This window comes from Macadamia integrifolia, chromosome 3, assembly GCF_013358625.1.
Source record: "Macadamia integrifolia cultivar HAES 741 chromosome 3, SCU_Mint_v3, whole genome shotgun sequence".
In the NCBI taxonomy this organism is placed as follows: Eukaryota; Viridiplantae; Streptophyta; class Magnoliopsida; order Proteales; family Proteaceae; genus Macadamia; species Macadamia integrifolia.
This window is the reverse complement of record NC_056559.1, coordinates 17,616,671-17,688,759: the sequence shown is the minus strand read 5'-3', so window position 1 is coordinate 17,688,759 and position 72,089 is coordinate 17,616,671. Positions and strand designations below refer to the sequence as shown.

The window sequence follows — 72,089 nt, the reverse complement described above, 5'->3', positions numbered from 1 at the left end:
CATATATCATTGGAATCATATTTCTGAGTACTATCCATATGTACGATCATCTTGACTGGATTCCTTCGAATATAAAACGTCAAAATTGGATCCTCTTCTTTTCCGCACAGGGTTTTTAGGTAGGGAATGTTTTCAGGTTTTCTTAGTCAATCATCATCTCTGTTGATCGAAAGCCAAAAGTCAAGTCCAATATCTGCATCTCATCATAGCCGGAGGAGGATGACAAAATTGGGTGTCTACAAAATGCCCCTCTTTAGCTGAGGCCTGTGCCAACGGTCAAAGGGCAAAAAAAAGAATAACCACATTTTGTCACCCGGAGCATGTACTGCCATCATTTTGCTCATTAATGATGGAGTTGAGTAATGCAACAGATAATATCTCTCAACTACTTTAGAGTTTTAGGACTTACCTGGGCTACCAATTATAGGAAAGAAATTCGCTGCTCTTCCTATCCTGCAAAAGATGTTAGTACTTTGACTTTTCCTTAGCTGAGCTTTACATGTGCCAGTTTAGGGAATTTGGTCTCCAGGTTGGGTTTTTTTAACCAATATGGACTATCTGGGACCTATGATTACAAGAGAGGAATTTGGTGCTCTTCTAATCTTATAATAGGCAAAAACATTTGATTCTTGGATTTTCCTTAACTGGACTTCGCATGTGCCAGGTCAGGGAATTTGATCTATGAGATCGGGTTGCCCAGAGCCGATACAAAGAGATTGGCCCACCTAGGGCCGGGTAAATGCAATTAGGCCACCTGGGGCTGGGTTAATGAAATTGGGCCACCTGGGGCCGAACAAATGCAATTATGCCACCTAGGGCCGGGTCAATGAAATTGTTTCTTTTCTTGATTTTTTCTTGACTTCTTGATTCTTGGTCCTTTGATTTAGAATCTTTATTTTTGCTTTTGATTTGGGATCTTGTTTTGAACCTTGCTTTTACCATTAATCTTGCTTTTTTACTTTTGACTTTGAATTTCTTCTTTCCATTGGATATAATTTTCACCTACCACATGAATTTTAATTTTGCTTTCCCATTAATTTTTTACCTTCTACTTCCATGTGATAAAATTTCCACCTACCACATGAATTTTTTACCTTCTACTTCCATTTTCATGTGAATTTGAATTTTCAACTACTACATGAATTTTTACCTTCTCTTTGATTTTTATTTTTCATGTGGCATAACTTACAAGTACCACAAAAATAATTTTGAACTTGGTATTTGGTGGAATCTTTGATTTGCACTTTGGGATTGGAATCTAATTTTTTTTTTTTTTGGAAAATGAATTTTTTACCCATAAAATGGTCCCCACCTCCTTTGTTTATTCCTCATTCTCACTTTTCTCAGTGGGGAACGATTTGTGAGTGAATGAGTTCGGGATTTTGGAATCTTCTCAAAGATCCAAACCATTTTTCCTTTTCTTGAGATTTTTCAATTTTTTTCCAAAATCTTCAGGTTTTCCTTGAAGTTCTTCATCTTTCTCTTGAAGATCTTCATAGTTCTTAAGGAAGGAGTTAATTGAGGAATTTAACATCGTTGTGGGCTTTTGTGCAAATTGGGAAATTTCTTGGGGCTTTTTGTGATTTTGGAAAATATGGCTGAAAAAAGAAAGAGAAATAGTTGTGGAGAAATTCAGCTGGAGGGTTGTGGTAGTTCTTCCCAAAGGGATGACGGCCTGGCCGATTGGTACTTCGAATAGACTCTCCATAGTAGTCGGAACCACATCTGCAACTCCAAACAGGGTTCCTGGGTAAGTCTTTACATTTCATTTGTTATTTTGATCATCTTTTATTTTTGTTTTGTTCTCTTTACTATCTTTTTTTTTTATATATATATATTCTTTATTTCCATTAGCATGAAGGGAGGAAACCACCTCCCTTGGCCCTATATGGCCATCCGAACATGATTCTGTCATGGTACAGGATACTTCCTCGTAGAGTGAAGGAGATGGTTGATTTATCATGCCTGTGCCGGTTAGCCCTTATAGAGACTCAAAAATTCAACTCGGCACTAGTAGGGGCCTTGATGGAGCGATGGTAGTCGAGTACTCACTCATTTCATATTTCTGTTGGCGAGATCACCATCACACGTCTATGCTTCTACGCCTTGACAGGCGTTCCATTTGGGGGTAGACCCTTGACCCTTACCGAGACTCCGACAGCCAGGGAGTTTGCAGACCGACAGGTCTTACCATTGTGGCTGATCAGACACATATTTGTCATGGGGAGGTCAGTGCACGATGGTGGAGAATCGGCCTGTGGGTAAACCCTAGCAATATGTGAGTAGACATTTGCCTGATGTTCTTCTTCCGGGATCTTCAGGAGTTAAATTTTTGGGATTGGGGTGGGGCCACCTATGCATACCTCTTGCGGACCCTAGACCTGTTGTCATATGGGGACCGAGGTCTTAAGGGAGTGGGCTACATCCTCCAGTTTCATTCTTGTACCTATTTCCTTTCATTCATATGGATTGCATTTTCTTATTTTGATATTTTAAAACAGCCTTGGTGCTTTGAGCACCTGGAGATTACAGCTCCCAAACTGAGGAATCCTTGGGCATTTTCCTTCCCCATAGCTACTAGGTGGGGAGCCAGTCAGGTGCTCAGGGGCCGACACCAACCTCTGGGGACCACTGTTCATTCTCTTTTGAACGATCTTACTGAGGTATGCCACATTTGACATTGATATCCCTTTTGTCCTATGTTTTACTTACTTTTCCTTGGATTTGCAAGTCACTTGGAGGCCGTTCCAGTCTCACATATTTCTAGACTCTGACAAAGTTGTTTTGGCCAGATGCTTATCTAAGAACTGGGTCCTGTTTTGAGACATATGGGGCCATGTCTGGTACCTGGGAGAAAGAGTCATACCCTAGGTCATCTGATCTCAAGTCACATCTCTCTCCCTGTCTTCCTCCACCTACCATGCATTGCCCAGAGATCATCTCTACGGACGAGATTGAGAGTTTGACTGATGGAGTATGGGATGAATCATTTCTCGACCGAGATAGGGACTATAGAGCCTTCTTAGAGTAGGAGGCAGTATGCAACCCTCTTGGTCCTAATGGTCCAATGGTATGTTGCCCTTTCTTGCATATTTCTTTTATGCTTCAACTTCTTTTTGTTTTGGTCTTGACTGGTGTTCTTTTAGGGGAGAACACGATGTGTAGATCCTTCTATTGTTCAGTCGCGCATTAATACTATTGATCCTTCGCAAGTGGGACCCTTTACTAGTGTAGGTGGGTCTCTCAGAATAGCCAACATCCCCTTCCGTGGCTTCCCAGCTTGGTGCTATCCCAACGCGGCCGATCCTAGCCTCCCTCATCTTTTGGAGTGGAGAACAAAAGTAGATGCTTCCCTTGGGCTGCCCATTCCTTATGACTATGTGAGTATCTGACCATCCTTCAATTGAATTTCGACCTCCTTTGGCTGACATCCTCTTTCTCAGGTGTCTCTGAAGGTCTATTCTGAGATCAGGAGGATGCATCATGGCTTATGTGAGGTGATGATTGCCAAGGTATTTTCTACCTCTTTCTTTTTCTTTTTGCCCTTCTTCTTTCATTATTCTTCTTCTTGATCGTCTTCTTAGGATGGAAGGATTGTCGCCTTGGAGAGCCAAGTCAGCTCCTACTTGTAGGAAATTACCCAGTAGGATGCATTGATTCAGGATATGACACAAATGCTGGAGCAGACTGGACTAGCATCTGTGAATTCCCCGGTATTACTTAAGGGTGATTCGGAGTATGGTTCAAATGATGACTTTACTTCATAGGGACTTGTTCCTGTAGTTCCTGTAAATGTGAACACACACATATATATATATATATATATTTTTTTTCTTTTTCCCTCTCCCTTGTTTGTTCATCATTTTATTTTGGCATCTTATGAATGAAAACCTATTTTTGGCACAAAACAAATCTTTTTTTTTTGTTTGAAATGTTTAAGCATAATTAATTTCACAACTCAAGTCATAATTAGAATAATCAGGATAACACAAAAATCTTAATACTCTCTCATTCTATCACCAAGTGAATTACATGAAAAGGGGAACAATTTTCCTACCATAGACAGGATAGGCAAGTAACAAGGTGGGGAGATAACTCTTGAGGTGGGTGAAACTTCACTAACTCTCCTAGGTCGATCACCTCGAGCCCATATTTTGGCCGATGTACATAGGCAAATAAAAGGATGTGTGAGTCAATCCCATCAACCTGTCGTAATTGTAGCCAAGGGTCTTCATCAGAAAATCTTCTTGTAGCCTCCTTAGGCATTTTCATGCAATATATTGCATAGTCCTTTCCTTCAAGTACTCCTCCCAGTCAATGATAAGGTTGAATTATGGAACTTCCCTCTTATCCTAGTAGCAAAGAGCTCTGAGTGGGCCTTCTTTTAATGCTTAGTTAAATTTAATTTCTCGAGGAGCCAAATTTAAAAAATAGCAGGACTCCCTTGATAATGATCTAGTATGAATCTATGGCTATGGCTCATGTCATCGAATCCCTTGAATGTTTCTACAATCACGGTAGGGATGATGCCACTTCCTTTCTTTAATTGTTTTACCACCTCAATCAGAATGGGCAGTGCACCACGCCCGGGAGTTCGGAGAACATAGCGAGCTATCATGCAAAGTAAATAAGCATCCTGTGATCTCTGTTGATGGATTCCTCCCATTAGTGGATATTGGACAAAGATCTGGGCCACCTTCAGAATGTAAATCTTCCTATACCTGACGAATTGCTTCACTTCCTCTGCCTTCCATCCGAAGAAGTCCTGAATTTCCTCTAAATAATCTTTCTTCAAAGATGGTTGGAATAACCTGCATTTGGGTGGAGATAACATACAAAATCGGAATTCCTCAAGAGTTGGGCAGATCTTTACTAATCCAAACCGAAATACATGCAGATTGGCATCCCAATGTTGAGGCACCTGCTGAAGCAATTGGTGATGTAATTTCACACACTCAATCCGATCAAGAAATGACACATTCATAGATTCCAGCAATCCTGGCGCCCTTATGTTCATGTCTACGGTCCATTTCCTCAATGTCTCATCCAACGAGCTCATAAATTTTCTTGAAACCATCACAAACAAAGGAGATATAATGATTTATCAAAGCATTACTCATTAGCTAATGACTCAAACAAGACTTTACCATTGTTGCATCAATTTCTCTTTTTTTTTTTTTTTTTTTTTTTTTTTTACTGTTTGAAGATGGGGAATAAACTGGCCTTGATAAACTGGTGCCGGGTGGTGGTTTTCTTTTAGGGGATAGAATCCTAGATAAGAGTTTGACGGACCATAAGTGAATGACAGATACCTTATGGCCTTGCATGCCAAAAGGTGATTCTTGGGGGACACAAACTATAATGATGTTTTAAGATACCTTAATTATTAATTTAAGAACCAATTTATTTTCTTTAGATGGTTGAGACCGCACTTGCACATGTCAAGTTCCCTACATATCCCTAGAAAGGAGTCAAGTCTGACATAGTTCAGGTCGTTTGCCCTCTCAGACATAATATTTCTTGAGTTAATCCATGTTGACCAGTCCGGGTATGTCTTTGCCATTGTGTTCTATAAGTTTCACAGCTTTGCCTAATAGAATCTCTTTGACAATGAAAGGGCCACTCCAGTTGAGCTTGAATTTCCCTCTTGGGTCATGAATTGGGGCTCTTTGTTCTCAAAGAACAAGTTCACCTTCCTCTATGTGGTGGGGATTCACATTCTTGTTAAAGGCTCTGGCCATTCTCAGTTGATATTTTTTTAGATTATCCATGGCTTTCATACACCTTTCATCGAGAAAATTGAGCTCGTCAGGTCTGGCATTCACCCACTCTCCTTCAGGCAGCTGACTATCAAGAAGCACCCTTAGGGATGGTACTAGGAGTTCCACGGGTAGAATTGCCTCAGCCTCATAAATCAAAGAGAAAGGGGTTGCCCCTGTCGAGGATCGTATAGAAGTTTGATATGCCCATAAGGCAAGGGGTAACTTATCAATCCAATCCTTGTGTGTTTCTGTCATTTTTTATAGGATGACTTTGATGTTTTTGTTGGCTACTTCTACTGCCCCATTGGTAGGTACTCCATATCGAGAAATGATATTTTCTTGAATAAATTTGGCTACCTTGGAAGATGTGAGGACAGCATATGAATGAGGTTCTACCTACTTGGTGAAATAACCAATGGCTACTAGGATGAATTTGTGACCATTTGATGCTTTGGGATTGATCTTTCCAATGACATCGATGCCCCAAGTGGAGAAAGGCCAAGGTGAACTGAGCGAAGAAAGGCCAAGGTGAACTGAGCGAATGCAACTCTGTTGGTGGGATATGTATGATGTTAGCAAATATTTGACACTTGTGGCATTTCTTGACAAAGTCCACACAATCTGCTTCCATTGTGTTCTGAGGATCTTCTTAGATAACATATTGGCATATATGTGGGGTCTATAGTGACATTGATGAATTTCCTCCATAATGATTATAGCCAAATCTTCTAGAAGGATAAACTGGGTGGCATATCTCTCAGAAATTTTTTCTTTAAGCTTTATTTCAGTAATATTATTGGTATAGGGGAAATCGAGGCAAAATGATGAAGGCAAATAAAGGCCATCAGGAGTGACAAGCAATATTCCCACACCACACCCCTTTTGATTAGTCGCCCCGTCAAAGAATAACTGGCATTCATTAGCTAGGTCTTCTTCCTCTATTGCTATGATTTCTTCATCGGGAAGGGCATCATCCAAGGATCTTCCATCTTCTATGAGGTGGGTAGCCAAATGATCGGCTATGGCATGCCCCTTGATAAATTTATGAGTAACATAGGTGATGTCAAACTCTGATAGCAAAAGCAACCAATGGGCTACCCTTCCTGTTATGGCTGGTTTTTTGAAGAGGTACTTTATGTGATCCATCCTTAAGATCAAGTGCACTGGATAGGAAACCATGTAGTGTCACAACCTTTTCATTACCCAAATCAACGCAGCACAAGTTCTTTTCAAAGATGTGGGTCGTGTCTCATATTCCAGGAACTTCTTACTAAGGTAGTATATGGCATACTCTACCCCTTCTTTCGTCTCTTTTTGTACTAGCAATGAGCCCATGGAATATTCTCCCACTGATAAGTACAACAGAAGTGGCTCTCCTTCCACCGGTGGTGTCAATACCGGTGGGTTCATAAGGTATCCTTTGATCTTGTCAAAAGCTTGTTGGCATTGGTTGTTCCATTCCGTTAGATGATCCTTCTTCAGTAGCTTGAAAAGTGGTTCACAGATTGTAGTCAATTGAGCAATGAATCTACTGATATACTGTATCTGACCTAAAAATCCTCGTATTTGCTTCTCAGTCTGAGGTGTGGGCATCTCCTGAATTGCCTTGATCTTGATAAGGTCGACTTCAATGCCTCTTTCACTCACCAAGAGACCCAACAATTTTCCTGTGGTTGCCCCAAATACACACTTCAGAGGATTCAACTTTAGCTGATACGTCTTGATCCTTTCAAAGAATCGCCTTAGTGTAGGAATATGCCCCTATCGATCTTTTGACTTCACTATCATGTTGTCCACATAGACTTCCACATCTTTGTTCATCATGTCATGCAATATGGCCATGGTTGCTCTTTAATAAGTTACCTCAGCATTCTTTAGCCCAAAAGGCATCACCTTATAATAGTAGGTTCCCCATATAGTGGCGAAGGTTGTCTTCTCACAATTCTCTAGGTGCATGCTTATTTGGTTGCACCTCAAGAATCCATCCATAAATGATAATAAGGCATGTCCTGCTGTGTTCTCCACCAATACATCAATGTGGGGTAATGGGAAGTCATCTTTAGGGCTTACCTTGTTAAGATCCCAGAAGTCCACACACATTCGTACCTTGCCATCTTTCTTTGGCACTGGTACAATGTTGGCCAACCATTGGGGGTATTTTACCACTTGTAGAAATCCTATATTCCACTGCTTCACAACTTCTTCTCTGATCTTCGCACTCCATTCTGACCGCATTCTTCAAAGCGTCTGTTTTTTTGGTTTTACCCTAGGATAGGTCGGCAATTGATGTTGCACGATGTTGGGATTGATACCAGGCATATCCTCATAAGACTAAGCAAAGACCTTGGCGAATTCCTTCATAAGACTTATTATCTGTTCTGCTTCTTCATCGTCAAGGGTAGAGCCAATTTTTACCTCTCGAAGGCATTGGTCGGTTCCTAGATTAATAACCCAAGTATCCTCATGGATAGGTTGGGCTTTCTTTGGTCTGCATTGTTTTATTAACTTTTAATATTTAATAAGATCATCATCAGAAAAAGGAGGCAAGTTATACTCAGAATCAAAATTTTCATTCATGAAAGAAGGGGTAACAGACTTGACATACACAGACTCTGGACTCACCTCAAGAGGGGAGGCCGACACGAAATCATAAACAACAGATTCAACAATAGACTCAACTACGGACTTGAAAATGGACTTGATGCATTTGTCAGTGGTATTCAAGTTGGTTGACTCGATAGCATGAGTAAACTTGAAGTCTTCTCCAATGCTAGTCCAATTTAGGAGTGGTTCGAAGGCTTGATGGATGAGGAGATGTGGCAAAGGGCCTTCTTCTCCTTCCAAGAAAGTTGCTGCTATTTCTTCAATGGTGTAATGGTTTTTCTGGATAGATGTCTGCTACATCACAAATACTAGCTGAACAACCTTATGCTCTTGAAAATTGAACTTTTTGAGGGGTGAGGATTGGTGGAGACTGCTCAATCCTCTTTCTATAAAGTCCATCTTTTCAAGCCTATTGAGGGATGCCACCCCGGTGCCTTGGTCACATCTTTGACCACCTTCACGGACCTTCCCATTGCAGTTGATTCGGGCACAGTACTTGCAAACCATCATTCTTTGTGCCTTTCTTTGCTTTGCATATGCACTTCTTCCTCTGAAAGGACGAGGCTTGAGTTCATGTAGCTCTCGGGCTCTTGGTTCTTATAGGAGGGAGAAAATGTAGCTTTTCAAATCAATAGGAATCTATAGGCTCCAGGTGAGCATTATCTTCTTTTTCCATTCTCTTTTTAAGAGGACTCGAGAACTTGGTACCACCTTTGATCGGATCAATGTTGTAGGGTTACTAGAGGAAGACCCATTTTTAATCAGTGTAATTTCTGCTACCCTGGTGATGTAGTTGCCTTGATCACTTTCTTTAACTAGCATTTGCTGTTGTTCTACTTCATAAGTTACCCAGTCGAACTCATCCTGATAGAACACTTCAAATCCTGGTTGCATCCTTGCGGCGGTTTCATCAAACCATGGCTCCACATTTCTGTAAAAGGGGAAATCTTCTCCTTCCCTTATAAAATATCCATTAAGAGTAGGGTAGTAAGAGGCAGAGATTTTCCTGGTCATCCTCAATACTGTTTTCCCCTTGATGGTCGAAGGATTGTACCTGAGACCATTCTTTCCTTTGTTCACTACCAAACTAGGCTGCTTTAGAACTCCTTGATGATATTTCCCTAATCCCATGTCAGGAAAATATTGCATATTTTTCAACATCTGATTCACTGGAGGACTCCAGACGGCCTCATAGTTAGCTAAGATTTTCTCCTTTGGAACTTCTTTGGCAATGATTACACATGTTGTTTCTAATTCAAAACCACTTCGTTGAACTTCTTGGTCTTGTTCTTCCCCATTTTCAATATTGACCAAGGTATTAACCACCTCGGGATCTTCGGCTACTGTAATAACATTTTCTTCATGAATGAACTTCATCTTCTGATGGAGATTAGAGGGCACTGCCTTCGCATGATGCAACCAAGGCCTTCCCGAGAGCATGTTGAAAGATGCTGGTATATCAATGACTTGGAAATCAATATCAAACTTCACTAGGCCAATCTTTCGATAAGGGTGAGGATGCCAAGTATTTTCCTCTTGGTATTGTCATATGCCTATATGGTTTGGGTAGTTGGCCTCATTTCTTCTAGGTTGATGCCAATACTCTTTACTGATCTCATGGGTAGAACATTCAAAGCGAACACGTTGTCAACAAACACCTGGGGAACCACCTTGTTAAGACATTCTATTATGATGTGGACAGCTCTATTGTGCTGGGATCCTTTGGGGAGCTCTGAATCTGAGAACATCAAGGATTGTACCGCATATGTTGCCCCTACTATGTGTGCAAGATGTGCCAGATTTATCTCAATTGGCACCTGCACGTTGGTAAGAGACTTCAAGACTGCTTCACGGTGTGTGGGGGATGCCATCAACAATCCCCAAATTGAGATATCAGCCTGGGACTTCTTGAGTTGAGCCAGGACTGGATTCTCTGGTTCTCTTTTTAAGCGACTAGTTTCTGCCTCATTAGCCCTTGACTGTTCCACTGCTAAGGCCTTGCCCTTGTAGTCTTTTCCACTCCTAGTCTCTATCACACTAATGGATTTCTTTATGATGATCTCTGTAGGATAACAATCTTCATCATCACTGTTAGTTATGGTGATTATCCATACCATGGGATCATCCTCTTCTTCTGATTCTCCCTCCCTCCTTGGGGTGGGAAGTCGAGGTCCTCCACAAATGTCAAGAGCCTTGGCTCGTAATTTTTTGACTGCATTAGAAAGCTGTTGGAATGCAACATCTACTGCCTCTGTGAATGTGTCATCTGGCCCTATTTCCTCCATATTATTCAGCTGCTCATTGTAATAAAGCTCACTGATTGTTACTTTGCCCAGCATATTGCTAATTTCTTCTACTCTTTTCTGCATCCTTAATGTGTTTGAGTATACTTCACACAACTTTTCTTCCATCTCTAATGCAAATTTTGGTTCATCCATATAAACTTGAATCAGCTCTCTAGATTCCTCATCATTTTCTAAATCTAATATAGAATCATCTCCTCCCATGCAGAGGGAAGGTTGAATGCTACCTGTCAGATCAACTATTAGGTCATCACCATAGATAGCATAGACTGAGAAACATGTCTGGTGATCTGGTGAGTAATATTCTAATTCATCATCATTATCATTGTACCAAGGCCATTGGTAGTCATTCCAGTCTAGATACTCATCATCCTCTTGAGAATCAGTGTTATCTTCCTCATTCTCATCCTCATCGTCATTCTCCTCTTCACTGATTTCCCCTCACTTGATTCTTCATCTGATTCCTCTTGACCATAAAATTCTCCTGCATCTAAACGCTTGTAGTATTCAGAGTGTATGGACCGAAAGATTACCATAGGGTTAGACTTGACATCATTGGCTCAAATTTGGATCAGACCTGATTCATCGTCCTCTGTGTCACTCCCTATGTGGATTAGGGGGTGTACTCTTTAATCTGTTCCCCTATGGCCAATACGGTTATGGCTCTGAGAAGATCATCTATAATCTCTTCAATCATCTCTGGGATATCCTCTGAAGATATAGTGGGCTGAATTAGAGAAGTGGGATCACCTTCCTAGTCTTCTCCTAAAGCATTCATTGATCCTGTTGATGAGGTCATCTTTGGGGAATCTAGTAGTACAAGCATATCCTTCCAATTGTCTCCATCCGTCCATCCTTTTTTTGGGTTGTACACCGAACCTTGAGAGTGGGATTGGTATGAGGGTGATGAGGGGTACGAAGTGAGGTGGTATGAAGGTGAGGTGATATGAGAGGTAGGATATGAAGATTAGGGGTGATAAGATAAAGAAATTCCTTCTCCTTGGTGGTATGGTGAAGGTTGATGATATGGGGGAGGTTGGTAATATGGTTAAGGTGGGAGGTTTGGTGGAGGTTGGTAGTGTGGTAAGGTGGATTCTTTTGTTGATGAAGAAGGATAAATGGTAGAAGTCCGATCTTCTGATTCTTCTTCTGATGTCTCTCTTCTTTTGGGAGATCTCATGATTCTGGCCCTTTGACTCATGATTTTCTAGTAAGTGTGGGCATTCATGTGATTCTTCCGAGCTCTGGGTACAATGAGTTGAGTGGGATCACTCTCTGTGGCTTCTTCATCTAGATTGTTCACATAATCAGGAAGTAGATTGGTGTTGAAATTGGGAGGTTGCCTCACCTTGACTTCAATGGTCCCGTTATCAACCAAGTCCTGGATCGTATGTAGGAGACCTATGCATCATTCAGTGGTGTGCCCTTTCTGAGTGTGGTAAGCATAATATTCATGGTCTCTGTACCAAGCTAGAGGAGGATTGCTAATTACTCTTGGAGCTACTGTCCCTAACAACCCTTGCTTCTTTAACTTCTTGTACATAACTGTCATGGGCATTCCCAAATCAAAAAACTGCCTCCTTGGATGAGGGGCCTTTTGGGAGGGTGCTTGTATTACAAATGGTTGTGAAGAAATGCTGGTGAGACTGACTACTGAGTTGTGCCTACCACATTAGTTTTCGGGTCCTTTCCATATCTGACTCTAGTGTTCTTCCCTGCATCTTGGGAGGATCCATGATACTAAGCTTCCCTTAGGATTTTGTTCTCCACATGTGTGCCGGTGGCTATCATGGCATCAAAAGTCTATAGATGTTAGTAGTAAAGAACATCATAATAAGGCTTTGATAAGTTCTCTATCAACATCTCCACTTGCTCTACTTTTGAAGGCCGATCTGCCAACTTGGCGGTGTCATCTCTAAACCTCATCAAGAAGGTGGTGAATCCTTCTCTAGGCTACTGTCTCAACATCTCAAGCTCCTGACATTTCACATCCACCTTGGTATTGTATGAGTACTGCTTAGTGAAGGCTTTCACCACTATTGTCCAATCCTGAGTTTGGGATGACTCTAATTGGGTGAGCCACCTTAATGCTGGTCATGATAGGGTTAACATGAAGGCTTCCCGATCTGGTTGTCCGTAAGTTGCCATGACTTGGCGATGCTGAGAAAAACTTTGAGATGATCCTTGGGGTCTCCTGACCCATCAAACCTATCCGTCTGCCACTTGAATTTCTCGGGGATCCTGGCCCCAGAAAAGAAACTCATTTCATCTGAATCAACTATTTGGTTTTTCGAACTCTTCCCTGTTCGAAGCATATTTACCAATTTTTCTAACTGCTCTCTAACTTTTCTTTCTCTCTTCGTTTCTAGAGGTTCCATCCAAACGTGTGCTACAAATTCCTCTTCCTCTTCTTCAATCACTACCTTGGGAGGAGGACCTTAAAGTAGGTTCCTCGTTGACCATTTAGATGGGTAGGTGAGACTCCTCTCTGATCAGTTGGCCTAACTTGCTTTGGTTCTCCTTATTCAACTCGGGAAGAGTTCCCGCGATGACCCATAGGTCCATTCTGATCAAATTCTCTAGTAGCATGTGTCGGTTCAGCCCTGGGAGAGTTCTGAAGTGTATGTAATATCTGGGCTATTCCTCTCTTGAATTTGGCCATCTCTGTCTGCAAAGTCTCTAAGGGATGGACCCATGCTTGCTTATGTGATTCAAGGTCATGTGCATCCATGCTAACTGGGCCATAATCACTTGGCGGTAGACAATCTTGGAGAGACTACCGGGGTAATACTGAACTTAAACGAGTCGATCGATTACCCTGACGTGTCCAAATAGACTGCGAAGAATACTTGAGGTGTGAAATTGTGCCTGAACCAAAAGTGGTTTATTTTAAGATTCTTGAATTCCCAACCCCTTGTTCACACATTAACTAAATTAACAACCAATGATCCATCCAAAGTTTGTCCGCTTAATGATAAGGAGTGGATAGGGGTTGATGCCCCTAGTCCACTCAATGTCATAAGTAGGAGATTCATACTAATGGCTTGTCAAGAATATTCCCATAAAACATTCCATGTAATAAAGTCATGCTTTCCTTGCTCTTTTTTCCCATAGATGTCCTTCCTCATGATTTTCTCGGGACTTTTCGTGACTCTGACGGGATTTCCCTTGAGTCACTTATTTAGATATTTTTCCTAACGAGGAGGGACACCTTTTATTTGAAACTCACTTAAGAAAGCAATTCTTTATGACGAGAATATAATGTAGGAAATTTCTTTTTCAAGACCGCAAACAAGTTCTACAGTTAGCTTGTGGCTCTCCTTGCTTCTCCATCTATTTTCTACATGATGCTGAGTATATAGTGGATGCAATAGGACCGATAGGATCTATATACACAAGGTACGTGATCCTTTTGATATACCCATAGGTACGAGATCAAGGGGTGACTTCCTTGCCCACTACTCATGACTACTACACACAAGGTTAAGCAACTGGCCATGGGGTGGTGGAACCGTGAGTGATTGTGTGTAAAAGTGTAATATGGGAATACCATTATCCAATCTCAGAATGTTATAAAGTGAACGGACCTCCCCGAGGGTACTGGCACAATTACGAACATCCTCGGCTTTTGATAATACCCCACACCCTTGTACAGGAAGCAGATGTCATTTGCTCTCAAAGTACTCTACATGACATGGTCTGACCTCCCCGAGGGTGCGGGTATGACAGGGAGTCCCTCTCCAAATGATTTCAATTCGAGTACGATGCATGATGTGATTAACGAATATAATTACAAACATGAGGCTAGCCAAACATGTTTTTGAACAAATGTGGTGGAAAATGTTCTTGCATTTAATGTTAGCATCAAGACTCAGAATGGAGTTGCCACTGTGAGGGTAGCAGCCAGAAGATGCGTAATGCGTTCCACCCCCGTGGGGGGGGAGCAAAAGGCTTGCATTGATTCTGTCCTCTCTCCTCTCTTTCTCTTTCATAAGGGAGGGGTATGTCATGTGTGCTTACCCTACAGGCCTTGCACTACCGTATCGCCGCTCGGAGATATGTGGAGACCTATTTCGTAAGAGTGTAAAGTTCATCATTCGAGACGGGGTTTGACAATGGTCCAATATAGAGATTGGGATTGTACAAAAGGGTATGAAGTTGCAATCTAGGATTATGGGCCAAAGACCCAGGGGTGGGCCCAATTCCTGAGAAAAGGGCCCGATAATTAGTCTAGTCCAGAGATTTAGGGTAAGTGTCAGGTCGTAGAATTGGGAAGGTGTTAGGCACTCAATCTACCTAGTTCAACTGGTCTTCCTACTAGATGCTTTAGAACGAACATTTTCCATAATTATTCGTATTCCACATGTATGGCTAAGTTATCACATATATATACATTGACCGAATTTAAACAACTATATACACTGAAAACATAGTCAATATAAAGTCTACATGATGACAATTTGGTTAAGAAACTGTACCTGAACTTAACCCCTGTTTCAGGTCAAGAGGGGTGGGCCCTTGATTAGTATAGGTTTGGATTGTCTTTCGGACTCTCCTGGCTCAGGGGAAGATGGTCTTGACCTCCAACTTCCTTTCTCGAGAGATGTTGACTATAATGATATTCGGACAGAGCTTCGGCTAGGGAAGACTATTTTCGGATTTGGATTCGGACAGAGCTTCGGCCTGGGAAGGCTATTTCAGAATTTGGATTTGGACAAGGCTTGGCTAGGGAAGGCTGTTTTTGGGCTTAGGATGAGGTGGAACTCCGACAAAGATTCCACTAGGGATAGATTATAGGAGGGTTAGGCTAAGGTGGCACTCTGGCAGAGCTTCCGCTGGGGATAGGCTATGGGAGGGCTAGGTTATGGCACTCTGGCAGAGCTTCCACTAGGAATAACTATTGTTAAAAAGATTACAGGGGCACTCGGACAAGGCTTCTACTAGGAACGGTTCTTTTTGGAAAGAAATGGATGGACCTAAAAATGGATTGAATATCCCCAAAGGCCCGAAGAACACTTTGAAGATTTGAACAGAATTTTGGATCTTGACAAAGATCTCTTCGTAGACCTGAAGAACCTTAAGGGGGGAGGGATTTCTACTTCTGGTAAAAGCCAAGAACATGCAAAGGGGGGAGACTAAAAACATACTATTTTTGGTAAAAAATAGATTGGACTAAGAACTTGGATTGAAGATCTTCAAAGTCCCGAAGAACACTCCGAAGATCCGAACAAGATTTCGGATATTAACGAAGATCGCTCAGAAAACCCAAAGAAACTCAAAGAGGGAGGGGAGGAGGAGAGGGGGCAGAGCTTCACTCTCTAAGGATGGTTGTGATCTCTTGGTCTTGGTCCTTTAAATCCAAAGGAGAGGGGGTATTTATAGGATTTTTGGGCCAATAGGGAGGAGAGAGAATTTCTAACCAATGGGTAAAAAGTGGGTTTTTGGGTTAATGGGAGAGAGAATTTTTAACCAATGGGTAAAAAGTTGGTTTTTTGGTTAATGGGAGGAGAGAGAATTTTTAACCAATGGGGCAAAAGTGGGTTTTTGGACTAATAGGAGGTTGCAGCGTAGGGTACGCTAGCGGAGTAGTGCATACGCAAAAGTGGGTGATGAGGAAATCTCTTCACCCACTGGGCCAATGGAACACAAATCCCTGCCATTGATGGCAGCACACAGGGTTGGGTTAAAGTGCACAGGGCATGACTGGCACAAATACACTGGTGGGCAGGCATGGTTCGTAGGTGGGGCAGGCACAGTGCATGGGTTGGCCTGTAGCTGTGCGCAGGGTGGCCAACCTATGCGTGAGGTGTGCAGCAAAGGGCACACGAAGCAGTAGGCGGGGGGCCATATAGCAGCAGCAAGCAGGGGCGCATGTAGTAGCAGGCCGGGGGCGTGCACAGGGCTGTGCATGGGGCTACTAGTTGGCAGGCCGGGGGCGTGCACAGGGTTGTGCATGGGGCTACTAGTTGGCAGGCCAATGCGTACAGTATGCATATGGGCTAACCTGCTGGCCAGCGCATGCAACATGCATGCGGACTGGCTTACTGGCTAGTGAGCGCAGCATGCATGCGGGCAGGCTTGCTGGCCAGCACGTGCAGCTCACGGGCGAACATAAAATTTTCTAGTGATGATTATGGGAGATCCAACGGTCTGATTTGTACATGCCATATAGTGTCAGAATCATATTTTCAAGTACTATCCATCTGTATAGTTATCTTGACTGGATTCATTGGTATTTAAAAAGTCAAAATTAGACCATCTTCTCTCACGTGCGGGGGTTTCCAGGGTTTTTAAGTAGGGGATGAATTTGGGGTGTTTAGGTAGGTGGGGAATTTTTTTAGGTTTCCAGCAGGCTTGCTAGTGTGTGCGACATACAATGGGAAAATATAATTTTTTGAGGACAATTACGTGAGATCCGACAGTCCGATTTTGACGTGCCATATAACGTCGAAATTGTATTTCCAAGTACTATCCATCTGTACATTCATCTTAATCGGATTCCTTTGTATATAAAAAGTCAAAATTGGACCCCTCTTCTTTCCCATACAGGCTTTTTAGGGTTTTTAGGTAAGGGATGTTTTTAGGGTTTTTTAGTCAATCATCATCTTTGTTGATCGAAAGTAGGAAGTCGCATCCAAGATTCACATCTCATCATAGCCAGAGGAGGGTGACAAAATTAGGTGTGTACAGCATATAAATCCTTTCTCTAACAAATCCTGCAACTAAGTTTGTCACTCCTTTAGTTCAGGTGGTGCCATTCTGTACAGAGCTTTAGACACTGTTGTTGCTCCGGGAACTGAATCAATGGCAAACTCTAACTCCCTATCAAGCAGAAGCCGGGTTAGATCATCTAGGAAGACATCGGGGAACTCCCTAACTACATTCAATTCTTCTTATTGTGTGATTTTTGCTTCTACATCTTGTACTGACATCCATTTTCCAATAATTTTACCGCCTATAATGCAGAGATAGAACCTCTCTAAGTTGTTTTATCTTATCAGCTTGATATACAAGCTCTTCACCATCATCACACACCACTTTAATTTACTTCTCGGCACAAATGACATTTGCCCGGTGAGTAGATAACCAATCCATGCCCAATATAACATCAAAATTCTGCATATTAAATTTGATAAGTTAGGCATCCAACTTCTTTCTACCTATTTCTGCGGGGCAGGGCCCATACACTTCATTTAATTGTGCCACCTTGCCCATGGGTGTGCTAACAATCAATTTACTTTCTAGAGCCTTGGGTCTCATATCAATCTTTCTCGCAAATCTTTTAGATATAAAAGAATGTGAGCACCAGAGTCCAATAATAGATAAGCTGGTATACCCGAGATAGATAGGGTACCTGCCATAACATCGGGGCTTGTTTCAACCTCTTCAGCTGATAATGCATACATTCTCCCTTGAGGTGGACCACCTTGAGTCAAAGCGGGTCTATGAACAGGAGACTGACTCTGTACCATAGCTGGTTTGTATGGGCAATCCTTTGCAAAATGCCCGAGTGGATGGTAAACATAGCACCTGTTCAGAGAGGCTTGCACTGGTACCAGTACCCTGTATATCTGGCCCTGTGCAATAGGAGGACGAGGTGGCCACGGGGCCGTAGGCACCGTGCTAGTGTTCGAGAAAAAAGAGGTAGTATCCGATCTACCGACCAATCGGGGCATGTAACCAGATGAACTATAGGGTTGTTGATATGATGGACCATAATTATACAGCCACGAAAACTCTTGTTCGGGTTGCCTAAATCTGCATAGGGATTGGATATCTTCTAAAGTCCAAGTGTGGTGGTAGACTCTCCGTTCTGCTTATCTTCTATAGTCTTGGCCTTCTGGACAATTTGAGAAAAATTAGTCTAGTCTATGGCCCCCAAAATCGTGCCAATAGATACCTTTAGCCCCTTCAAAATTTTTTTGCCTTCTCCTCTGTTGTTTTCATTTGTGGAGGGGTAAAGTAAAACAACTCCTCAAACTACTGCTGGTACTCAAGGACAGACTTATTTCCTTGAGTCAAAGCTAAGAACTTAGCCTCTTTCTGATCTCTGAAGCTGGTGGGGTGATAATTCGATAAGAACAATTCCTTGAATTGTTCCCCTGTTGGTTCCAGATGGGTTGCCACCAAAATAGGCTTAGAAGCCTTCCACCACGAATCAACTTCATTTCTTAATTGTGACCCAGCACAAATAAGCTTCTGAAGTTCCGTACATTCTACCATCTCAAATATATTTTTCATTTCTTTGATCCATCGATCCGGCTCTAAAGGGTCACTCCCCACCTTAGTGAAAATATGTGGCAAGTGTCTCTTAAATGATTCCACCACCTTTGCAGTAGTGGTTACTGGTGGATAATATGGAGGATAAGCTGGATAGTACTAGTACGGAGGTGGCACCATATATGGAGGGGTGCCATATGGAGGGAACCGTGGAGTAGCCACAGGTGGAGTAGCCCCTGGTTGAACTCCAGACCCCAGCACCACAGGAGGATCTTGTGGGAAAGGTACCCCATGAGGGTGTTGACCCATTTAGATAGGGTGCAATTGTTGGTGCACAGCATTCATGAAGGCCTGCTGTTGTTGGAGTAACTATTGATGGAATGCCTGTTGTGACTATTGAATAAGAGCCGCAACATCATTGGGAGTAACAACAGGAGGATCCAGAATTTCAGGTGAACTTTATGGATGCCTATATAGCATACTGTCTTTACACTGCTCTGGGGAATCCCCCTCGTCTGTGCCTCCCATACGTGATTATGAAGACTATAGAGTACCATACAACCCACCCTTCTGATGGTAACTACCCTTATGCTCAATCACTTACCAAGATCTTTAAGCACTTTCAGGTAAATCTTGAGGGTGAGGAGGGTAGTGCCCCCTCAGATCGTTTTTTACTGGGGCATCTTACATAAGATGAAATTATTTCATCTGATGGAGCTACAGTGGGGGAGGCAGCCCAGGAGGAGGGTGATGAGGAGGAAGATGACGAGGACTATATGCCTGAGGTTGAGGAGGAGGATGATGATGTGGAGATGGAGAAGGAGGTCCCCATTAATGTGGTTCCACCATCTCCAGGTGGCCCCTTTGATTTTCAGGGCATGCTGGAAAAGTTGAAGGTACTTCAAGAAGGTCAGGAGAAACTCTTGACGGCGCAGGCAACCATTCAGGAGACTCAAGCAAGCATAATCATGGATATAGATGATTTGGATAATACCGTGGACTCCGCTTCCAGGGACATGGTGGCGAGCCTAAGACACCTACAGGGGGAGGTGGATTTGGTGAACCGCCAGTTCGACTACTACGACCACCGCTTGGGTATTGACTCAAGATCTCGGGTGCAGGAGGTCATCGACTTGGATGATGATTGATGGGACTACTGACCTGGGATGATTTCCTTTTCTTTCTTTCTGGAATGTGACTTTGGAACTCTATCTTCTTTTCCTTTACTCTAATTCTTCTCTTCTTAATTGTACTTTTGGGAATTCACCCAAACATGTGAAAATTTCTGTATGTTTATGTAATAGCTTTCCTTGGTATATGAGATTTCTTTGTGATTCGGTACTCTCTTTTCTGTGTGAAACTTTTTGGATACTCTCACTTATGAATGCATAATGCCAAAATTTTCAAGTTTTATGTATTTTCATATTTTATATGAAGTCTTTTATGTTTTCCCAAACCCCTTGTCCTATTATGGTTTCTAAGAATTTAATCTCGAATGTTGTGTGTGATTAGAGCATCGCCTCTTATACCACCATTGTCACATCCCATTCACATAGAATCGGACTGGTGATCGGGTTCCCAGAGGGTAACTCAAAAACCACCAAGATCATCTCATACAGTAACCACAACACAATAAACACAAGTAATCCTGGGATATAATAATATAATACAGTGAAAGTCTTGCATATACTCTTAATACCCAAATTGTTACACATAGTATAATTACATGTGGGCCCGTAGGCATGATATTTACACAAGAAATAGTAATTTAACTATCGAGAGCACCAAAGAAAAAATATACCAAAAGAATAAAAAGAGTACAACAAGTAGAATCAGCTACTGTTGCCTTACAACACAACTCTCGCACAAGCAATCGTCACCTTGGTCGAATCCTTTGGGGACCCACTAATTCCCCACTGGGGTTTCATCATTGGGACCCAGCACAGGTTCCTCTCTACTGAATAGCCTGTAAAATGATCTAAAAATGTGTGTACATGTGGGGTGAGCTCACTAGCTCAGTAAATGAAAAGAAAGACGCACACAAGCAATCGCAAATCAAATGGTACTATATGTATAAGATTCATTGTAAACCTAATTCACCTACACAATTAATACTAGGTCATAGGTTACATGCTACTCACAACCACAGTGCACGTATGCCTTGGGTATGAGATGCATTCCCCATCCCGTAATACGCCCATAAGGTTGTCAAAGAAGGTCAGCCGTGAGCACTCAGAAAAATAAATCACGGCTAAACCACAGCAGAAATTAAAAGCAGTACGATTGGCCCTCTGAATATATCACCAAGGTCTTCAACTGTCCTATTGATCAGTCAGGTGTACTTCTAACTACCTATGAGGGTCACGGCTGGAGAATGATGAGATGTCTCTTCCCCTGGGGGTGAAAATGATTTGCATCCATTCTATCCTCTCTCCTCTCTTTCATGAGGGAGGGGTGTGTCATGTGTGCTTTGCTTGTGGGCCCCACACCACTGTATCGTCGCTTAGAGATACGTGGAGGCCTATTTTGCAAGAGTGTAAAGTTCGTCATCCTAGACGAGGGTTTGATGATGGTTCAATACGGGGATCGGAATCATACAAAAGGGTTTAGAGTCACCACCTAGGATTATGGGCCTAGGACCTGGGGGTGGGCCAATTCTAGAGAAAAGGGCACGAAAGTTGGTCTGGTCTAGAGATTTAGGGTAAGTGTCAGGTTGTAGAATTGGGAAGGTGTTAGGCACCCAATCTACCCAGTTCGATCGGTCTTCCTGTTAGATGCTTAAGAACAAATATTTTTCACAATTATTATTATTCCACATGCATGGCTAAGTTATCACACATATATACATTGAATGAATTTAAATGATTATATATACTAAAAAAAAGTCTATATAAAGTTTACATGATGACAATTCAGTTAAGAAACTGTACCTGAACTTAACCCTTGTTTCGGGTCAAAAGGGGTGGACCCCTGATTAGTACCTGTTCAGACTATCTTTCGGATTCTCCTGGCTTAGGGGAAGATGGTCTTGACTTCCAATTTCCTTTCTCGAGAGATTTTGATTGTGATGATATTCGGATAAATTTTCGACTAGGAACGGTTACTTTTGGATTTGGATTTAGATAAAACTTTGGCTAGGAAAGGCTATTTCTGGATTCGGATTCAGACAAGGCTTTGGCTAGGGAAGGCTATTTCTGGGCTTCGGATGAGATAGCACTTTGATAGAGCTTCCGTTGGGAATAGGGTATGAGAGGGCTAGGCTGAGGTGGCACTTCGGTAGAGCTTCCGCTGGGAATGGCTAGGGGAGGGCTAGGCTGAAGTGGCACTTTGGCAGAGCTTCCGCTGGGAATGGATATTTCTAGAAAGATTCCAAGGGCACTCGGATAGAGCTTCCGCTAGGAACTGTTATTTTTGGAAAAAAATGGATTGACCTAAAAATGGATTGAAGATCCCCAAAGCCCCAAAGAAAACTTTGAAGATCCGAGCAGAACTCCGGATCTTGACAAAGATCTCTTCATAGACCAGAAGAACCTCAAGGGGTGAGGGATTTCTACTTTTACTAAAGATCAAGAACATTCAAAGGGGGGAGGCTAAAAATATGCTATTTTTGGCAAAAATGGATTGAACTACAAACTTGGATTGAAGATCTTCAAAATCCCGAAGAACACTTCGAAGATCCGAACAAAATTTTGGATCCTGATGACAATCGCTCCGAAGACCCGAAAAAACTCAAAGGGGGAGGGGAGGAGGAGTGAGGGAAGAGCTTCACTTCCTAAAGATAGTTGTGGGATTTTGATCTTGGTGTTCTACAAATCCAAATGAGGGGGTATTTATAGGTTTTTCAGGCCAACAGGGAGGAGAGAGAATTTTTAACCAATGGGTGAAAAGGGGTTTTCGGACAAAGAGTAGAGAGAATTTTTAGCCAATAGGTAAAAAGTGGGTTTTTAGACAAACGGGACGAGAGAGAAATTTTAGTCAATGGGGGCAAAAAGCAGGTTTTTGGACTAAAAGGAGGTTGTGGCATAGGGTATGTTAGCGGAGTAGTGCATACGCAAAAATGGGTGAAGAGGAAATTTCTTCAGTCATTGGGCCAGTGGAACGTAAATCCCAGCCATTGACGGCAGCACACAAAGTTGGGTTGAAATGCATGGGGCATAATCGGCATGAATGCACAGGAGGGCAGGCATAGTGCAAGGATGGGTAGGCAATGTGCACAGGCTTTACATATGCCAGTTCAGGGAATTTGGTCTCCATGTTGGGTTTTTCGAACCAATCTGGACTATCTGGGACCGATGGTTACAAGGGAGGAATTTGCTACTCTTCTAATCTTGTAACAGGCAAAAACATTTGATTCTTGGATTTTCCTTAACTGGGCTTTGCATATGCCAGTTCAAGGAGTTTGGCTTATGAGATCGGGTCACTCGAAGCCGATACAAAGAGATTGGGCCACCTATGGCTGGTTCAATGAGATTGGGCCACTTGGGGACAAGTCAATGAGATTGGGCCGCCTGGGGCCGGGTCAATGAAATTGGGCCACCTGAGGCGGGGTCAATGAAATTGGGCCATCATGAAATTTGGTTCTTGATTTAGAATCTTAGAATTTGAACTTTGAACTTTGAGCCTTGATTTGAAATCTTAAATTTTTTTTTGGTTATATATTCTTTATTTCCATTAGCATGAAGGGAGGGAACCACCTACCTTGGCCTTGTATGGCCACCAGAACATGATTCAGTCATGGTACATGATACTTCCTCGTAGAGTGAAGGAGATGGTTGATTCATCATGCTTGTGCCGGTTAGCCCTTATAGAGACCTAGAAATTCAATTCAGTATTGCTAGGGGCCTTGATGGAGTGGTGGTGGCCGAGTACTCACTCATTTCATCTTCATATTAGCGAGATTACCATCACGCCTACGTGCTTCTACGCCTTGATGGGCATTCCATTTGGGGGTAGATCCATGACCCTTCCCGAGACTCCGACAGCCAGGGAGTTTACGGGCCTGACAGGTCTTACCATTACGACTGATCCGACATATATGTCTTGGGGATATCAATGCATGATGGTGGAGAACTGGCCTGTGGGTAAACCCTGGCAACATGGCCTAGGTGACCCGTTCTTTCTTGTTGTTTGCTATGGGTCAGTGTCTTTTTAGTGAGGGGGAGTAGACATTCTCCTGGTGTTCTTCTTTCAGGACCTTCAGGAGGTAGATTCTTGGGACTGGGTGGGGCCACCTATGCATACCTCTTGTGGACCCTAGATCTGTTTTCATATGGAGACCAGGGTCTCAAGGGAGCGGGCTACATCCTCCAGGTAACTTTCATTCTTGTACATATTTCCTTTCATTCATTTGGATTGCATTTCTTTACTTTGATCTTTTTTAAAACAGCCTTAGTCCTTTGAGCACCTAGAGATTACAGCTCCCAAACTGAGGGATTCTCAGGCATTTTCCTATCCCATAGCTACAAGGTGGGGAGATAATCAGGTAATTAGGGGCCGGCGTCATCCTTCGGGGACCACTGCTTGTTCTCTTCTGAACAGTCTTACTAAGGTATGCCACATTTGACACTAAAATTCCTTTTGTCCTGTGATTTACTTACTTTTCCTTAGACTTACAAGTCATTTGGAGGTCGTTCTAGTCTCTTATATTTCCAGACTCTGATGAAGTTATCTTGGCCAGATGCTTATCTAAGAACCGGGTCCTGTTCTGACGCATATGGGGCCATGTCTGGTACCTAGGAGAGAGTCATACCCCAATGGTCTGATCTCAAGTCATGCCTCTCTCCCTGTCTCCCTCCACCTACCATGCATTGCCCTGAGATCATCCCCACTGACAAGATTGAGAATCTGACTGATGGAGTATGGGATGAATCATTTCTCGACTGGGATAGGGACTATAGGGCCTTCTTGGAGGAGGAGACAATATGCACCCCTCTTGGTCCTGGTGGTCCAGTGGTATGTTGCCCTTTCTTGAGTATTTCCTTCATGCTTTAACTTCTTTTTGCTTTGATCTTAACTGATGTTTTTTCAGGGGAGAACACGATGTGTAGATCCTTCTACTGTTCAGTCGCACGTCAGTGTTGTTGATCCTTCACAATCTGGACCCTCTACTACTGTGGGGGGGAGCTCTCAGAATAGCCAATATCTCCTTCTGTGGCTTTCAAGCTTGGTGTTATCCCAACGTGGCCAATCCTTGCTTCCCTCATCTTCTGGGGTGAAGAACAAATGTAGATGCTTCCCTTTGGCTGCCCATTCCTTACGACTATGTGAGTATCTGATCATCCTTTAATTGACTTTTGACTTCCTTTGGCTGATATGCTCTTTCTCATGTGTCTCTGGATGTCTATTCTAAGATCAGGAGGATGCACTATGGCTTGTGCAAGGCGATGGTTGCCAAGGTATTTCCTACTTTCTTCTTTTTTCGTTTTACCCTTCTTTCATTATTATTCTTCTTGATCCTTTTCTATATTCCTTAGGATGGAAGGATTGTTGCCTTGGAGAGCCAAGTTAGTTCCTATGAGAAGGAAATTACGTAGCAGGATGCACTGATTCATGATATGACACAGAGGCTGGAGCAGGCTGGATTAGCATCCGCGGGTTCCTCGGTACTCCATGGAGGTGATTCAGAGTATGGTTCAAATGATGACTTTACTTCTTAGGGACATGTTCCTGTAGTTCCTGCAAATGTAAACATATGTATATTTTTTTCATTTTCTTTTTCCCTCCCCCTTTTATTTTGGCATCTTATGAATGAAAATCTATCTTTGACACAAAGAGAAACTTTTCTTCTTGTTTTTGTATATGGTTTACAATGTTTAGGCATAATCAATTCCACAACTCAAGTCATAATTAGAATAATCGGGATAACACGAAAATCCAAATACTTCCTCATTCTATTACCAAGTGAATTACATGGAAAGGAGAATAATTTTTCTACCATAGATAGGATAGGTAAGTAATAAGGTGGGGAGACAACTCTTGAGGTGGGTGAAAGTTCACTAATTCTTTTGTGTCCATCACCTCAAGCCCATATTGTTGGCCGATGTACGTAGGCAAATCAAAGGATGTGTGAGTCAATCCCATCAACCTGATGTAATTATAGCCAGAGGTCTTCATTAGAAAATCTTCTTGTGACCCCCTGGGCATCTCCATGCAACATGTTGCCCAATCCTTTCCAGTAGGTACTTCTCCCAGTCAGTGATAAGGTTGAATTCTGGAACTTTCCTCTTATCCTAGTAGTAAAGAGTTCCGAGAGGGCCTTCTTTTAATGGCTTAGTTAACTTCAGTTTCTCGAGGAGCCAAATTTGAAAAATAGTAGAACTCCCTTGATAATGATCTAGTCCGAATCATGACCATGGCTCATGTCATCGAATCCCTTGAATATTTCTTCAAGAATCGTAGGGATGATGTCACCTCCTTTCTTCAACTGTTTTACCACCTCAACCAGAACGGGCGGTGCACCACTCCCGGGAGTTCAGAGAACATAGCGAGCTATCATGCAAAGTAAATAAGCATCATGTGATCTCTGTTGATGGATTCCTCTCATTAGCAGATATTAGGCGAAGATCTGGGCCACTTTCAAAATGTCAATCTTCCCATACCTGACGAATTGCTTCATTTCCTCTTCTTTCCATCCGAAGAAGTCCCGAATTTCCTCTGAATAATCTTTCTTCAAAGGTGGTTGGAACAACCTACCTTTGGGTGCAGATAACATACAAACTCGGAATTCTTCGAGAGTTGGGCAAATCTCTACTAATCCAAACCGAAATATATGCAGGTTGGCATCAAGTGTTGAGGCACCTTCCGGAGTAATTAGTGATGTAATTTCACACACCCGATCTGACTGAGAAATGACACATTCATGGATTCCAGCAATCCTGGCACCCTCATGTTCATGTCCAAGGTCCATTTCCTCAACGTCTCATCTAACGAGCTCATGAATTTTTCTGAAACCATCACAAACAAAAGAAATATGATGATTTATCAAAGCATTACACATTAGCTAATGACTCAAACAAGCCTTTACCACTATTGCATCAAGCTCTCTTCTTTTTTTTTTTTTTTTTTTTGACTATTCAAGGATGGGGAGTAAACCGGCCTTGATAAACTAGTGCCGGGTGGCGATTTTCTTTTAAGGGATGGAATCCTGGATAAGAGTTTGAGGGACCATAGGTGGATGACAGATACCTAATGGCCTTGTATGCCAAATGGCGATTCTTGGGGGATGGAATCCTGGATAAGAATTGATGGACCAATAAGGGAATGACAGATACCTAATGGTCTTGCATGCCAAATGACGATTCTTGGGGGACACAAACTATGATGATCTTTTAAGATACTATTATTATTAATCGAGGAACCAATTTATTGCCTTTAGATGGTTGAGACCGCACTTGCACATGTTAAGTTGCCTACATTTCCCTCGAAAGGAATCAGGTCTGACGTAGTTCAAGATGTTCACCCTTTTAGACATAATATTTATTGAGTTGATCCATGTTGACCAGTCCGAGTATTTCTTTGTCGTTGTGGTCTATGAGTTTCATAGCTTTGCCTAGTAAAATCTCTTTGATAGTGAAAGGGCCACTCCAGTTGGGCCTGAATTTCCCTCTTGGGTCATGGAATTGTTTTGGCACTAAATACAAGTAGTATTAAAGAAAAATACTAGTATTAAAGGGGTCGGGCTAGGTCGGGCTTAAAGGAGTTAGTTCAACTCGGGCTTATAAATGTGTCGGGCTGGTCAGGCTAGGTGGCTACACCGTGTACTACCTGTTTATAAACATGTTAGGCTCAAGCCCGACATATTTATTAATCGGGCCGATTTAGGTTGGGCGATAAACATGTCGAGTTCAGTTGGCCTACCGATGATGGCATGGAATTGACACCCCTACTTATTGTTGTTGCACGAATCACGCGCACTGACTTGGGCGTCGAAGGGTTAAGCCCAGAGTCCGCTCCGAGCATCTTACGCCTTGTTTCACTATGCTTGGTAGACGTCCGCCAACGGATCTCTGGTCGCAACAATAATGTAGAAAACCTTTTTCATCAGTTTTTTTGTTTGGTTTGATTTGTTGTTTTGATCAATCCGGTTTCTATTGTTTCGTTTCGGGAGAGGGATAGGTATGCTAGCGCAGTACCTAGGAATTAGGTATGCTAGCGAATAGTGGCCGTCAGATGAAAGATAAAAGATCTCATCTGTTTGTAATTTTTGTCGTACAAAATTTGCTCAATACTGCCGCTCCATGGTCTTCCTTCCCCTTTTCCTCACCAGCTCCGACTCCGGCAGCAGCTGCACTCTCTTTTTTTTTTTTGGTTTTTTCTGTTACTCCCTCTCTCCCCCGACCAAGTTGAGCTCAGTTCTCTTCTTCTTCTTTCTTTTTTTTTCTGGTTTTTACTGTTCCTCTCTCTCTCCCCCTCCCTCTGAGCTTTCATCGACCTTGGCAACGGCAGCAGCAGCAGCAGCAGTAGCGACAGCGGCTGCGGTTCCTCTCTCTCTCTCTCTCCCCCTCCCTCTGAGCTTTCTTCGACCTCAGCAGCAGCTGCTGCTGCGGCAGATCCCCATTCTTTTGGCCCTTTGGTGAGAGAAGCGAAAGAGAGAGAGAAAGAGCACCGAACAAGTCGGCAGCGGCAGCGTTCGGTGTGAGTTTCAGCACCGAATAGGCCTAGGTTGAGCTCAGTTCTCTTCTTCTTCTTCTTCTTCTTTCTGGTTTTTGTTGTTCCTCTCTCTCTCCCCCTCCCTTTGAGCTTTCTTCGACCTCGGCAGCGGCAGCGGCTGTGGCTGCGGCTATGGCAGCGGCTGTGGCTGCGGCTACGGCAGCGGCTGTGGCTGCGGCAACGGTTGCGGCTGCGGCTGTGGCAACGGCAGTGGCTGTGGCAACGGCAGCGGCTGCGGGTCCATCAACAACGGCAGTGCCAACTACTTTGCTTTCTCCGGTTGGATCCGGTGAATGAATGATTTTTTCTGGTGAGGAGAGAGAGAGAGAGTAAAGGTGTTGCAATCGTGCATTGAAAATTTGTTTATCTTCTCTCCATCCAACGGTTCAATTCATGTTGATCAAATCCTACGGTCAAAATGCCGCTAGCATTCCTAATTCCTAGGTACTACGCTAGCATACCTGTCCTTTTCCCGTTTCGTTTCTAAAACCCAAAACTATTAAGAGTTTTGTTTCATTTTGACTCGGTTGGTCCGATTTGGACTTGACACGCCTCCCCAAACGCAATACCCCCTAGGCTCATGTAGGAATTTCCACATTCCAGCTCTAAAACTGGGTGCGAGCCTCCTTCAGCCGAAATAAGCACATAGCACTCTCAGCCTTCCCGGAATAAAAGCCTTGCACCTCATGGAGAACAGGGAGATGAGGAAGGGAGGCACCAAAACCGCATGCGGTGAGGTGCAGACAATTTGGAACCCGGGGGAGGGGGGGTGGTTAAAAGCACGGCTGAGTCATTCTCACACAGGCAGCAAGAAGACATCCACGTCAATACAAGGCTGGGCATAAGTTACTGATTCCATAACGATTGCATCTGCTACGGGAAGCTAGATCACCTGCCCATCTAATATGTGTAAAAAGTACCAAAAGGCATTTCTTGTAATGCCAATGCCTTCCCATCCCATGCAGTGTGCTGTCACATTAGTGCCCCTAGATTCCCTTTCTCCTCACACGATATGGTCAGGTGACCCAGCAGGGTACCCTTTTGGACTGGACATTGAGTCTTGTCAACAAAAAACAGGGGTTTCACTTTTCAGCTTATGCTGTCATTTACCCTAAGGACTTCGCTCTGAATTTCTCATTTTTATGGTGACAGATGAAATATTGCATATTTGATTGGCAAGAATCCACAAATATCCCGTTATCTGCCACAGAAATGGCTTAGTTCAGAAGGAACATCATGCTATAAAGCATTAAATCAAACAAATCAAAAATTCAAGATCACCTAAAATAACAATACCCAAGAAAAGTAATCCATGCAGACAGAACACAATGCTTAGCCGTTTATATCAAATATCATTCAATACAAACCGGAAATAGTTGAGTTAATCTTAACTGACCAATAATACTGGTATAATAATCCCATATCAGTTAGGGAAAATGCTTGCTTCTGCTTGTGCCATACCATGACCCTGAAGCTTCAATATCTAATAAAGATTCAGTAGACACCTATTGGATAGATTTGGCACGCCCTTGATTGATCACCCGTCAAACTGCGGCCATGTCAACTGTATGTGCCACCATGTGTGGGCGGTCCCCACTTGATTTTCAATGGTTCTTTTTGAGTTAAGTTAATTTTCTTGATTTTTCAAACTCCTAAAAACATCTATATCATACAAGGGGATGCTAGATTGTCTGAAATTTCAACCTTGCTTAGTTGATGATATGGACAACATAGATACCAAATTCGGGCGCCAAACAAATGGCCACATGGCAATTATTGAGAGCATGACACCGGCCTTCTAATTCATTGTGTGACAGAACCTTGCTCCCTACAAGCAATTAATGATGGAGAGTCTGGAAAACTTTTCATCTCACAATCTAATCTTCCATTTCTTCCTCACTCCCACCCTCTCCCATCTCCCCATAATCACTCTCAATTTCCCCTTCTAGAAGCCACTGCTCAAGTTCATCCACTTCTTCTTGATCTTGACCATACAGACCATCTGAATCCCAGTGACCAGTTCCCAGCTCCTCCCCTCGGCATGCCACGCACAAAAATGGCCGGCTGCGTTCCAGAGCATCTACCATATCTCTATTCACGCTCCTCATTACCCCCAAACATCTTAACCTTGGAAAATATGGCCTCTTGAACCATCGAAATGAAAGTGATGTAATGTGCCCGCAGTTGTAAAGATCCAACAACCGCAAGGTGCTTCCATGCCACCCACCCTCATCAACCTGCATCGAAGCTAATGCCATGATAGATGTGTCACCTATAAGTGGACACTCTCGCATGCGGAGTTCCATGAGTGGAACACGACTTTTAGCCAGTAATAGAATCCCATTGTCAGAAAGATTTGGAAGGTTTGAGAGATCCAAATCTTGCAAAACCTTCCCAGAAGAGTAATCAAATATAGCAGAGATGCATCTGTCTGTAAGTCTTTTACAACCTCGAACAGATAACGAAACCAACGACCTCATCACACCATGTCTCAAGTACGATAATCCCATGTCGCTAATGTCAGAGCCATCCAACAGCAAAGTCTTCAGCTTAGGTAGCATGCCAATGGCTTGCAGGGCCTCATCCCCAAGGTTCCGGCAATCTCTCAAGTCTAGATACATGAGACCCAAGTTTGTTACCAAACGTACAATGGCAAGGTTGGTCAACAGATTACACCATATCAAACTTACATTTGTCAGAGAGAGCGAAGTGGCAGAGATGTCATGAAACACCAGATCTGTCAGCTGGATCCCATGAGACACCCTAAGCTTTTGTAGGCTAGAGCATGAATGTAAGATCGCCCTGAAACCTGTATCTGTAACACGACAAAAGCCTCCAAGAGAGATACTTTCCATATTTGAGCACTTGTCTGCCATCAAGAGGATACCAAGATCATTAACTCGTCTGAAGTATGTTTGGAGGTATTCTTGGCTTCGGATTAGTGATAGGTATTTCAATTTCCCATGCTGATTGATCAGTTGAAGACCAGGGTTGGTGAGGTCAAATGTCATTGTTGGCTCTATAATGGGTGCATCTCGAAGATCCAAATGGGACAAGGACATGAGACCCTTAGATATCGTAGCAACCAAAGTGTCGGTAATATAGTCTACTGATAGAGACAGTCTCTGAATATGTGGGAACACCAACGGTTGCATATGACTAGGTGGCTGCTGTGGTCCCAAGGTTGGACTGAGCAGTTCAGTCACCATAACTGAAGAAATGTAACCAATCTCAAGAGCAGCTAGTTTGGCCGAAGCTGTCGCCCAGACTTGAGAAAAATTATGATGAAGGAAGATGGAGACATCAAACATTAGGCTCAGTGACTGCAAAAACATAACTATGTATCAGTCAATGTTTGAAAGTCAAATCGATTTGATCTGTTGGGTGAAATTTCATACAAGGTAAAAGGACCATCTCAAGAATTAGACATAAGCCATGATTAGATTACTGACGAAAATTACTCCAAGTCTTCTTCAAATTTAGTATAAACACTATCCTTTTAAGAGCTCTAGCCACATTTAAACTTGGCCTATCCACAAGTAACCTTTTCTCTTTTTTCTTTTTTTGATTGACATAATTCAAGAGTTATATTTTCTGCGCTTATTCAGCTAAAGGGAAACCCAAATTCAGTTTAATACAGCTGGAGTTACTCTGTTACCCAGTTGTGACTGATGGTATCCGGATCTAACATGGACATGGAGTGTCAGTAATTCCTCCCTCTCCCATCTCTGTCCTCTTTATTATTCTTCTTCTCTCCTCAGTCACAAGCCTCCTACTTCTCCCCTTTCTTCTTTGGTATTAGGATTTTTATTTCCCTTTATCCTTTTCATTCCCCACCCCCCCAAAAAAAAAAAAAATATGCGACAAGATTTGGGAGGACTGGGGAGACGCCCGAGTCGGTGGCACACCCATGGCCGAATCTGTATCCACACATAAGGATACATAATTCACAGGGCAACCCACGAACCTGGGTAACATAGGTAGAAAATAACTTAAACCTCCCCCAACCTACCACCACCCCTGCACACTCGCATGAGGAGTTCGCATCCTTTTTCAAGTTATAAATGATGACTCTCTGCACCCTTCATCATCAAACAACACCAATAGTAACACTTTAAGGTATAAAATTATTAGTTTGTGATAACTCTTAAGGTTTCATCCTTACTTCCAACTGAGTGCAACCACTGAGCAATTCCTCCAGATCAGAAATATGGATTGCCCGCCCTCTTTTTTCAGCCACCGAACCCAAGTAGAGAGACCTGGAATGAAGTAGATATTTCCAAAAACAATTAAACTTAAACAGGAGTAAACGCTACAATCAGTCAGCAAAAACTCATTCAGAAGTAAAAAGGATAACTTACAATGTGTCATCTGATTTCTATGTGTTTATTGATAACCAAAAATGAAATAGTTTTTATTTTAATGTTTTTCAGATATCAACTTCTAATCCATATAAAAACTAGTATTTCCATCTTATCCTTACTCCTTAGACTCCATTCTTTCCTTTCAAATCAACCGTGTATAGAAGCAGTACTAGATAAGCAAGAACTTCCCCCTCCAGCTGAGCCCAGTTGTCTATGAGCCCAAAAAGATCATCATAACACCCAAATAAGCTGAGACTAAATGTCCTGAAAGAAAGGACAATGAACAAGCAAAAAAAAAAAATTACTATTTGCAACCTGTTGGCACAAAAGTGCCTCTGGGCCATTTTGGCGCTCCCTAGACATCAGGTGATCAACTAAGAACTTGTTTGCAGTTTCTATCATCTTTTTCTCTTTTTTTTTTTTTTTTGGGTAGATTGCAGGAATGCAGTTTCTATCATCTGCCCAATAAAAAAATTTATATTTGTGAGGATATGGTGAATCCAAATAAAACGGTAAGAGTTGGGGATAAAATCGCCAGTGCCTAACCAAGGATTGGAAACAGAATCTTACAGAGCAAACAACCAAAAGTCATTCCCTGACCATCAAAAGGAGCATGGCTAAGGCACATCACAATCATTCACTCTTATGAAGCCTAGGATACACCTTCACTAGCCAATTCCCATCTCATAGGGTATGCAACACAGCAACAGTAACCCCTCCATTTTAGAGCTACATCAAAGATAAAATGGAAAGCATTGATGAACAGCCTTCCCCACAGTACTGGTTCCTCCAAAATCTGACTCATGACATCTTTGAGTTGCTCCAAGGAACCTTCTCCAGAAAACAGAGCATAACTCCCTTAACCCATACACTCTTCACCTAACAGACTCCATCAATATTTGTTAGCTATGACATCCTTCCATCGATTCCCTAACCCTCCTCACTAAAATACCAAGCTGCTGGCTATTCACTTTAAAGTTCTTGATTCATAGGATGTGAATTCCCAAACCCCATATATCTCAAGTCCAGATAGAACTAAAATCCACCAGATGAAGCTTCTTAGAATCATTGATTCCTGCTCACAAAAACTTCATCCAAAAATGCCCATCTCCTTGCAGCAGTAGTTGAAGCCCATGATGAATTTTTTACCACTATGAATAAATAAATTATATTGTATGAATTTGTCAATTAGAAAGGAAAAAACACAAAACATGAACATATATAAGAACTACTAAAAATAGTATTACGAGACAAGAAAACAGTCTTTCATTGCCATAAGCCACTTCAAGAAGTATGCTAGTGGAGACGACCTAACCTTGCAATGTATATTTTTGAATGAATGTAACAACCAAATAGGAGGAATTCACTTGCAAGACTTCAATAAATAAAAGAGACATGTCAAACTAGATCGACAAAATCGTCTTCTAACTTGAAAAGACTGGCTAATAATTTCAAACTTTATTAATAAGAACCTCCAAGAAAAACAAAAGTGGGGGGGGGGGGACTCTGAGGATCTTTTATTTTCTCCCTGCCAACTCACTACCATTATAGATGCACTCTGATGCATACACCAATACTATGCTTTTACGAGAACTCACTTTCCTGCTTCTTCATTATTACTTCATGGCTCAAAGCCAGCCTTTGTCATACAACAAATTCGAACTCTACATATGAAGGTCTCTCCTTAATATGGAGCAAAAATACCAATTTAGATGAAAATAGTAATAACCACTTACTGCACCTAAAATACAATCTCTCATCACATCTATACTCCATCTGACACACAAACCCCCAAAATTTCGATCTTTGATCCCTCCATCAACTAATATAAAATTTCATCACATCTAATGGACATATTCCTTATTTTTGGTCATTACTATTTCTCTGTTGAATTACAACCTATATTTTCTTTTATAGTGTCTTTTAGGGAGAGAGAGAGAGAGAGAGAGAGAGAGAGAGAGAGAGGGGGGGGGGAATCTACTAAACTATGACCATCTCCCCTAAACGATAGAGATCACATGTATCACGTGGATTACTTACTAGTACATACAAATTTATAAACATTAAATTCTGATTCTATATTCGTCTTGCACTCTTTACCAACTCAAAAGAGAGAAACACAATTCTTCATATGGTGATGTCGTCGTTAAAGCCTACCAGATGCAAGAAAACATTTCTAGAACTTAGACAGAAGTAAGAAGACCGATCAAACGAACCATATTTATTATGAGAAACGAAAAGGATTTAAACAGTTGATCCAGTAAAGGTGAAAAAACAAAAACCTTAGATTCACGCATCGCCCTCCCACAGCCGACAGTAACCTCCCACTAAAATCCTCGCAATTATGCAGATAGAGCTCATGAAGAGAAGGCCGAACCAGATACTCAATATCCGAATCATCAAGCCGGCTACAATCAATCTTTAGGCTGCGAAGGAAAGGATTCGGCTGCAACAGAGGCCTCAGCAGATCAATTGGGGCAGCGAGATCCTGGAACAAAGATCCGTCAAAAAAAAATCCAAACGATAAAAACTCCTTCTTGCTACATATTTAAATCATTTTTCCTCTAATCAAATACGTTGAAAACCGAGCAGAAGACGTAATTTATGAACGAGATTTATTATTACTTACAAGTAGATGGAAATTAGGAAGAAATGAGAGGATTTGAGATGCGCAAGCATTTAAAGTCTTGCAAGTGGATGCAACGGAGCAGATCGAAGGGACATCGAGCTTCTCCAGTATCGTTGCGAGAATAGCCGAGGGCAAAAGCTCTAAGGGCTCGGCATTTGAGGCACTGGTTGCCATCACTGTCTTCTTCCTTCTTCCTCTCGCTCCTTCGGAAACGACTCGCAAATTTTGGGTCTGATCGTTCTCTATTCAGAATCTAAATTGTCTGAATTAGATTTTCTGGTCTCCGGGAAAAACCCCCTTGCGGCCTTGCATCACTTGTGATTCACTGCATGTCGATTGTTGTGTGGAAGAGGGGTAAGCAACTGAAGATGCACACAAAAGGCCGTTTGGTCAATGGTGCGCAAAGCCCAATTGACAAAAATACCCATATGATGCCTTTTCCCTCGAGATGATACATACAATCTTTATTTCGATTATACAATCAGTTCCTACCCAAAGATTCCACCAAAAAAAAAAAGCTCCTACCAAAAAGAGTAATAAAAAATCCATACAATCAGAATCATCAGGAATTACATAACACGTCTCTAGAAGTTCGACTGTTTGTTTTACGCTAAAGATTGAATCATGTACACGTCTCCTCGACTTCGAGCATGGATTTAGTTATCGATATTAATATCGGTATTGGATAATCATACAATACACTATCGATAAGAATCGATCAAATATTGGAAATCATACAGTTTCCCAAATCAGTCATGATATCGGTTGGATTGGCCAAATTTTTTTTTTAAAAGAAATGTAAAATATTCAGAAATATGAAAACACCAAATTAAGAGAAGGAAATAAAAAAACCCTAAAAATTAAGTTAATTTTGTAATGAAATGCTTCGCATTATCTTTGTACTTGTCGCTTTGTAAAAATAAGGCAAACCATCAAAACTATATTACACCCATCACACACAAATGAGTAAAATAGTCAATCCTCCATAAACAACTTGAATAGTAGCATATATAAATAGTGTCACATCCAGATCGCATGGAAAATGCAAATATAGTTATATGATAATTAATCACATTCGGTAAAAAACCATCCAAACCATACTACGATATGACGATAAACTAAATCAATCATCTCATTAGAAATGACTTTTTCCCAAATGAAAGAGGAAAAAAAAAAGTTCAATTTTAAGAAAAATTTGTTTTTTCAAATTTCAAAGTTCTAGTAATGCTGCATTGTTCAAAGTTAGAGCCCGACACACACTTGTATAATTTGCGACGATCTATTCTTGTTGTACATACACCATAAAAAATCTTATGTTAAAATAAAATCTTAAAAAACAATAGAAAATATATAAAGTATTGAAATAACAAAGAAAATTACCTCAAATTATTACATTATCAACCGTGGACTGAATGTCTTGGTCCATCACATCGTTGATTGTTGCTACCATCATCCCATCCACTTTGGTACTGTTGAATCCCATCTATCGACTGCGGTGTAGGCTCGATAAATCTACGTTGTTGGGTAGACATCTATGGGTTCAGTTCCTGAGTCTCAGAATACTGAATATGCTCCTCTCTATTACTCAACATACCAATTATGAAGATCACATAAGACGTGTTAGGTGTTAGTACCATAAGTCTGTCCCGCAGACCATGCAGGCCATATATTATGTCCTTCTGAAATATTGTCATTAGTCTTGTCAACTAAATCCTCATTTATATCACTACCAGCTTGATCTCAAGAAGGAGTCACTATCTCATCAGAATCAATCTCTTCCTCCTCCAAGCATGTCTGTGATCACGTAGTTCGTCGTTCCGATGTTTGAGTCGACTGCCAATACTTGTGTTGGTTACTTCCATGACTATTATCACGCTTGCTATGTGTAGCACCACTAGGCGCCACGATTCTTCCACTGATACCCGAATGAACTGTGCACCAACCACTATCTTTACGGTCTCTCACTCCACTACTATGCAAAATCTTGACATCCACTATGTCGACGCTGCTGAAGATTTGGTTGTTGGTCAACCTTTTCTCTTGGACTTTTGAGTCCAACTGAGTAGGAGTATCGTCATCGCGTTCGTAGTTTATTGTGGATTTACTGATTAATCTCATCAAGATCTCGCATTGTGGATTCATATTGGGTAGACTTACCTAAAACTCCCTATCCAACTAAGATGTGTCACCATCAAGTAGAGGCTCAGTAGCCTCAGTAGTCATATGCACATGTTGATGCATCCATGAATAATGGATCTTCATAATCAAAGATGTGTGCAAGATTTAATGGAGTATATTCAATATCCTGTAAGCGCAAATTATGAAGAAGAAGCCAGTCATTGTAGTGGAAGAAGACAAGTTAATGTAGAGCCTTTAACTTTAACCAATTTTGTGGCTTAATATGAATAAGGTCAAATGTATTCCAGTTTCTCTCACATCCTGATGAGCTACAAGTTTGCAACATATTTTTAATTATCACCTTTCATAGATGTGGGGTTGATACACCATACATCTCCCACCAATAATCTACATATACAAGTAAAGAGTTGTAAGGGGTATGTTACTTAATTAACATGTAAAGAAAATCTTCTATAATATTATAAAAAAAAATGTGATACCTAGTGTCGTGTTATGGATGGCCCAATCAGCTAGCGAAGAACCAAATTCATTTACATTTCTCTCATAAATTTGTATCTAGAAGTATAAAAAAAAAAAAAAAGAGCAATGACTAGAAAAACGTAAAAAGATAAAAGTACAACATAAAATACATTTAGTTTTCACACCTCATTGATGCATATGCTCTGCTCGTCAAGGTTCCTGACCAATCTTCTTATCACTATCATCTTTTCCATTTAATATTCATCTTGGTTCCGTATGTTGCCACCATACATGTAAGTGGGGTTTAGAAAATAACCTGAAAGCATGGGCAATTATCAATAATACATTGAAAATTTTGAAAATACAATATCAAACATCAATAAAGCACAATAAGTATTTATACATGTAGCATGCATCAGAAGTGCCATTTTTTCATCCCACCATTTTTGTATCTTTTGCTAGTATTTATCACCCTCCTAGATGTTGTTCAGCATGCATTCTTTAGCCTGAAGCAAAGCATCATGGATAAGAGGTAGAGTAGCCCATTGCTCGGTATCAACAACCTTTTGTACAATCATGATGGGCTTCATGATTGCTACAACCCTTGCCACCCCATCCCAGAGCCAACCACCAGAGATGGTGCTCTACGTCCATATAACTTTGTCTTTTCTTTTATTGTCATTTTGATCAAGAGCTATCAAAAAATTTTCATCCAGAAAGGCATTTAGTATCGCTACCCTGTTACCCGATAAACTCGGCAATGATATATACTAAGTGGTAAAACTTGTAGTTCCAAAGTCTACATAAGTCCTTGCCACCAATAATTTCCATATATATATATATACACTAACAGCACACCCAATCAATTGAATCTCCCAGATCTCATTGAATGTGCTAATGTCATGTAAAACAAGATCTAAGCAATGAGCGGCACATGGTACCCAAAAAATGTGATGACGATCATTCTCCAACAACCTCCCTACTGGCTACTGTATGAAGTCTCATTATCTGTTACCGACTAGATAATATGCTCTTCTCCAATGTCTTGGATGACTGACTTCAAAACTGTAAATATAAATGCACTCGTGTTTTTGTCCAAATCAAGGCGGAGAAAGCAACACATGGTTACAAAAAAAAAAAAATTATAAACTATTCAAATTTTAAGTTGAAAGTAATTCTACCTAACCAAAATAATGACTTAGGCCAGAATAACGTGATCACTCATTAGCACAATGACTCAAACAGAATTAAAGATTTTTTTATTAAATTCAGAAACTAAAATTTCTCTTAATATATCTAATTGGAAGTATCTCATATTGTGTCTGATTATAACTAGAGTATGCAGAATCTTTGGGCATAGAAACAACTAATAATGATTAGGTATTAATGGCAAATGAATGCAAATAGTTATGCAGTCTCTGTTCAAACATCCTAAAGAGATAAACAAGGTGGAGACAATTAAATTGAAATATTCATAATCAGTGAAGCTTTCTTGAAGCATAAGATCTTTATTAGACAATTGGTTTAGTGGAAAGGGTAGGGATGGGTATGAGGCTATGAAGAGTCATAATTAGATATTAATTAATCAAATTGATGATCTTGGCTCATTGGAGGAAAATCTATATGAGTTTTGAGATACTGGATGACTCAGTACTTATTTAGTACTTTATTACCAATTTACCATAACAAGAATCTCCAAGAAAGCTTATGAAACTAAAAAGAGAGATTAAAAAAAATATCATCCCTGCATACATCCCTGAAAAGCTAGAATAGCAACAAATTTGACTTTATCCATGTGCCAGGACTATAATCTAAATTAGTAGATTTAAGATTTGAGAATTGAGGGTTCTATAAAATATGAACCCGGTACCCACTTGAAGAATCACTTTACTGGGCTTGAATCTTAAGATTCTCAAAGAGAGTAACTACCACTACCAGAAGCTTTGTTTTGCTTCTATCCTTTGAAACGTGGCCTTGCAGCGAAAAATGGAAGTGGGTTAGACGATAGCTATTAAATTAGGATTTGGGAATTATTCAGATGAAAAATTATTTGGATTATTACGTTTCGTTAATTCAACGATTCGGTGAAAATATTAGTAAAAAAAAATAGAGATTATAAAATTTGAGTTTAGATTCGGATTAGGGAATTATTCGTTTACAAAAATAAAAAACGGACAAAAAATTTGGATGCTATTTTTAATATTTGCAATGCCTGTTTCATATTATCTATCAATTATCATATGTACATAATATACAAATGATATAAAAATTAAAATTTTAAATTTCAAAAATAAAAATATTAGATTTAGTTTTTTTTTTTTTTTTTCTAAACTCATTTTCTATTACTCAAATAATTGAATGAGAGAAAGAGAGACTAAGAGGGGGGACTGAGCACAAATTCAATTAGACCCACGTCACCTACCATGAATGTTTACCTTAAATACTAAAAAGAGAGTAACGACAGTAAGACTTAGTCAAACCAAAATGGGGTGAGAGATTTTTTTTTTTTTATAGAAGAGAGAGATTACCTCATGAAAGATAAGCTTTGTCAGTTTTTATTAAAAAAATAAGAAAAGTAACATTAGGATAATAAATGCATAATAACCACACTATTTTCTAAAGGTTTATTGACTTATTCAAGATAATTTTTTTTTTTTACATGGGATAAAATTATGTTATAATTCGGATAAAATTCGGTTCAGCCGAATTATTCATGAATTTTAAAAAAGTCTATAAAATTTGAGAATTTTTTATTTAATTCATATTCGAACAGAATTATTCGTAAAATTTGATAAAATTCTGTTCGATAGAATTATTCACGAATAATTCAGAGAATTTAATTAGGGGTTAGACTGGTTTTCAAGTTTTGATAAAAGGTTTCCAGTATCTTAACAAGAAATACCTTACCTTGAACTTCTGGAGCATATCAGACCGATTTCTTAGCCTCTTGCAAGCTTCATTTCTGCAGTTGAGAAAGAAGAGAGTAGACTTTTTCCCCCCTTTCTCCGTTTATGTGTTTCTTAGCCTATTCTATTATGCGTTTATGGGGTAAAGTGTTAAAAACTATTTTTTTTAAACGGATCGGGATGGATAGATTGATCCAGATCAGTATATGACACCTAGGACGATACCGATACTCGTTTCAGGATCGATAAGGTATCGGTGTCAGTCTCGGCCAATATCGATACGATACGACAGATACAACCAATGCAATACGAATACTTGAAACCATGAGTTCGAGTGTTTCTTTTACCGTAAAAGCCAATTCGCTTGTTTTGCACCTAATCTAAACTCTACGGCTCCGATAGCATGGTTTTAAAAATTGGATCATATCGGTCCGGATCACTGAGATTATATCCATATCGGTTGAGACCGATCCAATACCCAGTATCCACCTGTAAGGTATAAATGTAAAATGATTCAAATTTTCATTTTTTTTCTTTCAAATCATAGGTAAATCCATCCAATCCAATCCGATCTCAATTGATATCAAACCCAGTGTTTCTTTCTTTTCTTTGGTTCTATAATTGCCACTTTAGCTAAACAACCCTATATTTTTAAATGATTTAAACCAGATTGTCTACCAAATCATAACTCAAATGGTAACATACCGGTCTTCTTGTGGAGTATCCTATTTAAAATATTACAAACATATAGAATTGCTTTCCCCCCACAAGTCAAGTGATAATCCCGAACTAATTAACATGGAATTTATCATTTATTTTAATGTTCGATTATTCCTTTCAGCTATACCATTTGATCCAGGTTGATAGGGAGGTGTAATTTCATGTATGATACCATGTTTTTCACAAAAGTCATTTATGCTAAAGTATTCTGAACCTCTATCAATTCTAAGTCTTTTAATTTTCTTACCTAGTTGATTTTCAACTTCAATTTTGTAAGATATGAAAGCATTTCCTGCTTCATTCTTAGAATTAAGTAAATAAATCATAATGTATCTTGAATAGTCATTTGATAAATGTCACAACATATTTTTTACCACCTCTAGATTCACAAGACTTAAAGTCACATAGATCACTATGTATAAGGTCAAGAAGACCACTTTGCCTTGTTACAGATTTATGGAGTTTTTTGGTAAAATTTGCTTCTACACAAATTGGACATTTATTTAATGATGGTTTAATATTTCCTTTAATTACACCTAATTTCTTTATCAAAAAAAATTAAACCTAATTTATAGATTTTAAAAATATAAGGAGCACTACTATGACCTAATCTACCATGCAATAATTCAAAAGAATCCACAAAATAAACAAAAGTACCAGATTTTTCATTCATTATTTCATAAATACTTAATACAAATAGGCCATCATTCAAGTAGCCCTTCTCAACAAATACATCATTCTTTAATACAATAACCTTATCAAATTCAAAATATAATTTCATTCCAGCCTTGTTCAAGAGTGGTCCTGATACCAAGTTTCGACAAATATTCGGAACATGAAGCACATTATCCAAAACCAAAGTCTTTCTAGAGGATAGTTTCAATATGACTTGCCCTTTGCCTATGACACTTGAAGTTTGGGAGTTTTTCATAAAGACTTTATTGCCAGATGTGATAGGAAAATATTTAATAAATACATTCCGGTCTCCACTAATGTGTCTAGTGGCACATGTATCTATTATCCATTCTTTAGAGTTTTCAACCACATTGACTTCAGTAATCATAGCAGTGAAGATGTCATATTCAAGTAAATTAATCTTTGTCTTATCTGACATATGCTTCTTGTTCCACATTCATTCTTAAAACTGCTCTTTTTAACATTTACCCTCTTCTTCTTTAAGGTCTTGTATTTCTTAATTTGAAGAACTTTCTTAATTAGTTTTGTTTCCCAGTTTCAACAATGTTAGCCTTCAATTTTTTAGTGTTACTTGCCTCAACCTTATCCTTTGCCTTTTTCTTTTCTTCAATTTTAATTCGAGCTACCACTTGTTCGAATGTCCACTCATTCCTCTTATGTTTTATTGTTAATTTGAAATCATTCCAAGATGAAAGTAGTTTTTCAATTAAGGAATTTGTAACAAATGCATATGATAAAATGATATTTTCTTTTGCCAACTTATCAACCAAGACCTGAAATTTATCAATTTGGGGTGATATGTCTTCTCCTTCAACCATAACAAAGTTGAGAAAATGCACTCTTTGTGAGTGCATTTCACATCAAATGAGCATACTCAAAAGAATTATACACACTTTATAATTCAATTGAAAGAGCATTTAAAATGCGATTCTTGTACTGAAAATCAGCCTCCACTCATGCAAGCCTTTTTGCTTCAAGAAATGGATCCTTAGTTTGTTGTGGCTTTGATTTTGTCAAAGCAAAGGCAACCCCAAGTTGAGACAATGCGAACAACATCATTTGTTTCCATTGTTTTAAATTCTAACCGTTAAATTGGTGAATCTTATCAAACGCAGCCACAATCTTCATCCTCTCCATAATAGGTTGAAGTGTCTCAACTGTTGGTACCACATTGGTTGAAGTAGAAAAATCAGTAGCCAGAATTGGATCAATATTGTTAGGGAGTGTTGGTGTGCCACCATTTTGCATTATGTGTATCCTCTGAATCAGTAGCCATAGCCTTATACCTATTCAGTTTCGAATACCTTAAGATTGTAAGAAACAAAATTTAGGCAATAGGTATAAGACTTTGACAAACACTTAATAAATATTAGGGTAATTTACAACGCCACCCCCTTAAGAATACCATTATTATAGAGACACCCCCTCTATTTCACCAAATTATACACAGACCCCCTACCGTCAGTCACTGTTAAGTGAGAAATTAAAATGACTATTTTACCCTTAAGAAGACATGTTTTCTCATCACCTGTACCTCCACCCACCTTCACCCGTTGCAGTCTTCTCTTGCAGGCAAGCAATGGAGAGGTGAGAAAAGATTAGCTCAAAACGAAACAGGATCAATTTTTGATGTTGAAAGAGTAGTAGAAGAACTGGACGAAAGGGGAACCTACTCCAACAAATTCTCTCTCTCTCTCTGTTCTTATGGGGGAGGAGAGAGCTGCTTGTGACTCTCTCGCTCTGACCAACCATGGTTTCGAATACCGATCTCTCGAATGGTTTTTTTCACGCAATTGAAGGCTCTACAACAAATAAGCTCAGAAAACATGTTTTCGTGCAAAATCGAGAGAGCCCCGATGGGAAAATTGGCTATTTTAAAAAGGGTAGCGGCGCTTTTTGCACGAATCAGAGTTGGGTATTGATTGGTTCCGTTCAAAAGTATTGGGAATCTGGGATCACAGGAGCTTACCCTGAGCTATCTCTGCGATAATTCCAAAATGGGTTTCCAAGAAAAAAATATTTCAGGGAAGAGTCTATTAAGAGCATTGGACAAAGACAGGTATAACAATGGGAAGGAAGTGATTTCGGAGAATCCGATGCGCCCTGTGCAAAGCCATAACCCACATCACAGATCCCCGCAGCCTCATTCCTCCCCACCATTCCTATGATTAGCATCCTGCCCCTATGCCACCGCCACTGCCATCAGCATCGACATCGGCTCCTTCCCGTACCAAGCCCCTCCTTGTTTGCCCCAGCGATCACACCGACTGCGACGAAAGCTGAAGCACCCGTTGCCGCCAAGGCCTCTTTTAGCCCATAGGCTAAACTTGTCAATCACCCTTCTCTCCTGCAAAAAAAATGGCAAAAGAACCCAAGATGGAATAGTAAGTAGAGTGAACCAAATAACATATATATCCTATATCGTGACAAAGGAGAAGAAATTTGAAGATGGTGGTGGAGAAGGTATTTAAAAACTAAAAAGAAAATCCAGAAATGAAAGACTTGTAAAGGGGCAAGCATCGACTCCTTGCAAGTAGCATCCAAGTATGACGCAAAAGGCAAAGACGCGAATAAATCAACCAACAGAAGGTGAACCGAGAAATAGAGGGAGAAGACCTGCAACTCGCTTCTGCAGCATCTCTGCAACTCGCCTCTCTTACTCCTTTTGAGTGTTATAGATACCAGAGAAGAAGCAACAATGGCCGGATAGCTTCAAACCCTTTTCATTTTAAGAAGAGGAAAGATTGGTAGAGCGAGAATTCTGCAACTAAATGGGGTTAAGGCTACAGAAGAAGGAACGAAGCGAGAGCTCAACAAAGAAATCAAAAGAGAGAAGAGGAAGAAGAAGGTGAAGGTGGAGACTTAATCTCTCTTTTGCACTTCCATATGTGTCCCTGTCGCTCACATCTTCACTGAATGGATCCTCCTGCTCCTCCCAAACCAGCCAGTAGCACTCAATCATTGGCTCCATCGAACAACTATACTGTCTATACACGAAATGCGAGCTTTGACGACTTCATAGCTGCTTCGCTCTCCTATTCTTACTCTCCCGTTCTCTCACAACCCATGTTGCTCACTCACTCACAACTCCACCGAGAACTATGAATACTCAGTTAGGAGTCACCGAAGAGATACTGACCAGATTTGGTACTGTGGAGAGGGAACTAATGGATCAGTTCATAGTCGGTTCAGGCCCGTCGGTGAAGACGGCGTTGCGTTGTTAAATAACAGTGGCGGAGGAGGCGCCGGTGGTTTTCGGGTTATCGATTTGGGGATGGGTTTTTTCCTATTGTGGTTGGGGATTTATTATTAGGTATTTCACCTTTTTAGCAAGGGCATTTTGGTATTTAAAATTTATATAATAACTGACATCAGCATATTAGGTATATTCCGTAACAGCAACTAACGGTAGGGGGTCTGTGTATAATTTGGTGAAATAGAGGGGGTGTCTCTATAATAATGGCATTCTTTAGGGGGTGGCGCTGTAAATTACCCTAAATATTATTAAATAAAGAAGGAGAGTATCACTTACAGATTAAAGTAAAGATGCAAAAATGTAAACAGAAGACCTTCAAAATATGTAGAGTTGAGTCGTATTAAAATACTCTCCTTAAGGTATTTGAACGCCCCATATTTGTATGCAACCGAGTTGACCACACGTCCTCACCTTCTAGATAAAGCAACTCTCCAATCACTTAAGGTGCAACTCCAATAAGTGATTGCAATAGGGAAGAACAAAGTAATACTCAGTATTTGTACTGTGTATGTAAGGTAGAAAGCAGAGTTTTTATTTTGGGAAAGCAAAGGTTGTTTTCTGCAGAATAGTAAGTAAAAACATTGACAGAGAGCACTTTCACCCAACAGAGAGGATTCCAAAATATTAACAAAGACTGATTTCATTTTGGACTTCGTTGTTATAATACAAGTATAGCTCGGTTCGATGCTACTCAAAAGCACCCCAGGAACCCCCACACACACATGAGAAGAAAGAGTTCTTTCCACAGGGCTTGCACCCTTACGAAACTATCCTACTTATATATCCCTCACACCTTTCATCCAAAACCAATGTGGGACTAAACTTTGTGAAAAGTTACTTTAGCTCATTTCCGACTTGTCTTTACTTGTGTACAAACAATTTTAAAAAGCAAAAAGGGGGGAAAATGATTTTTGACATTATTTGAAACTTTAATATACTAAAGTAATATTTTATATTTTATAATATAAAATCCAACATATGGCGATACAACACTATGGTAGTGATTTGGCAATATGACGATTCGGTTGAGATGATACAGATTCTCTTTTGATACGCTGATACAAATCGCTACTGGTCACATTTTGGTTCCAATGTTGAAATTGTTGATACCAATATGCCAATCAATATTGGATAGGTATTGGTGTTGTAATGGATTGACACCGAACAATTGAAAGATAGTGAGAGTGAGAGGATATACGAGAACCCAAGATCAAGTTCTCATATGAGAACCTAATCCAATAGGGTAAGGAAAAATATCCTCTCCAATCACTAAGATGCCCAACTAGGCATCTGGGGACTAGAACAACTTAGGATCACACACCAATGTGTCAGGGTGCGTATATGAGTCCTCCTAGCCATTGGATGCTTGATTGGATGCCCAACCAGTTGGAGAGGAGCCACTTCTGAAAGGGTATGGGTCCTGGCAGAGCAGCAATGGGCTGTTGGATGGAGAATACGGGGGAAAAAAATCGTCTGTTTTTTCCCATCCCTGTTTTTCTTGTTTTGCTACCTGCAAAAGACGACATGTGGCATTAATTTATAATCAACGGTCAAGATTGAATTAAAAACCAAACTCACTTGTAAATTGGATGTAATCTTGACCGTTGATGATAAATTAATGCCACATGTCATCTTCTGTAGGTAGCAAAACAAGAAAAACAGGGATGGGGAAAAACAGACGATTTTTATCCGAATACGGGAGGAGAGGGAGAGTACTAGGGGTAATTTGGGATTTTCAAAATACCGAGGGAGAAGAGAGGGTGAAAATTGTATTTTCAGGGGGGAATCAGAAAAGAAGTTGGCAGAATGGCACTTTGAATAAATATAGGTTGAATATAGGGGAGGGATAGTAATTGCCCCATTTACAATCCCTTTTATTTCCCCTGAATTTCCGTCGTATATTGACGTCTCCTCTGTCTGTCTATTAGTTTTTGTTTTCTTTTCTCTTCTCTTCAGCTTCGCTGTTCCTGTCATTTGGCTCTGCAGAGATGTATCAGTGGAGGAAATTTGAATTTTTTGAAGAGAAATCCAGCGGAAAGTGCTCGATCCCCGATGAAGTCTCTGGAAAGATTGAGTGCTGTTCGAGCGGGAGGGGAAGGATCGTCGTTGGATGCGACGATGGCACCGTGAATTTACTGGATCGCGGCTTGAAATTCATTTATGGATTCCAAGCTCATGCATCTTCTGTTCTATTCCTTCAGCAGCTTAAGGTATGGTTTTCATTTAGTGATTTTTTAATTTATTATTTTTTTATTTTAAATTCTGGTAAAAAGAGAAAAAAAGAGATTCATTTTAGTTTTCAAGTGGAATTTGTAAGACTCGAAGATCTTTAGAAGGGGTGGGCTGTTTCTTAAGTACAGAAAATAAACCCTATACACTTTAATTAATGAGAATGAAATGACAAAATGTGCTATGACATGGATGATAGACCATAATTGTTCACATTATGGCCCACGAAAAGTACAGAATATACTAAAAGCAGCAAATTTAGCTGTTAGAACTCATATCGCGTCATGTAGATAACAAGTGTAAAACTTATGTATTTTTATGCTACATTTCGATGGTGATCACAGGTACTGTATTCAAAATGAACATGTAATTCAGTCTTTCTAATGTTGCCTTTTATCCAATATTCTGTGAAGACTGAAGACCATGATTTGGTTATCGGCATTTTGCATTTGAACCCTATCAGGAAGTTGCAATATGTTATCATTTTTTTGCATTTAATCCGTCATAAACCACATATAATGCTTCCCTATAGAAAACCGGTTGAAATTTGCGTATCAGGACGATATACGTGGAATGGTAATTCTTCTTAAATAATTAGCCAATCAAGCAAGCAAGATGAGACTGACTTGCTTGTTATACCCCTTCTCAACTATTACCAACATCTTAAGTATGGTATGCAGAAGCATAGGGACTTGGTAACACACTATTATGCAGTAACCTGCTAAAAGTTGCTTATAACGTTGCTTCAAATTGACTCATCACTACATATGTCTATTCTGTTCTAATCTGAATCTATTCTAAAATATACAGGCTATGCTGCACATCCAAAATCTTTTTTGTTTTCTTTTATTTGTTGCTAAAAGTGAAGGCTTTTCAAAACCTTTTCCTTGTGCATTTCACGATCCATCTTAGAATGTGATGTTTTTGTCTGTGTGCACATTTCAGCTCTTGGTTTTACTGTTTCTTGTATGCTTGCATTTTTATGGTTACTCTGTCATCATATTTGGTAATTTGGGAGCACACATGACGAAGGACCAGATAGTGACGCAATCTTTAGGGTTTCCTATGGGTTATGGATAGCATGACATAGGAGTTAAGGATGTATGGAATTAGAAGGATTTTTCCTTCCCCTTTTCTATGGTAAGGTGTGAGGACTACTCCAATGGGTTTGAGAAATTTTTGAAGTAGGGTCTAAGAAGAGATTCCTGAAGAAAGAGAAATGGAGCAATTTGAAGATGTTGAACATTGAGAAGATGTGGAAAAATCAATGGATTCACTTAGGCTTCTCTTGGAATCCACCAAGAATTTCGAAAAAATCTACCATTAATGAATAGTGATGATGGGGTCCCGTTTCAAAATCTAGAAATACACTGTAATATCTTTCTTTTGAGAGATGGTTCCCCATGCTGCAACTATGGGGAGGAATCTGCACACCACATCAACAATTGTCCTGAAAAAGGTATCATCCACGTGGGAACGACATATTCAGAGCAGCTGAGAGAAAATAATAAAAATTTCATGTGAGGGGAACTGTACTCTGGGGTTGGGAAGTCTTCCCATCTCTTTTTTTCCTCTATATATATACAGTGAGGGGAGGTCATTGTGCCCTATTTTTTGCATTCTCATTTACTTGTACTACAGGATGTCAGAGCCGATAATTTTCTGAATTACCTTACTTATACAATGTAGAGCTTGTGCCTTTGCATTGGTATAGTTTGAAATATATTTATCTTTAATATGGTGTTTCAATAGATGACCTTAAATGGTTGAATGGTTGGTTAAGAGTTGGTTCAGTTGATATGATCTTTTGTTCCTGAAACTTCGAAGGCTTAGACGAGCTTTGGCTTGAAAATATTACCCAATGTGAAACTAATATGCTCCCTGGTGGCATGATGTCAATCATTTAATAAGAGTTATTGCATAGCTATCCATTTGAGCGGACATTTATTATACTATGAGCCAATGTGAATCCAAGATGAACTAAACTTGAAAAAATTAGTGAAAACGAGATGTACCTTTAAAATTCATGGAACTGGCTCTTTTGTGTTCTTCGTCTTCCTGATTTTTTTGTTGTTTCTTTTCCCTTTGTTTGATTGTTCTCAATCGTTGATGATGGGGATGACTTTGATGCTATTTTGATGGAAACTTAACTAAAGTTTCATTTCTTGATAAATCAGCAACGCAATTTCCTAGTAACCGTTGGGGAAGATGAACGAACATCTCCACAGCTCTCACCTATCTGCCTAAAGGTTTTTGACCTTGATAAGACGCAGCCTGAGGGTTCCAGCTCATCAAGTCCTGATTGTGTCCAAATATTGCGAATATTCACCAATCAATTTCCTGAAGCAAAGGTAGTGCTACTTAAACCCAACCCCATTAAGTTGGGATAAGGTTGAGTTTGTTGTTGTTGTTGTTGTTGTAAAGAAGTGCTACTTATACTTGTTTACACATGTTTAACTTTTAAACATGTGCCAAAATTTGGTATCCTTACTGGTGGAATGCTTGAGTTGTCAAGTTTCATCGAGTTGTGCTCATGATCCTGTTTCTTTGCAGATTACATCATTTTTAGTCCTTGAGGAAGCTCCACCAATATTACTGATCTCTATTGGGTTAGATAATGGTTACATTTACTGCATCAAGGGGGACATTGCCCGTGAGCGTATCTCTCGTTTCAAGCTTAATGTTGAGAACGCTTCAGACAAGAGCCAATCAGCTATCACAGGCCTTGGGTTCCGAGTTGATGGCCCAGCCCTTCAACTCTTTGCTGTGACTCCGAGTTCAGTGAGCCTGTTCAGTTTGCAGGAGCAGCCACCTAAGCATCAAACCCTAGATAATATTGGATGTGATTTAAATTGTGTCACTATGAGTGATCGCTCAGTATGCAATTCTGGCTGCTCTTTTTGGATAGTTTTTGTTATAAAAATTTAGAGAGCAGCATCATGTATCTTAAGCAATTGAGAGTTTTATTCTTGTTAATTAATCAGGAACTTGTTCTTGGACGCCCGGAGGCCGTTTACTTCTACGAAGCTGATGGACGTGGTCCTTGTTGGGCTTTTGAGGGAGAGAAGAAATTTCTTGGTTGGTTCCGTGGGTACCTATTATGTGTTATTGCTGATCAAAGAAATGGAAAGGTTACTTTCAATATTTATGACTTGAAGAATCGGTTGATTGCCCAGAGTCTAGTGGTTAGAGAAGTTTCTCACTTGCTTTGTGAATGGGGTAGTATAATTCTTATAATGAGTGACAAAACAGCTCTATGCATAGGAGAGAAGGATATGGAAAGCAAGTTAGATATGCTTTTCAAGAAGAATCTGTATACTGTTGCCATCAATCTTGTCCAAAGTCAGCAAGCTGATGCGGCTGCAACTGCTGATGTTTTAAGGAAATATGGGGATTATCTATATGGGAAACAAGACTATGATGAGGCTATGGCTCAATATATTCACACAATTGGCCACCTTGAACCTTCATATGTTATACAGAAATTTCTAGATGCACAACGGATATACAACCTTACCAATTATCTGGAGAAATTACATGAGAAAGGGTTGGCTTCTAAAGATCATACTACTCTTCTTCTGAACTGCTACACAAAACTGAAGGATGTTGAAAAGCTGAATGTATTCATCAAAAGTGAGGAGGGAATTGGGGAACCTAAGTTTGATGTGGAGACTGCAATTAGAGTGTGTCGTGCGGCAGGGTATCATAAGCATGCGATGTATGTCGCAAAGAAGGCAGGTAAACATGAGTGGTACTTAAAGATCTTGCTTGAAGATCTTGGTAGTTTTCAAGAAGCATTGCAATATATTTCTAGCCTTGAACCCAGTCAAGCTGGGGCCACGGTTAAGGAGTACGGGAAGATTCTTGTGGAGCACAGACCAGCGGAGACAATTGAAATACTGATGAGGCTTTGTACTGAGGAAGAAGAATCAGCTAAACAAGGGACCTCAAATGGCACATTGGTATCCATGTTACCATCTCCTGTTGATTTTCTCAACATTTTCATTCATCACCCACAATCCCTACTGAGTTTTCTTGAAAAATACATCAGCAAAGTGAAGGATTCACCAGCTCAGGTAGAAATACACAACACACTTCTGGAGTTGTACCTTTCCTATGATTTGAACTTCCCATCAATCTCACGAGAAAACACTGCTGGAGATTCCAATCTCAGAGCAAGAAGCGCGACAGAAGTAGTTAGTACCTCCAAAGAAAAGTCAAGGGAAAGGTTAATAGCTGAGGACAAAGATGTAGATAAGGAAAAGGATCGTATTGAAAGACTTGAGAGGGGACTGCAGTTGCTTAAGAGGGCATGGCCATCCAATCTGGAACATCCACTTTATGATGTTGATCTTGCTATAATTCTTTGTGAGATGAATGCTTTTAAAGAGGGGCTCTTATTTCTCTATGAGAAGATGAAGCTTTATAAAGAAGTGATTGCTTGCTACATGCAAGCTCATGACCATGAAGGGTTGATTGCATGCTGCAAGAAGCTGGGAAGTTCAAATAATGGAGGAGACCCATCACTTTGGGGGGATTTGCTTAAATACTTTGGAGAGCTTGGGGAAGATTGCTCCAAGGAAGTAAAGGAAGTCTTAACTTATATTGAAAGGGATGACATTTTACCACCTATCATTGTTCTTCAGACTCTTTCCCGGAATCCTTGCCTCAGTCTCTCAGTTGTCAAGGATTATATTGCTCGAAAGCTTGAACAAGAATCAAAGCTGATAGAAGAGGATCGACAATCTATTGAGAAGTACCAGGTTTGTGTTTCTAAAAAATTTCAACTTCTATGGATTATTTGTCTTTGTTTGTTTCATTTTATGTGTCATCACAATGGAAAATGCAAAAGGTTTCAGTATAACATCTAGGATCTTGATGTAGCTTGAAGGAGGAGAGCAAGAATTGGGTCCACAAAGCCCAGCAGGCCATCAGTATCGAGCCAGTAACGTACAACTGAATTTGAAATTCAAAACAGTACCAAATTTAACTCAAAGAAAAATCCAGATTTAAGGAGAAAAAAGACTAGCAAATTGGGTGGTGAAAAGGTAATGAAACTGAGTTCAGGTTTACTAACTGGGAGGGGGATGACCTGCTAAAGTTCTGGGCCTAATTGGATGGTCAGATCAGCAGATATGGGTGAGTCCAGTAGCAATAGGATTAAGGGTATTATGGTCAGGAACCAAAATCTAAGAACAGCAATAAGTAATTGATTATTGACTGACAACAGATCTGAAATATGTGATGAACAGAACCAGAAATCAATGCATAAATCAATCGTATAGGTCTCAGATTCGATCTCAATGAATCTGTTCAGAAAGCAGCACTAGTTAAACACAGGGACAGAACAGGGAGAAATTAAATAACCAAGGACCAGTGGGTCAGATCGACCTGCAAAATGGGTCGAGTTCCTCTTTTGGTGGACAGAACACTCAACCAAAAGATGAATGGGATCTGATTAGGCTAGGTAGATTTCATGCGAAACATGTAACGTATGCTCTATTAGAAATAAGGGTTATAGTAACAGGAATTTCCAGATTAGAACTTACTTGTTAATGGCAATTAGAATAGATTAGGAACTAGCAAAATTCATAGAACATCAGTAGCACAAGAGCATGAGTACTAGAACAATCTACCCGGGCTTCGCACCACAAGGTGTCAATTGGATCAAACAAACCTTCCTTGATCACACACAAAGTCTCTTCAATGGAGAAGAATCGCAGCAGCTGCAGCAAAAGGTTTTTTTTTTGGGTCCTAAATTGTGGGCTAGTAACTTGCCCGTTTTGCTTTTATTAAGGGGGAAAAAGAACAGTTAGGTGGTACCAGACACAATCGTCTCTAGCTGATGTGGACTCCACTAATTGAATAGCTAACTAAAGAAATTAACCAGCAACTTAAATTGACTCAAGGATTGAACCATGACTTAAATTGGACCGTGGTTCAACCAGTCTGAACCAAAAAGACACTTAAAAAATAACTAAGTAAACAAAACAGCAACAAGACCAGGCCATGGTTTGGCCTCTCTTGTTGGCCTTCTTCCTATGTGAGTAGGTCTTCAGTGCCGCATCAGCCAGTCTTTTGGGGAAGTTTAGTCCAGTTATGGGCCTCACTTCGAGCTCATTAAGACTGCGTTTGGTAACAATTCTGCTCTCAAAAAATACTTTTGACCCATATGTACTGTTTCCTGATTTTGCTCATCGAGAGTAATTACAGGGAATAGATTGGAGTTTGGTAACCTGGCAAAAAAGTGCTTCTGGAACGCTGCCGGGGGGCGGGGGGAGAAGAAGAAGAAGAATGGCATTTGACAAGCACTTTAACAGAACCACTTCCAACACTCTTTCATTTTTTTTTTTTTAAATAATAGTAATCTTTCACGATGCAATTAAAACTTCGATTCCTTTTGCTCTGTGTATATCTGCGCATGAATAAGCTTCCTAGATAGGGTTCCTGTTGATCCACAGTGTAAGATAAGGACACCCAACGAATACATAGAAGAAAATGAAAGAACTTGACCTGCAGTTACCTCGCTTGATATCATGAGGCTTTAGCAGGAAATCACGGTCTGTTTTCCTTTCTTTCTCTGCTTATTCTCCAATTCTGGTTTGAGAATCTTCAGGGCAGATCAGGCGTGAAGGTTTCATTGTGTTTGAATTGCAGTATCACCAATCACGAGTTTGAAGCTAGTAGCTTTGTGAATTTTCAGTATATTATTTAACCAACTATATAAATCCGATCGGAGCTCGAGAATATTTAGGGTTTTGGGTTGGAGTGCTTTGCTGTGGCATTTCTCTCCTAAGGTTTTGCTTTCTATGCAATTCATTGGAATCGGAAGATTCGAGGAGCAGGCTATAGAATACGTGAAGCAAGTGGTTCGTGAAGCTAATGCAGGGAATTACAGCATGGCTTTTCCCTTTTACGTGAATGCCAAGGAGTACTTCAAGACCCATTTGAAGTACGAGAAGAATCATAAGTTTAAGGAAGCGATCACTCAGAAATTCACCGAGTACCTCAGGCGAGTGGAGGAGATTCGTGCTGATCTTGATAATGGAGGGACAGATCCTGCCTCAATGGTGGGTTGCAAGCAAGGTTTAAGATCTTGTTCTCGCCCCCCATCTCGCTGATCCAAAAAAGAGAGATCTGATCTCGCCAAGATCATGTATTTTTTTGCGGTCGACTTGATGGTTAGTTTTGGTGGCCATATGGTCTTTGTAGTCCCTGAAACTAGGTATTTACCCTATTTTAGGACTTCTAAACACAATGGAAACATCAGTTTTTTAAAAATCAAATTTAAATGGTACTTTGACTTTGTACCCTATGTAAGTAGTCTTCAATTCTTCGGACCCTAAGCTAGTATGCTTTATTTCACAATCCACAATCCACATTCCACAATCAACTCATGACACACCATAATCATAGGAATTTAAAATACATCATAGATAATTACTTAATTGATTAACAATTAACATTAATGACTGATGAGTCACATTAACATACATTAAAAATTTGAAATGATATAAGATAAGCTGCATAACAACATAAGGTCAGTATGCATCATTTATTTAAAAAAAAATTTAAAAAAATTAAAAACAGAAAAATTGATTTCCCTCCATGAATCCATAGATCAGTGATATGAATCACATATAAAAAAACCAATGTAAACCAACATGTATTGATGATGTTTCCATGAACAAATGGTTTGAGAAGATTTTTTAATCTAAATGGTTCTTGAGAAGAAAAGTAACTCCAAATGTGGATGAGGTGGTAATATTCTCTACTCCTTAAGCTTCAATGGGTGTAGGAATGGAGTTCCCCAAGCAAAAGCATCAAAATTCTTGCTCCTTAGTGCTTTTTCTTCAAAAAAGCATAGAGAGGCGAGATTCGGCGAGATCTTGTCATTTTTACACCTCGCTGTGATCTCATCTCACTCAATTAAAAAAACGAGATCTCGCCAAGATCTTGCACCATGGTTGCAAGAGAGGAGAGGGACGAGAGAGTCGGGAGTGGGGGGAAAAATTCGTGAGTGTTCTTACAAAATTGCTCACGAACGATAAAAGCATGAATTTTTTGCTCTGTAAATGTTCTCACTAGGTACTTTTTGAACTGGAAATGTTCTCTGTGAATTGCAAAACAGACCACCGTGCCAACCAGAATTCTTCTTAAATCTGCTTTGGGTGAGCAAGAAATCGATGAAATTACTTCCGGAGAGTGTTACCAAACATGGCCTAAGCGTTCACTCAATAAGTTCCTGAGGGGGGGGGGAGGACAGCTAGCTTCTATTTTTCTTTATTTGTAGATTCTAATTTTTGTTTTGGCTAGATTCAACTAGATAGCACAAGTATCTTTCCTTTTATTTGTTACTTGCTGAGTTTCTGTACAAGTCCACCCCTAATACTATGCGTGGGACTTCCTTTTAGTTGTTTCCTTAATTATCTATCCTCTACAGCTCATCATATAATTGTAAGGAGGCTTTGAGCACACCCCATGATTTAATGAATGAAACAAAATCATTGGTTTTTATGCCATTGTGCTGTGAGATGCCTTGGAGTTAGTGAGAGACTTACCAAGGCCATAGGTGAGAGGCCTTAATTCTTCTTCCCCCCTTGGCCATTGGTGAGAGGCCTTAATTCTTCTTCCTCCCTTTCTTCTCTACTTCCTCTTCTTCCTAGTTTCTAATTTTTATACTCCAACTGAGTTTCTGTTGGAGGCCATCCGACCACCCTTGGAGGACTACTAAGGTGCTGTTGATTGTACCTAACCTGTCCTATCATGTTTCATCCTAGCCTGAAGATTGGAGTTTAAGTATACCCTACGGCTCCATTATTTTGGAGATTCCTGGCAGCAAGCTACATGTGGAAATATTGCCCCATCTCTCCATTAAGCCAGGCCCTTCTTTTGGTATGTTGTTCTCCTTGTCCTTGGCCTCCTTCTTCAGTAGTTTGAAGGCCATCCAATGGCCATAAACCTTAGAGTTGGTAAGTCTCTAAATCTGAGTTTTGTTTCTAATTTTGAGTCACTCCAATAACGGGTGATCTAGTGGTATGCACGTGGAAGAAGAGCCCTTCTTACCTATTTTGAAACTCACCTTGAATGAGAGAAATTGTAAAGGGAATGACAGCTTCATCAAGGAAGCCTGACCTCCTTGTGAGCGAAATTTTATGATGCAAAAGATAATTCATTCTCATACTCGCTGCAAATATATAGGGCTGATGACAGCCATTACACCACACTCCTCATCCCATACACTTCCCTTGCCATGCCTTGTACTCACACTAGATAACTTCTCCCTTTTCCCATGACATCATACAAAATAACTAAACAACTTCTCATGCTACTTGCTATAGTAGTGCGCTAACCGATCCTAACTATGTAACTTCTACTAACGTTTAGTGTGCATGCATGGAGCAGCAAGAAATAGCTTGTTGTAGTTAGATCTAGTGTAGAGGCTGAATATAGGCCAATGGCTCATGGAGTTTGTGAACTCATTTGGTTATGTCGGTTGGTTCTTCAGTTGGGGTATGACATTGAAGGACCTATGTGATTCTATAATAACAACAAAGTAGCTATAAGCATTGCCCATAACTCTGTGCAGCACGATAGAACAAAGCATATTGAACTGGACCGGCATTTCATCAAAGAGAAGATTGACTATAGCAACATTTGCACACCTTTTGTGAATACAAGTGATTAATTGGCAGACATCTTCACCGAAGGACTCATTCATCACAAGTTCAGTACTTTCTTATGCAAGCTGGGAATGTTTGACATTTATTCTCCAGCTTGAGGGGTAGTGTTGGAGTTTATGTAATAGGGGTACTTTAGAAAATGTTTTTATATTGAGTTGTCCCAAGTCTATTTCAATTTTTCTCTATCAACTCCCTAAGAAGGACTATTTAATTTCCTTAGGTTAATAGTTTGAACCTAATATAAGTGGGAAGATAAAAATGCTCTCCCATGATTTGCCCTATTCTATCTCGTTCTCCTATCAACTTCTCTCCCTCTTCTAACTTCCTCTCTTCTCTTCATCTTCTTCATCTCTAACCCTAATCTCTATAACTTCCAACTGTAAGACGCCCTTTGGACCTCCTTTCTTGCAGCTCTACCAGAGTCATCTTCTTTATTGGCAGCATTTGATTGTTGGGGTAAGACTCCTTTTGGGTGGTAACTCCCCTTTTAGTTTCAAGAAGTGAGGGAAGCCCCATTGTGTGGTGTTGCATGCCTCGTAGAGGCAAGCCAGCCTGATGGCTGCAAATAGGGAAGAGGGACGCCCCGCCATTGCATTTGCATTAAGGTTGTCCTTGAGGCTATTGATGAAGAAGCTGACTTGGTGATGAGGTGGAACTGGTCTTGCCTTAGATAATAGCTTCTCAAATAGTGTCTGCTAACTGCGCACAGACCCCAACTGTTGCAATTTTTCTAGTTCCCCAAAGAAGACATCGATTTGCGTTAAACCAAATGTGGTCTGTATCCCATCACAAAAGTGTATCCACGGCATCTTCACTCGCTCTCATCGGAAATGTTGATACCAAAGTTGGGCCTCACCTTCCAAGTGGAAGGAAGCTAATGCTACCCGTTTCTCCTCGGGTTTCTAATGGAATTGAAAAAATTGCTCTACCCGACAAGCCCAACTGGTGGTGTCCTCTCCTCCATTGAATTGTGGAAAAGCAAGTGTTTTTTTTTTTTTTTTTTGGTGCAAAGTCATTAGAACTGCTTGGGTGGCCACTCTCGGTGAATCTATGTCTTTCCATATGGTTCATAGGTGGCGCTATAGAAGTCTCTCCCTCTCATTGATATAGATAAGTCACTTAAAGGGTTTATTTTATTGGAAATATATCTTGGGTTGGTTTATGTAGGTGTTGGGCCTTTGATCTATGGGTTTTCTTTGTACTAGGCCTTAATGGGCCTAAAATATGGGTTAAAAGTAGGAAAACAAGATTTACTTCGTTAGCTTAATTAGAGACTAGTCTTGATATGATTGTTGCTTTATTTAAGTCAACTCCATGTTAGAGTCTTAAGTTGTGTTTTAGGAGTCCTACTAAGAGTCCAATTATGTCTTTTTATTGTAACTATAGGTTTTAGGGGTAATTTATGGTTGTAACCAACCGAACCCTTAAGGCCTTTTAGGGTTCTATTTCATTATAAATAGAGAGACGTGTCAAGTTAGAGACATATATATATATATATATATAACTGCCGCCACCCCACCATCATCACTGCCTCTTCCCACCTCTCGACCACCACTGTTGCCCCTCCCTTGTGCCTCCCAAGCTGATCCCCTCCATCGCCTAAGCCCTCCACCACCCTCTCTTTCACACACGACTCTCTCTCTCTCTCCTCTCGCGGTCTTCTCTTGCACCATCCCTCTCTCGCTAGCTTCTTTTTTATTTTAGAGGGTTTCTCTCCCCTCTTCTCTTTTGGTTCTCTTAGGGTATTACCCTCGATGGTGAGTTCTCTGTGTTTGGAACCTTATACTCTATCCAGATCTGTATGACAGACTAGATCTGGACAATTAAAGACCCAAATCCTTATGCTTTACTAGATTTGGACGATAGCTTGTAATTGCTCTTGGGATCAGCACCTATGTCGTTTGAAGATTTTGTCACATCAGTTCTCTAAGATGGAGGGAGTCGTGGCTTTAATGGCAACTACAGTTTTGTACTAGCTACATTAAGTTGGATGTGAGCAACTACCTGATGTGGTCCCATTCCTACTGCCTGCCTATTGCTGGCCGAGGTTGTGCCGGCTACCTTATAGGTACTACTGCTTGCCCAATACTATTGGTGCCCCTCGAGACAAATGGGGTGCTACCAACTGTCTGGTAATGTCCTATCTCATCAATTCTATACCCCCCTCTATGAAACGTATCGGCCTACCTGTGCTACTGAAGTTGTAGGTTTTAAGAAACGTGTGGAGATCCTCTAGGTTTATGATTTCCTGGCAGGTTTGTATGTGGAGTTTGATCAGATCAGACTAATGTGCTCCACCATACACCAACTCGAGGGGGAGTGTTGTAATAATGGGTTTTAGGGTTAATTTATGGTTGTAACCGAACGAACCCTTAAGTCTCTGTTAGGGGTTTATTTCATTATAAATCGAGAGGCTTGTGTCAAGGTAGAGAGAAAAAAAAAGTCATATTCTCCCTAAATCAACACTTTTGTTAGTAAACAAATTTGGTGACATAATCATGTGGGGTAATGATTACAAGCGTTTCCCTTTTATGTTTGGAAATTTCACTTCTTTGCCCTTCAATTTCCTTTACGACCAAATGGAGCCTTGATGAATTGGATCATTTCCTGGATTCGAGTTTCAATCCATTTGACACAGATCCCGAACCTATGTATTTAAACTATGAAACTGTGAATGACTAATTAAATCAGTTATAATTTGGTTGATAGATTGTCTTGGTGGTGGACGTAATGCATGAAGGACACTTTGGCTTGACCGATCTATATGGTACGTCAGGTAGACAGTTGTACCTTATTATAGTCTATCGTTATAAGCTTGTGGCTGATTTGTAGTGGTGCGTCAGGTTGACAGCCGGCACTTATTATAATCAGCCATAGGCCGTCAATCTTTTGGCATGGATCCTCACACTCGTCCTTGCTTGGAATCTCCATGTAGCCAACCCCTTAAGGTGGGCTAAGGTTTTGGGTGTTTTTGTTGTTGTTAAGTAGGTTCCTAATTTTAGTTGTTTCCTATTTTGAGTCCTAGTATGTGTTGAAAGTCTTTAACCTCTATATAAAGAGGCATTGCTGTAACACAAAAGACAATGGATTAAATGAAATTCCCTTGCTGTTTGCAAAGATTTTCCTGACTAGGTTGTGTTCATCAGCTGTGAGAGCTAGGGTGAAAGACCTAGTCTGAGATAGCCATTCCCCTACCCCCATTCTTCCCTTCCTTCTTTCTTTCTTCTTCTACAATCTCTTCTCACCCTCTTCTTTATTTTCTTATTTTACCTTTGGTGAGTGACTGTTTTGAGTGAGAATTACCAACAACAATTCTTCCATAATCTGAAATTTTATTCTTTGTTTTCGATCCTGTTTGGTACTATTTTGTTCCTTTAAATCAGTACTGCATCACTCGTTTCGCGACCAATCGTGAATCCAACTTCTCGACGACCTCGTTCAGCTTGTCCATGATCTCCTGTTGCCATTCTGAGAGAGCTTCCACGTCACCCTCGAGCTTCTCCATCCTCTGGTCCATTGAACCAAGCTGGTATTTACGTGGAAGAAGAGAGTCCTTACCTATTTTGAAACTCGCCTTGAACGAGAGAAATTGTAGGGGGGAATGACGGCTTTATTGAGGAAGCCTGACCTCCTCCTCGTGAGAAATTTTAGGATGCAAAAATAATCCATTCTCATACTTGCTGCAAATATATAGGGCTGATGACAGCCGTTACACCACACTTCTTTTCCTATACAACTTCCCTTCTCACGGCTCACACTCACACTAGGTAACTACTCTGTTATCCCATGACACCATACAAAATAACTATACAACTTCCCATGCTACGTGCTACAGTAGTGGACTAACCTATCCCACATGTGTAACTTCTACTAACATGTAGTGTGCATGCATGTACACAACATCTAGCCATCAGATGTGGCTGGATTTTTGAAGAGTTGAAGGTCTCCTCCGACCCTACATTTGACTGGAAGTAGAGCCCCATCAGAAGTGGTCTTAGAGTTATTATTTCTGTAAGGGATGTAACTTTGTGTAAATCACATTTTACTCTACTCTTCAACATGCGATATGGATTTGGACCAATCCAAGCTTGAGTGTTAAGCTTTAGACTCCTGAAGAGTCTCTTATCTTGAATCAAATAGCTGTAAACTTAAATGGCTTATGAAATTTTTGACATCACAAAAAAAAAAAAAAAAGGCCGTAACCGGTGCACAAGGCTCCCGCATGTGTGAGGCCCGGGGGGACGAAAACTATGCAACATTACCCCAAGAATGTTGAGAGGTTGTTTCGCCGCTTGACCACCAGGTCGCATCATTCGTACTTTACCGTTGGACCAAGCGCACTCCTTGAATTTTTGATCTCACATTGTAAAACTAATTACTTGGTTAAGGTCGTGTATACATACAGGCTATTGTGTTGAAAGGAAATATGCTCATATGATGCCATCCTGGATGGAGGTTAACATAAGAATCACAAGTTTCTTGTATTTCTTCTGATCTTGCCACATTTTAAGATGGAAATAGCTTCTTACATGATGTGTTTATGACGAAAATATGGGACTTGTACTCCAGTGTTGATTTTTTATTCTTTATTTTGCCCTGGACAACAGATTGATATGATTGCTGGACAATTGATTTTTCTGATGATCAATTTTATGCAGGAAGAAACTTCAGTAATGAGGAAAGAAATCCATGATCTTAGGACCAATGCAAGGATCTTCCAGCTAAGCAAGTGCACTGCATGCACTTTCACCCTTGATCTCCCTGCAGTTCACTTTATGTGTATGCATTCATTTCACCAACGTTGCCTTGGGGACAATGAGAAAGAATGCCCGGAGTGTGCTCCTGAGTACAGATCTGTCCTGGAAATGAAGAGAAGCCTGGAGCAGAATGCCAAAGACCAAGATCGGTTCTTTAACCAAGTGAAGAACTCAAAGGATGGGTTCTCTGTGGTTGCTGGATATTTTGGGAAGGGCGTGATCAGCAAAACTACCATTGGCCCTAGTGATACTTAAACGTCAGGGGCAGCTCCCTCCAATGGTGGCTTGTGAGAAGGCATTTTGATTTTGTCGAGTCTTCATTGTTAGTCAGGCCTTGCTGACCGGCAAACCTTCGGTGAATATTGTTTGCATAGATTTGTTGTTTGTGAAAGGATTAGAGGACCAATTGCTTTTATGGAGGAGTGATACTGGATTCTATTGTTGCCTGGCTCTGGTTCTGGTTCTGGTTCTGGTTCGTCGTAGTGATCCATTGACCAAAGAGCGAATAGGGGAAGGAAGGCCAATGTGTTGAAATATCAGTCGGCAGTATATTCTTTTTAATTTGAAGTCTGTTGCTTCTATGAAAAATCTTTAAAAATGATTAGTTTCTTATAATTTTTTTTCAGTGTAGTAAATGGAAGAAGAGATGTGGCATGTGGTGCAAAATTTGATTTACATTTTTTTTAGCCTGTGTATGACGTGAGGTTTGTAGTTCCCTTATTTTTATTGCAGAGTTTTGTAAATCATTTGTTACAGCCGGCATTGGGTGGCAGATGTCTTTAGACTTCATGTTTTGTTTTGTTTTGTTTTGTTTTTTTTTTTTTTTTTTTTTTTTTTTTTTTTTTTTTTCTTTTTTGAATGTTAAAATTTCTATTGCCCAGTTCCATTTCCATTTCCATCACAACTTGCCTTTTCTTCTCTTGTTATGTTTGTTTCCAACTGATCCATGTACCTGTCCCCATATAGTTGGGATAAGGTTATGATTGTTGTTATAGGATCATTACAACAACAATAAACTAGAAAATTGAATTTCTTTACTGGGAAAAAGAGCCTTGTCAGTCTGGTGTAGGAAATGTCCAGATGTAGGTGGACGTGAAAAGACTGAGCTGCCCCCTTTCACTGTACATTGAAGATGCTCCCATGCGTCCTCCCATAGGCCTATGCATACGTCAGACCGAGAGGATTCTTTCTCCCTTCTTTACAATAACAACACCCAAAACTTATCCCAACTTAATGAGGTCGGTTACATATGAAGATTCTAAGCAAAAACGAGCACAAGGATCCATACAAAAAGATTGACGGGTGTTGCCGTCGAGAATCTGTGAAGGCTGAGCATCGATCCTGCACAAGCACAGAAAGCAGAGGTCCGAAGGTGGCTCCGGGATTAGTCCTTCGACGCCCATGTTAGAGACTCGCATAACAGTTTTTTCAAAAGAGTAATGGTGTGAATGTATTGACTTTTCTCGCTCTGTTTTCTGGGTTTCTTCTTATAGGATTTTCTCTTTGTCGAGTTCCTCTGAGATACGTCTTCCTTCTCCTTCACGAACTTAGGGCGATTTTGGAGGGCTCCCTCTCCTCACGTCTCCCTACCTCCATAGGGAATATTTCCTATTCGGATATCTTCTCCTCTTCAAGTAGTTAGAGTCTTAGTACGTCTCTACCACCTGAAGAGTACTCAAGTCTCCCCACTTTGGAGTCGTGGTTATATTGGGTATCTATGAATATTCTGATAGTTGGGTGCCAGCGTCCACACCCTACTGGGTGACTAATTTGAGCGTATCAGAAGCACCCTTACTGCCACTGAGAAGCCCTTCCAATGGGAGTAACCACGCCTTTTTTCCTTTTTCTTTCTTTCTTTCTTCCTTTTTTTTTTTTTTTTTGCTCCTTCGGTCCTTTCCGTTCGGCTTCGGCCTTCGTCCTGATTGAGGGGAGCCCCTTCAGTTAGGTATGCTTGTCCTTGGCCTAAGCCCCCAACCAAAGGAGGACCCTTTGGTCAAGTCTGCTGGGCCTTAGCCTGAGCCCCCAATCGAGGGAGGACCCTTCGGTCAGGTCTGCTTGGCCTTGGCCTGAGCTCCCGACCGAGGGTGTCCTCGAGACTTGGTGCTTCACTCGTGTGTCTGGCTTGAGTAAGCCTCGAGAACCCCAATTGATGACGTGTCCCACTCATTAATGAGCTTTGGGGAGTTAGATCGATGCCTTCTTGCTTATAAATAGTGTGTGTGCCCCCCTCATTTGGCCACTTTACTTTCCTACTAGAGCCTTCATCCTTCGGTCTTCCTTTTCTCCCCTTCATCTTTGGTTCAAGGGTCATAAGTAAGTTCCGATGTCAAGTTCTTTCGGTAGTAAGGCTTCGTCCTCCGAGGGGACTGTATCAAACCCTAGGGATAGTAATCCAGGTCGTGTCTGAGGAATGTCCTCGAATTCTTCTTCTAATTCACCCTCTTCTCGGGACTCCTCCCCTGTCGCCACCTCTGGGGGTCCGAAGGCAGTTCTAACGATGGGGGTTTTAGGGAGGCTATTCTGGAATCCCGAACCCAGAACGACGATGCCTTTTTTGTGGAGGCTCGGAATATCGTGTCCTCCATTACCAAGGCGGGGGAGTTGGGGCTTCCTGCGGTATCTCAGAGGCCTTTACACTTCGGGTCCCAAAACCCATAGACAGGGCTAGCTATAGGAAACCTAGGGAGCTTTGTCTTTATAAGGAGGCTTTCAAGGCCAGCCTTCGGCTCCCTTTCCATCCTTTCTTCTACCAGGTGTTTCGGCACTATAGTTTCTGTCCAGCCCAGCTAGCTCTAAATGAGCGGCGACAAATTCTAAGTTCCATTGTCTACTTCTCTCGGCTGCAGAGATCTCTTTCCCTCCCTCTCTTCATCAATTGTCTGTGCCTCGGTGCCAGTAAGGGGGATTCGGGATGGTATTACTTCAGCCCTCGGAAAGATATCAGGCTACTGAACAGGTACCCCACGTCGATCCACGGCTGGAGCTTAAGTTCTTCTTCATGGAGTTGTCAGAGGGGTTTCCCCTTGGTAATGTCTGGGACATCCCCAACCTAAGGGATGTGAACTCCACGCTAGCCCTCTTCGGGGTAGATGCGGAGTCCTTGGCATTGGCCAAACAGAAACCTCGAAGTCTGCCTGTCGAGTCCAATAGCCTTCAATCGGATGCCCGTCTTGTTCCGATTCAGGCTTAGCCCGGGTGAGTCCTAGGCTTGCCTGAATTTGATCTAAGCTTTGATCCTTTGTGCTTCGTACTAATTTTCTTCATTTCCTGCTGCAGTGCAACTTTCTAGGGCTGAAGTTAGGGCCGCTACCACTAAGAGGCAGGCCCAGGCGAAGGAAGCCAAGGCACGTGAGGCGTAACTGAAGCAGAGGAGGAAGGAGAAGAAGAAGAAGGGAGCTTCAACCTCCGAGGCTCCCTCTAGGAAGAGAGCCAGGGTTGAGGATCCGAATCCCGATGCTGTCCAGGCCCTTGCTACCCTAGGCGGTACCGTGTCGCCTCCTGGTGCAGCTTCTCCAGAGACTGACTTCCAAAGCCCAGGGGTGAGCCTCGCCCGAGCCAAAATAGGCTTCATCCCTCTGTGGTCCGTCAAGGAGGATGACATTCTGGCAGTTGGGTGGGTAGCCAGTGAGTTGGTGTAGAAGGGTAGCCTTTCGAGGGATGCCGCCAATGCCCAGGGCCAAGGGACTGCGACTATGATCACCAGTGCTTGCATTTTCGTGACTGGGGTAATCTTCGACCTTCGACCATCTTCTCTCCTCTCTTTTTTTTTGCCTTGTATTTTTTACATTTGACTATGTGGATGTTCTGCTCAAGCTCAGAACCAAGTGGGCCAGTTGACGATCCGATCCGAGGCACTGGACAGGGACCTCAAGGCGTCCGAACATGAGAAGTCAGCTCTCGAGAATAAGCGTACTGTCCTCCTTGAGAAGGTGGAGCATCTGGAGGCTGACCTTCTTCAGACTCGTCAGGAGTGCGACCATAAGCTTTCAGAGCTAAAGGCGCAAATGACTGCGAGGCTTCGAGAGGCCGACCCCCAAGGGGTCAATAAGTATGAGGGTTCTGAGGAGTTTTGGGAGGAAGTCAAGTGCGCCGCTACTCCAGGGTACACTATGGGTGCCACCGAGGTTCAAGACTGGATACTCGAACATCATCCAAAGATCTCCTTTGAAGGGAGTGACCTCATCTATAAGGACGAGGGTGATGAAGCAGCTCCGGCCGCCACCGAGGTGGCCAATGAGGAGGAGAGTAGTGATGAGGAGGAGGAGGTTTAGCTGCCACATGAGGTTCCTCCAACCCTCAGCCACAATGGCTCTGACCGAGGCATCCCCAACCCTGCCAAGGACGAGGCTATTTTGCCGACGGATGCTCTATGAAGCTCTTCTTTCGGCCTTCGGGCTTAATTATGTAATCTGGGGCCTTCGGCCTCCCTTTCTTTCTCCTAACTGTGGCCTCCGGGCCTTTTTATGTAACTTTGGCCTTCGAGCCTTTTCTTATGAATGAATACTCTTTTCCCTTTGTTCTTTTCGTGGTATCTTTGCTTTTTCCTTCTCCGTAATCCCAATGACTAGTCCCGAATTTGAGGGACAGCCAAGGAATATTTTGCCCGAAGGTAGGGGCATGAAGCCCGAATCTCTTATGTAAGTAATTTTTCCAAGTGTAATATGTGCTTCGGTCAATCCTGAGTATGAGGTATGACCTAGGAATGCTTCTAGCCCGATGGTAGAATTATGATGGCCGAAGCTTTTACACGGGTAGATTTTTGTGTTGTATGACCCTTTGGCTTCGGCCGCAGAAGCATTTGTCTTGCCCGAAGGTTGAAAGGTACTTGTTGTGTTTGACAGCCTTTTCCCTCTTTTGTGCGACTTCGGATGAATCCTTTGGCTATCTCTAAGGCTGTGAACGAAGGGAATTCCCAAAGTTTGGGACTAAGTTGTAGCTTCAGCCAGGTCTGCTTGGCCTTGGCCTCAACTCCTATCCGAAGGAGGGTCCTTCGATTAGGTCTGCTCGGTCTTGACTTGAGCCCCCAACTGAGGGAGGACCCTTCGGTCAAGTCTACTCGGCTTTGGCCTTAGCTCCCAGCCGAGGGTATGTTTAGTAGTAGCCATTATCCAGAATCGATTGCCATGAACCAATTTTTTTTTTATTTATAAAAATCCTCCAAAATGGTCGGGGATGAGAAACCACAAGTTGAGAGTGCTTAAAAAGCAACAAGTACTAAGAATTCAAAAATTCAAAAAATAACTGTAAGTAAATATGCATTCTACTACTGCTAGTAGAATTTCCTCAGGTTCTTCGAGTTCCATGATCGGGGTACCCTTTCTCCCCCCGTAGTCTCAGGTAATAGTGGTCTGGTCGTATTATCCTGGTGACTCTGTAAGGTCCTTCCCAATTTGGAGCTAAATTCCCTTGATGCTTCGAGTTCGATACCTCTGCCCTTCTCAGGACGAGGTCTCCCATTCTGAACTCGTTTCTTTGGACTTTAGAATTGTAATGCCTTGCCACCTTTTGTTGGTCCTCTCGCACTTCATATAAGACGTCTAGGTTGGCCCAAAGTGCCTCATTATTTTTGCCTTTGTCGTAGTACTGAATTTGGTGGGTCATAACACCGATCTCAACTGGGAGTACAACTTCTGTGCCGTAGGTTAAATTGAAGGGTGTTTCTCCAGTGGTTGACCTTGTAGTTGTTCAGTAAGCCCAGAGGATGCTATGCAGTTTTCCCATAGTCCCTTTGCATTATCCAATCTTTTCTTTATTCCATGGAGCAATGTACGATTCGTTACCTCTATCAATTCGTTGGTTGGGGGATACCCGACAGATGTCTTCTTGTGCTCAATTTTGGGGGCTTCACAAAATGAGGCAAAAGTTGGATTAGCAAACTGGGTTCCATTGTCTGTCACTATCACTCTGAGGATCCCGAATTGGTAAACCACTACCCTTTTGAAGAAGTCTCATACATTCTTTTTTATTATTGTGGTCAGTGCTTCGGCTTCTGCCTATTTAGTGAAATAGTCTACTGCGCCACAACAAATTTTCTTTACCTCGTATCCAGCGAGAATGGCCCTAGGATGTCCATTCCCTAAATGATGAATGGTACGAGACGAGATAGGGAGGAAAGCTCGGTGGCATGCTACCGAAGGATGAGGGCGAACATTTGGCACTTCACGCACTTCCTGACAAAGTCTTTGGAATCTTTCCTCATGGTCGGCTAGAGTAGGACTTGCCACAACATATTGTGGGTCAAGGCCCGGGCCCCCAGATGTTGGTCACATATTCCTTCGTGCACCTCTCTGAGAGCATATTCGACATCGATAGGGTCCAAGCACTTGAGATATGGTGTGGTGAACCCTATTTTGTATAGCGTTTCGTCCTTCAGTAGGAACCATGCTGATCTTATGTGTACCTTCCTTGCTTCGTCCCTATCCTCTGGGAGCACTCCCTCCTTCAAGTACTTTACTATGGGATCCATCTAGCTGGGGCTGTTCTCGTCAACAGGCAATACTTCTTGGGGACTCTTGGTACTCGGTTGAGGTAATACCTTAAAATACACCGAGCGTCCTAGTTCCCCATGGTCTGAGGTATTTAATTACAACAGTGTGTTTGCGCTAGCATTTTCTACCCGTGATACCTGCTTTACCTCGATTTCCCTGAAAGCTGCCGCTTTTTCTACAACCTTCTTCAAGTATTATGCCATCCTCTGTTTCTTTGCTTTAAAGTTACCATTCACTTTCCGTACTACAAGTTGCGAGTCACTGTGCACTACCAGCTCTTGTACCATCAAATTCTACTCCATATTAATTTCGGTTATCAGTGCTTTGTATTTGGCTTCATTGTTGGAGGCACTAAAGTCAAACCGCAGGGTGTATTCAATTTTGAATCCTTCAGGACTAATTAGTATGATTCATGCGCCGCTCCCTGTCCTGTTAGATGCCCCATCCACATACAATACCCAAGCCTTATCTGTCTGAGCCTCGGTCGGCTCTTGTGGTTCATCTGAGAGAGTTGTCTCGGCTATGAAGTCTGCCAGGGCCTATGCTTTAATTGTGCTCCTTGGTTTGTATTAGATGTCAAATTCTCCCAACTCTATAGCCCAATTTACTAATCTGTCAGACATATCCGGCTTCTGCAGTATCTTCTTCAAGGGTTGGTCTGTGAGCACACATATCGTGTGCGATTGGAAATATGGTCTTAGCTTCCTTGCCGTTATCACAAGGGCGTATGCCACCTTCTCCATCTTCTTGTACCTTATTTTTGCATCTAGCAAGGTTCGGCTGACATAGTATATCAGCCGTTGTTGTCTTTCCTCTTCTTTTAGCTATACTGCGCTTACTGTCACGGTCGTTACTGCTAGGTATAGCTGCAAAGTATCTCCAATGTTTGGCTTTTTTAGCAGTGGGGGTGTCGCTTGGTATTCCTTCAGCTGTTCAAAGGACTTCTCGCACTCCTCTATCCATTCGAACTTCTAGGATCCTTTCAGTTTTTTTTTAAAAGGGAGGCACTTGTCAGCTAATGGAGACATAAATCGACCTAAGGCGGCGATTCTGCCTGTCAGCTCCTGGACTTGCTTCACACTCTGCGGGGACTTCATCTCTTGGATGGCCTATATTTTCATCGAGTTGGCTTCAATCCCCCTTTTCGAGATGATGAATCCGAGAAACTTTCCTGATGTTACTCTGAATGCACACTTCGTTGGGTTCAGCATCATGTCGTATTCCCTTAGTACTTGGAATGCTTGTTCTAGGTCCTGGATATGGTGTTCTGCCTTCAGGATTTTCACAAGCATGTCGTCCACGTATACCTCCATAGTCTTGTCGATCATCTCCTTAAAGATCTTGTTCACTAAGCTTTAGTAAGTGGCTCCTGTGTTTTTTAGTCTGAAGGGCATTACTTTATAGCAATACAATCCCCCTTCGGTTATGAAGGATGTCTTCGGGATATCAGCCTCACACATCTTGATCTGATTGTACCTTGAGTACGTATCCATGAAGCTTAACGCCTCATGCCCTGATGTGGCATCGATGAGAAGGTCTATCTTCGGTAGGGGGTAGCTGTCCTTCGGGCAGGCCTTGTTCAAATATGTGAAGTCGATGCATATTCTTCATTTCTCATTTTCCTTCAGGACCATTACCACATTGGATATCCATTCGGGGTATCAGATTTTTCGGATGAACTTGGCCTTTAGCAATTTCTCTACCTCTTCTTCTATCTTTTGCCGCCTCTCGGGGGTGAAGGTTCTCTTCTTCTGTTGTGCCGGCTTCTTAGTCGGATCGACACTCAATTGATGCTCAATCACTTCTCGAGTTATCCCAGGCATGTCTGAGGCTGACCAGGTGAAGACGTCAGAATTATCCTGAAGGAATGAGATGATATTTTCCCGTTGTTGCCTCGGCATTAATGCTTCAACTTGGAATTGATGAGTATTGTCTCCTTCTTCAACATCAACTTGGATTAGGTCCTTAGCCGGTTCTCCTCTCCAATGATTGATGTCATTGCGTAGGTCTTCTAGTGGAAGTGCTTCGCCTGTCTTCTCTTTTCACCACAGGATAGTGGCGTAGCATTTTTGGGACACTTCTTGATCAGTTGGCAATCCCGACCCCATTTTTCATAGGGAACTTCATCTTGAGATACAACGTGGAAACGATGGCTTTTAGTAGGTTCAAGACAACTCTTCCCAATATGGCATTATAAGCAGAAGTGATGTCGACCATAAGGAAGTTAATCATAACCGTGACTTGGCGGTCTCCAGTGCCAGCTCTCACTGGTAATTCAATTGAACCTTTAACTCTTATTGAGGCCCCCGAGAACCCTTGTAATGGGTGTTCGATCGTCTTCAGCTTTTCTTTATCCAAGCCCATCTTTTGGAAGGCTTCAAGAAACAGGATATCAGCTGAGCTGCCATTATCCACAAAAATCCCCTTCACCTTGCAATCGGCTAAGGTCATGGTGATTACCAGGGCATCGTCATGCGGCGTCTGCACTCCTTCCAGATCATTGTCTGAAAAGAAGATAACTGTCCTCGTCTTCTCCATATTATTTAACTATTCGGTCATATGTACACTTCTTACATAGGCCTTAGCTTTCCTGACCAAAATGGAGCTTTCTCCTGTGGCCAACCCCCCCACTGATAGTAGCTATGACCCTGGTTGGGATTTTCTGGTCATCTTGGGGGCGAGGGTCAGCTTCTTCGGGTGTTTGATCCCTTCGTCATTCTCGATTGCTTCTGCAGGCTGGTCCCCTTCTCTCCCGATGACCCCTTCCATCCCTCTAGTGGTTGTCCCACCTATCATTATTGTCCTAGGTGTCTTCCTTTTCACGGTCTACAAATAGTCCCAGATATCCTCTTCTGATCATGCTTTCTATTTCACCCTTCAAGTGTCAGCATTCTTCGGTGTCGTGGCCATGGTCCCTGTGGAAGTGGAAATATTTGTCCATGTTACACCTTTTGGGGTGTCACCCCATCTTCCCTGGCTACTTTAGGGCCTTGGCATCTGAGGAATCTTTTATCTGCATTAGCACATCAGTTCTCTTTCGGTTGAGGGGTGCGTACCTTTCAAATTTTCTTGGCGGGTTGGGTGCTCAATCACATTCCAACCTTTGTTTCTTTCCCTCGGAAGGCTTATTCTCCTCTCTTGAGGTCCTTTTCTTTCATGCCTTCCCTTCAGCTTCTACATCGGCTTGTAGGGTTTATTCCATCTGAATGTATTTATCACATCAGGC

General features: G+C 41.3%; 2 protein-coding genes across 3 annotated transcripts; one reads left to right on the top strand and one right to left on the bottom strand.

The window, feature by feature from the left end:
- Positions 1-29,850: 29,850 nt before the first annotated feature.
- On the bottom strand, positions 29,851-35,889 carry LOC122074484 (F-box/LRR-repeat protein 10). Of its 2 annotated transcripts, XM_042639329.1 has the most exons (4): positions 35,531-35,889; positions 35,184-35,389; positions 32,703-32,796; positions 29,851-31,860 (listed from the first exon to the last, which is right to left on the bottom strand). In XM_042639329.1, exons 1-4 carry the CDS (start codon positions 35,702-35,704, stop codon positions 30,415-30,417), a joined length of 1,920 nt encoding a protein of 639 aa, XP_042495263.1. In that variant the 5' UTR covers positions 35,705-35,889; the 3' UTR covers positions 29,851-30,414. The 2 variants fall into 2 exon arrangements, with proteins under 2 accessions (XP_042495263.1, XP_042495264.1); XM_042639330.1 differs by lacking the exons at positions 32,703-32,796; positions 35,531-35,889 and having other exon boundaries at positions 35,184-35,334.
- An 11,677-nt stretch (positions 35,890-47,566) lies between these two features.
- On the top strand, positions 47,567-63,164 carry LOC122074079 (vacuolar protein-sorting-associated protein 11 homolog). Its single transcript, XM_042638902.1, has 5 exons — positions 47,567-47,916; positions 50,113-50,286; positions 50,489-50,812; positions 50,920-52,698; positions 62,277-63,164. The coding sequence occupies exons 1-5, from the start codon at positions 47,695-47,697 to the stop codon at positions 62,628-62,630; spliced, it is 2,853 nt and encodes a 950-aa protein (XP_042494836.1). The 5' UTR covers positions 47,567-47,694; the 3' UTR covers positions 62,631-63,164.
- Positions 63,165-72,089: the final 8,925 nt, after the last annotated feature.

Bases quoted from the DNA above. Each gene is read 5' to 3' on its own strand.
- LOC122074484 (XM_042639329.1), bottom strand. From the start codon at position 35,704: ATGGCAACCAGTGCCTCAAATGCCGAGCCCTTAGAGCTTTTGCCCTCG. The intron at 32,797-35,183 runs GTTTTTGTTTTT...ACTTCATTCCAG, and splicing joins GGGCGATGCGTGAATCTAAG to GTCTCTCTACTTGGGTTCGG. The intron at 31,861-32,702 runs GTAAGGATGAAA...ATGTTTTTGCAG, and splicing joins GTGGTTGCACTCAGTTGGAA to TCACTGAGCCTAATGTTTGA.
- LOC122074079 (XM_042638902.1), top strand. From the start codon at position 47,695: ATGTATCAGTGGAGGAAATTTGAATTTTTTGAAGAGAAATCCAGCGGA. The intron at 47,917-50,112 runs GTATGGTTTTCA...TTGATAAATCAG, and splicing joins TATTCCTTCAGCAGCTTAAG to CAACGCAATTTCCTAGTAAC. The intron at 50,287-50,488 runs GTAGTGCTACTT...GTTTCTTTGCAG, and splicing joins ATCAATTTCCTGAAGCAAAG to ATTACATCATTTTTAGTCCT.